Consider the following 71,085-nt stretch of genomic DNA (forward strand, 5'->3'; position numbering starts at 1 on the left):
CACTGTATCTTGCCAAAGATTGGTCACACAGGTCAGTGATACACAGGGCAGTAGAAGCCTGGCTCCTGAGCTCATGCTCATGTCACTGCAGCATGGCATTCTGGATGAATGCCTTGCATCACTAACATTAGTTTTTTCTTCCAGTCCATGCTGGCAAGCCATTCCACAACGTATTTATCATTCAGCCAAATGCCCTCTGCTTAAATATTAAAGATAACTGAAATGGAGAGAAGGAAAAAAAAAAAGAAATAAAGCAATAATGACCTCCCCTCCCAACATTTTACACAGCAACAATCTTGGCTGTATAAGCTACTGCTGTGCATTTGCAGAGAGCTGCAAATGCTATGTATGAGCACATTTTCACATTTTACATAAAAATAAAACTAGAGGTGGGAGGAAAATCTAAGCACAACTGTATAACTAATGCTTCCTTTAAAGTGCCAACTGAGATACATCTTTAACACTGGATCTGAGCCTTTGGAGGCCTAAAATGTTGCTGCTATGGTTTCCACTAAGTCTGTTCCAGATTTAACAGCTGAAATGTTTCTTGGTACTCTGCTCCCATTAGGTATTAAGTTTCTAATCCAGAGTTGGTCATTCCAACTTTACAGGATTGGGTTTACAGGGAGAAGTGACGCAGGAGCTAAAAGCAGCAAAAAGGCATCAGGTTCACATTCTTCAGCATGATAATAGTAGTTATCGTAATAATGCAATATTTTACCAGGTGCTGAAATTCAAAATTATCTTAGAATCCGACACAACACTGTACTTAGTGGCCATTATTGGCTTACCTGCTATAAAAGTTGAAGGAAACATTGTCTACTTAGTTGCACGTCGTATCAGTGCTGAGCCTGCAAGTCATAGCCTGGTGCAGTGCAGAGGTATGTGAGCTTGCTAGGCATTAATGGACATAAATGCAAGCAAAGGCAATGCTTCAACAAAAGGAGCGTCAAATATTTTTCCCTACTGAGCTGTCCTGTGCCATGCCTTCCATGTGTCCCCTTTCTATCAACTGAACAGGACAATATGGGTAAGAAGGGAGCCCATGCGCCCCTAAGGAGGCACAGCTAATGAGGCTTATCTAGCTGAATTTGCTCTCTACTGAGACAATTATACCTGTCACAAAATAGAAAGTGACACTGATCATGCAATATTTTTTGTATTACTAGATGAATTGTTTTGCTTGTGGTTCTTAGCTTTCAGGACATGCTCTGTGCAGGACCAAATCCTGGAAGCATACAGAAGGTCAATGACAACAATAAAGAGAAATACAGGTAGAACACAGCATGACAGACATTTAAAAGGGACTGTATCAAGCTACTCAGAAACGCAGAACACTTGGCTACACTAATTCAGTTACTTACAACTACAAAAAGCTTCATAAAGAAAGATGTAGTCACTTGACCTGTTTCAGTAATATGACACAGACTTCTACTCTATTTTTTCAAAGAAGATGAAAATTATAAACCCTAAATAAATAATAATAGCATTTTCACGGTCACAAAATAAAGAGATTGTCAAACATTATTCTCCAAAGTTCAGGAACACTTTCACGTTTATATTAACATATGCACACATATATAATCCTTCACAGAGAAAATATCATAAAGGATAAATACTAAATAAATCAAAATACAAACATCAATACCTATACTTATTTGACAGGTAATGGTGGTTCGAGCTGGCACTTTAGCAGCAAATGCACTTCCTTTTGATGGCTGAGCAACAGAACAAACTAATGTTTCATAAACGATGTTTCCTGTAATTACTTGTGACAGTTTTAGGCCGCTTTTCAAATTGCCCTTACCCAAATTTCTAACAACGCACTTTGAGGTCACAGTGAACTTTTTGGCTTACAGCACGGGTGTAAGGTTTTTCAGAGCTAAATTTCACTACGCTACGCAAAGCTAGTGACGACAATCTGCACGGACATGACGGTGAAGTCCGTCTTCGTGGAGAATATTCTCGAGACTTCATTATGAGCCGGGAAAGCAACTACAAAGTTCACGCCGACACGGATCCAGACGCCCCAGACAGATTCGTGTTTCACGTCTCACCGAGTTGCCACACCGCTTTCAAGACGACATTAGGACCTCCAGGACATCGGCCCCGCCCGGCCGTTAACGGTCGCTCAGGTGCCAGGGGCGGCGGAGCGGGGACGCTGACGCGCAAGTCCGCCGGCGCGCGCGCACGCTCTCAGCGCCGGGCACGCGCCGGGCAGCCCCACGCGCCGCCGCCGCCCCGCCCCCAGCGCCAGACCTTAGCGCGCACGCGCCATACCGCCTCGGCCCTCCCACTTCTCCCCAGGGCAGGGGCTCAACCGAACCCAGGGCTCCTTCCCCGCCCGGCTCGGCCAATCGCCAGGCCCGCTGCTGCCTTCCCCGCCCGCCACGCATTCTTACGTGGCGACGTCAGCGGCTTGGCTCCTGGAGACTTTTGACTGGCCGCCAGGCTCTTCCTACCCCGCAGCTGATTGGCCGCGGCGCTGGGGCGCATGCGCGGAGGCCAGGCACGGCGCCTCAGAAGCGGGTAGCTCCGCCCCTTTCGCCTCAACCAAACGCGGCGCCCCCCTCCGCCCCCGCCCGTCCCTCCCTTTCGGGCCGTGTCAAGCGGCGGCCACCAACGTGGAGGGCGGAAGCGGCCTCGCTGCGGGCGTCGCGTCGGGGCGGGCGCGCGCGGGCCTGCCGAGCCGCAGCCGTTAAGCGGCGCCGCTCGCGATCCGCGGCCAGGGCCGGCGGGAGCCGGGAGGCAGCGCCGCCGGCGCCATCGCCGGGGCTCACCTGTTGGCCGCCGCCCGCCGCCCCTTCGTCGCTGCGTGCCGCGCCGCGCCCGGCCGCTGCCGCCGCCATGGCTGAGACCGAGGAGAGGAGCCTCGACGACTTCTTCGCCAAGCGGGACAAGAAGAAGCGGAAGGAGAAGAGCAGCCGGGGAGCCGCCGCCTCCAGCGCCGCCGCGGCCGCCGCCGCCTCCAGCGCCGCCGCCGCCTCCAGCGCGGCCGCCGCCGCCGGAGGGCCCCGCCCGGCCGACGGCAGCGGCTCCGGCGCCGCCTCCTCCACCGGCGGCTCCGCCAAGACCAAGGTGCGGCGGGGAGAGGGCGCGGGCCGGGCCGGGCCGGGGTGGGGGAAGGGTCGCCGCTCCCTCCGCCCTCCCGGTGGCTTCCTGCCGGCAGGGGGCGCCGCCGGCCTGGCCCGGCCCGGCTCGGCCTGGCCCGGCCCGGGGCCGCCGCGCCGCGCGGGTGTCTCCCCGCCGCTCCTGGCGGCCCGCAGCCCGCGCTGGTTTGCGGTGCCGGCGCCAGGTGCCAGCCCCGAGCCGCCCGGCCCTGTGACGGCGGGGCCTTAGCGATAAAAACCCCTCTGGATCCGCAGACGAAGGGTGCCCAGCCTCTTCTTCTTTTCGTTTTTTTTTCCTCCCTTCCTCCCCCTGCCAAGAAGGGTTTTACTGCCAGTAGTTTTTTTGTGCCGTGTCACAGCGAAACGGTTAGACTGCAAGGGAAGCTTCAGAGCTGGTAGCTCAGCTGATGCCTGACAATTGGCCGTAGCGTGTATTTCAGAACGAGTTTTGAGAAATACTGTTATGTTTGCTAACATCGTTTGACTCGGGGAGCTTGATACCTACAGTAGCTTTCTAAAGCGATCAAAGTCGGTAATAAAATTTCAGTGACTTTTTTTCTCATTTTCTTATAAAATAATATCTCGTTTTACTGAAACTTGTACAAAAGTTAGAAATAAAGATCATAAACATGGAGGGTATTTTGGTTTGGAAAATATAGTGTTGCCTTAGAGGAGATGGTGCAAGACATTAAAAACATTTTAGAGCTGTAGAGTTCCATTCTTTGCAAAAGACTTAGTCTTCAGCAACCAGATCGATACCATGCACTTTCCACTTACATGGTTACTCTAAAGCAGATCATAGTAAAAGTTCTCTTGCTTGAAGCTGGTAACGTAGGATGCGTAGGATAATGTTGTCCTAGGACAGTTTTCTTAAAAGAAGTTGTTTCCCCATCTGTTGAGCAGGAAGGAGATCATACCATTAGCAGGCCTTAGGGTCCTCATGTTCCAAGTAGGAGAACTGCACTTTGTGTAAAGTGTAGGAAATATGTAGACTATTAATTGGGTTGTGTGTATCTTAAAGCTGGGCCTAGAAGCATAAGAGGACTAATCTGTTCTGGCCCATTTTTGGCCTACTTTAATAACCCTTGGATCTACTGCTGATTAAGCAGTAGGACAAAACTGGCTCCAGTTGGGTGGGTCCCTCTTTCCCCAAACATTTTATCAAACTCAGTTTTAAGACTTGCAGGAACACTCTCCAAAGACTAGTTTTCTACTGGTTTTGTACACTGAGTTTGCTGTATTTGTGAAACTAACTTTTTTTATTAGAACATGTCTTTCATAAAATCACTATTTAAAAACATAAGGCTATAAATATTGTGAACTTGAAAAAGTCAAATGTAAAAATATTAATCTTTGTCATAAATCCACTGCAAGCTGCTCTTATATATTGGAATATTCCTTACTGTTTGGCTCATAGGAAGTAGGTGACTGAGAAAGTAAAGCTAAAGCTTCTGTGTGCATCCAAGCTGTCATAAACATTCACTGTCAGTGAGACCTTATTTCCTTACTCTTGACTGCATGATCCTGTTCTCTACTCTCTGATTTCTCTCAACTTTTCTCTGGCGTATTCCTGAGTTCATTTGTTTTTCTTTCACTTGAGTGATTTTTTTTCTTTTTTTCCTGAGGCATTTTTTAGCTGTTCAGAGGGTTAAAATTAGCTCACAAGTACATTGTATATGGAATACAGTAAGTTAAGGGAGGGATAAGCTTGTCCCTGTTGGCAATAGTGCACAAAAACCAATTTGCTTTTGAACTGCGGCTTTTCTCTTTGTATTTATTACCTTTGCTATGTCCTCCATTGTGCTTTTGGTGTAAAGATGGGAACAAGTTATAATACATTTTTTTTTTCTTTTCTTACAGGAAGAGGATGATTGGAAAGAGTTTGAGCAGAAGGAGGAAATTGATTATAGTGGTCTTAGAGTTCAGTCCATGCAAATAAGGTACTATTTTTGTTTGTTTTACTTCCCAGAATAACAGTCATTAATTCTAAAAGTAGTTTCTTTCTTGGAGATCTACCTCCATGGTGTCCAACTAAATAGAAGTTTGTATGTTTCTGCCAATATAGAACTGTTTGCTGCAAGGTAACTGAAGTTTGACAGTTGTCTGCAGATGTTCTTATTTCCCAAATCTCTCATGTTGGTATTTTTGCTCACTTGTGTGCTCTTGTGCTCACACACATGCATTTTGTGTGTGTGTGTGTTTGTGCATGTGTGTATTTTGGGGGGAGAGCAGAGGGGCATTTACCACTCTTTTACAAATGCTTCACACTTCTGATCATAAAGATAGGAAATTGGAAATTTGCCTATGAGAAAAGTGCAGGGTGGTAATGCCTTCCAAATCACTGGATTGCTTTAAGGAGACGTGATTCAATCTACTCAGCATCTCAGTTGGGGGAGTAAGTGCCTGAATAGTTGCATTTTTATTTCAGGAGTGTGAAAGTATAGTTGGTAAAACTAGTGTCCTTTGACAAGAACCCTTAGGACTGCATTTATGAGTTTTTTCCAGAGTAGCGTAACAGTTAGAAAGACATGCCTGCCTCAGGAAATCTCTTTGCTGAAAATAGCTGGACACTGAGAGCACAAAGGGGAGGGGGGGAAGATTATATGTTTTCTCTGTTCTTGTTGTTTTGTAGACATCTGCTTATGATTGTACTTTAAAATAGGGTAACGATGTGTTTGTGCCCCTAATCCAGCTTCATATGATTGTTTTTACACTATCAAAGGCTGTTGTTACCGAAGGCCATTTAGTTTTCAGAAATGACAGGGAGTTTTTTGATAAGACTGTTCCAATTATTACTTTTCCAAAAAGCTTACCATTCTTGATTAGTAGGATTTGGTGTTGTATGATCTTCTGTATTCAGACATGCTGCTGCTCTTCTGATGAATGTTTTGAGTTTTTTAACTAGACTGTCCTGTACATCCTGATCCTCTGTGTATATCCTAGTATACCACATAGCTTTCTAGGTTAGCTGTCACTGGCTAATTATTTTTGAGTGTGTGACTATTAGGGGTGAAGGAAAAGCTTTGATGACTCCTAAGCAAAAGCTTGACAGTATCTTCTATTTAGACTATTTTATCTTTAAAAAGTGTATGATACTTTTCTCTCTAATCTTGGATGACTGTTCAAAAAATAAATGAATAAATCTCAGTAGGTCATATTTGCATATTGGTAAAAGTTTTTTCAGGTAGCAGTGGAAACAAGGAAAAGGGACTTAGAATATGCTTTCTGTTGCTACTTTTTTTACAATTTCTTCCTCTTGACTGCTGCAAATTGTGCAAGAAGAAAGCGTAGTCCTTTACTGCTTTCTCTGCTTATCTTATCTTAGCACACTTTCATAATATGTGATTGTGCTAGTAAAAAAACTAATTGTGCTACTAAAAAACTTCTAAGTTCAAAATAATAATTTACTTGGCTGCTTAGTATAATTTGAACTTGACCTTTTTTTTCCCCTCATTTTTCATTTTATTCACTGAATTATGTAGCACTGTGACAAAATTGTTTTGAGGGAAGTGGTAGTATGGTGATTACAGGAATAAGATAGTCTGATTAAATCTAACATTTTCTGTGCAGTAGCTATGAAGTCTCTTCTTGGTGACTGTGTAATCTCTGGCAAGTTTTTGACCTCTGTTTGTAAAGTGTTGCTTACCATTTCTCTTTCATAGTGAAAAAGAAGATGATGAAAGTGAAAAAAGAGAAGAACCAGGTGACAACTGGGAGGAAGCTGGAGGTGGTGTGGACAAATCATCTGGTCCTTGGAACAAGTCAGCTCCTGCACCAGCACCTGTTGTTGAAACAATTGGTAAATTTAAATTGGGAGGGGTTTCTTTAGTCAGAAGATTTGTATCTGGTTGAATTTCAGTTATTCGGAGGCAACTATCCTGTCCTGACACCTCATGAGATACAATGGCTTGCTTTACATACTTAGAAGCAAATAAGAAATTCTTCTTTTGAAGGGATCTGAGGAACTGAATTGATAGTGCTGTCAGATGAGCATACATGAGGGGTTTGGGAGATTTTTTTTTAGCCTTCAAAAGTAGAAAAAATAATCCCTTCTTTGAATGAGATCCGTATACTTTGCTATCTGCAAAGAATCTGTTGAAATGTTTCTGTTGTTACAAAAACTGCTTTGACAGTAAGCTGGAGTTCAGTCACTGTCTGATGTCTAATATGGTGTTTGCTAAGCAGGATTCAATAATTGGTACTTTTTTTTTTCTCTTTTCAAGTCGATTGTGGGTTACAGGAAATATGGTATTGCAAAAAGAGGCTTTTCTTAACAGGGACAGAGCTTCAGGTTTGGTTAAATACGATTCCATAATATTAGTGGAGATAAACTATTTAGGTAGCAATGGTCTGAGTTCAGACAACTTCCTTCTGTTGAGCAGTTCATTGAAAAGTGGGCTACTGTGTTTTCTGTCTCTTGTTTTTACAAATGAACTCCTCATGCAAAGTTAATAAGTACATTATTTTTTCATTAATCAGTGTTACTTCATTGTAGATTATTGCGTTAAGTATGAACTACTTGAGTATTCTCTTCTACATCTGTGGAGGTGCTGGAAATGAGATTTGACAAATACAAAATTACATGTTAGAACTTCAGATTTGAAGGCAAGCTATTAATAAATTGCAAACAAGATGTAGGAAGTTTTGTTCAGTGGTTCTAATGCTCTGAATTACGTGAGGCACTACAATCAAGCCACACTTTAATTTGACTAATAAGCAGGTTTTAAATTATATGACACCTGACTTCTGGACTTGTTTAATATGTTTGCCTCCAGAGCATTAGAAGGTGCAAAAACATACTAGTCCTAATATTTTTATCTTTTTCTTGATCTGTGCCTTTTGGGGGATGAATGCAAACTTAGTTACTTGTCTAAAATTCATTCTTATAAACAGTTACGGAAGCCCCAGAACCAGTGCAAACCGGTGGTGTATACAGGCCGCCTGGTGCCAGAGAGGGCAGGCCACGGAGAGCACAGCAAGGACCACCAGAAATCTATAGTGATACGCAGTTTCCATCACTGCAATCCACTGCCAAGCTTGTAGACAGTAGAAAGTAAGTACATTTCATTAATCCCCTAACAGACATTTTAACTGTGTTTTCTGAGTTCTTGTTTTATAGAGATTAAGCCAGTAGCTTTCTCCATAGGAAAGGAATAGCTGAGAGAAATTGTTCTCTATCTGGCAAAGAGATGGGAGAGGTCTTAACTGTGTTTTCCAACTCTGGAGGGCTTGAAAGCAGTTTTGTGGGAAATAACCCAGTGAGATAGCCAGACAAGAGTGACAGTTATGTTATCCATCTAATTGACTTACTGAAGGATTTTTCCTGATCTGGAGTGTTTCTGCTCTTGATAAAGTGCTGAGACACCAGCTGTGGTGAGTCTCTGTGCTGTTTACCCATCAGTAGAAATGAACAGAATATTTGAGTATGCTGCCTTCTCATTAGAAATGTGAAGGTGGCTTAAGTGGAAGAATGTGAAGTTCAAAAACTTGCTATTTGAGCCCTGGGTTGGAAAGATGAGTCCTCCAATTTTACTGAAACCTGTTGTATTTTGTTGTGTTCAAGACTTTAATCTCTCACTGCCTGAGAGTCTTGATTTTTTTTTCCCCATGGTCTCATTCCCTGCAGAAGGGATAGCTAGGCTAATACCTAAATCACTTGTCTTTTTTGATTTCTCAGTGTGTTATTGACTGACACAGCCTAGCAGAAGCTTTGGATTTTTTCTTTCTATTGCTGGTATAGTTCTGTCTCTCTGGTAAATGAGACATGCTGTCATTGATCCTTTAGGGCTTGAATGATGTATATTGGGCTAGGATGAAAATCTCTGAATGCTATTCTGACATAGCACATTATGTGTGGTACACTCAGTTACATATATTCTTCTGATTACTGGTCAGCATTCTACAAAGTGAATAGACTTTTCTAACACCTATTTTGAGAATGTTAATATTGAAATTTAGAATATAATCTGAATTGTACAGGAAGATGAGCTTGATTGTGGCGAATGGTTTTTACAAGATTTGCTTGGGAATATTTGGCTGTCCTGTAAAAACTCTAGACCTTCATGTTCTGTGTTTGTAGTAAAAATGTTTTTGTTGGGATGGGGTGGAAATCTATTAGAAATTCACAAGTCACAAGCTAGTGATAAGATATTTACTGATTACATTTATTTTCCCTTAGGGATAAAGAAATGGAGAAGAGCTTTGAAGTAGTAAAACACAAAACTAGAGGTAGGGATGAGGTCTCAAAAAACCAGGCACTTAAACTTCAGCTAGACAACCAGTATGCTGTGCTTGGGGATCAGTAGAGCTGCATACACATTACAATTAAGGAATGCTTTTTTGGTAACACTTCTGCTAAGGTAACTAAACTACAGCTAACGGCTATGATGAACATGCCACCTTATTTCTGCTGGATCTACTGCAGCAAGTGCAGACTGCTTTGAAGTAAGTGATTGGTTCTCCTGCACTCTGAAGCATAATATGTTACAACTTCTCCATTGGATATGGGGCAAATTAATGTAAATGATTGAACAAGAGTCATCAGTGTTCTTTAATTGCTCAAAGATACCTACAGCCAGTGGTCATTTCAAAATCTTTTTATGTTCAGATACTGAGCCTTCGTAAAGGTTGACTACCTCAGACTTGCTGCACTCATTGTGGACACCATGTGGATCACAACTTCTGGAAGAGAAGGTTACAGCTGTTTTAGTGGCCATCTGAAACTTGAAACCAGCTCTACTGGATTCCTGTCAGAAATCCTGCAGAAGTCAGCCATTTGGTTCCAATTTGTTATAGCAAAGATTTAAGTGACCTTAATGAGAGGAAACCTATTCTATTCCCATTCTGAGGAATCCTGTTATGTGTAGCCATAGCCTACTAGAGACTTCTGGAGCATACCTTACCACTCATACTATCCAAGCATAACACAGAGCTGTAGTTTGTTTACCTTTTTAGATAGCTGTACTGAGGTAACTGCAAAACTAATTAAAGCTCATTCAGAATCAGATTTGAGGAATGATGAGTTTGAATGGTCTGTTTGAATTAGCCATTTTCACCGTTGTATGTTTAAACATTTTTCTCTTTCCCCACAAAAATGCTTTCCTTGTTCCTGGTATCAAATTGCAGCATATTTAAATAACAATGTGAGATGTTACAGTGAAATAAGGTTCTTTTTTTTTCTTTTTTTTTCTTTTTTTTTTGTCCTGAGGTTGATCCTTCTTACCCTAAAGCACTAAGATATATAGAGCTTTGATTTGACACAGATATGCAGACTCCGACTATACTGTTCAGAGCTTACCTTTTTTAAAATGCAAGATACATGGCAGTAGCAATACTAGATAAAACTTACCTGTTAAAAATACATATTTGTTTAAAGGACAGTGGTTACTTTACGACCAAAATGACTTTGTATACAGAAGGATAACTAAAGCTTGGTAAGCCTTATTTGTTTGGCTACTTCTGTGAAGCATGCAGGCCGAGGCAGAAATCCTCTAAAACTCCTAAATGGTGGGTTTTTTTGGGTTTTTTTGGTTTTTTTCAAAGTCAGGAATATTAGTAATAATGAAAGGCGGTGACTTTTTTAAGTTCTTCTCATCTCTGACTTAATTTAGTGGAAGTAGGCAAAATGGCACTTACATACTAAGAGTATAGGATGTTGCCCATAGCTTTGATTTGGTGAACAAAATCTGACAAGTACCGAAAGTGTCCTGCTGTAACTATTTTTCTCTTCTCTCAACTCCTACACCAGAAGCAAAATGAAGTGGCATGCTCCAGTGCTGAGGTTTCTCAGAATAGATGCCAAAAAAGAGAGCTGAGATCTATAAGAGTTGCAAGAAAAACAAGGGAACAAAACAAAACTTGCTTACTTGTGTGGGAGTACTGTGTATCTGTAGAAGATGAGGATAGTGCGGGAATTACATACTTGGGTTCCTGGTGACTAACTGCTGACTTGCTTTAAATACACTTCTTTGAGGGCAATGGAATTTTGTTGACCTCAGTGGGCCTGGGGTTTCACCTGGTTCTTTGTGCACAGACTAAAATTGGCCTTGCCCTTGCAGAATTAACTGTCTTTAAAACTTCTGCTAGAAGCTGCTATTAAATAGAGGGCTCAAGAGACTATTCTTAAAGTCGGAGACTTCTTTTGAAAACAAAATCCCACTGAAAGACTGATACCAATAGTGTTGGACTCTGAGCCATGTATCTTCCTTGAAAACACATTGTTGCCAGCAAAACTGTTGGTTTGTCAGTAAAGACTTCTGTGGAATTCATGGTAAATGGACACGTCACTCGGTGATGTAGTAGAAATGTGAAATCTTAAAACACTTTTTGTGACATTTAAAGAGATTGAGATTGTCAATGCACACGAATCAAGTTTTTATCTACTGTATGAAGGGTAGATGAGACTGTCCATTGTACCTTCTTTATTTGAGTTTTTGGGCATGACTTCTGGCAGTTCAAGAAAACCCTGTAAACAGTTGCAAATCAAATAAAATGGAAATATACATGGATCCTGGAGTCTAATGAATCTTTACCTTTAGTTCTAGTTTATGACCGTGCAACAGCTGAGCAAATGCAGACTATTTGGATTTCTTAGGGGAAGATTGTGGAGTGGGTAGTCAGCCTTATGGTCAGGTGAGCTATGTTTAACAGCTTATGGCAGTGCATATTAATGATACTTTTATACAAAGACACGTAGTTTATTACTTGTCAGCATGTTTTCTTACCACTGCAACTGTATAAGACTGTTCTGAGTCTGACTGTTTTGAATATGAATGAAGTCTTGATTTGCTTTTCACTTAAGGTAGCTCTGCTGAATTACAGGATGAAAAACTGGAAGGTTGCTGCTGTTCATTAGCTTTACAAGAGTCTGTCTGCTACTGATAACTAGAGGCTGTGGGACACTTTGCTTACATGTATCATTCCAGTTCCTTTTTGGAAGCATAAAGGGGGGGGGGGGGGAGGAAACCCTGAAGTGCAGTAGCTTTACATAGTACAGAATGTTTTCACAGGGAAGTTAGACACTCTTTTAGAGTGTTTTTGAATTAAATACTGGTGCCAGCAACTATCAAAATACCAGTTATCAGTATCTTCCTTGTGGCAATTGAATGTTCTACACGCCTGATATTTTGAAAATAAATAGTTTTTGGAAGCTCAGTATACTTTTGAAACTCTCAAGTCCAACTTTATCTGGGTAGTTGTTACATTCATTTGAGGCATGCTAAGAATGCCCATTCCATTCCTCTTAAAATGCTCATTGAAGCCTCATTCTATAAATGAAAGATTGGCAACTGTAGAGGTGAGATTCTTGATCCCAGTCAATAAAACATAATTCTGTGCCATGTCAGGTAAATTCCTATCCTGTAACATACTTTTATGGTGACTTAGTTATTAATTTTTGGTTTAAAGGTTCAGTATTATTTTCTTTGGCCTCAGATGCAAGTATAAAATTATGAAGCTGTAGTAGAGCAGCTAAGTGCCCAGAGCTTACTGGAAAGGAACAATTTGAATGTGTTCTTGATTGTATAGTCTGTATTTAAGGAATGTTAAAATGCCAAAAATGAGGCAATTGTTACAAAATTGGACTCTCAGAATGCTGACTGTAGGCATCTGGGAGCTATGATGACTAGAGTTCATGATAAATCCAGGAGAGCCTTAAGGTCCTTTTATTATTATTGCTTCAGTTTTATCATGTTTAATCTCATCTGCCAGTGAAGAGGAATTGACAACTAAGTGACCCTCTCATGCTGCTTCAGTTTTTCTAACTTTATTTTTTCTTTGTAGCTGGCTTTACCAATAGTGTCAACCGTTCAAGGTAACTGTCTTCATAAAACTTAAGAATAAATTGAATTTGTTTTAGACTTCTGTCATCATAGGACTTTTTTTTTTTGGGGGGGGGGGTGTTGGACTGCATCTGTTTGTTTCTGGAAGTTCTTTCACCACAGCATAGCTGAGACTTCTTTGACATTTACATTACAGAAACACAGTATAAAATTAATAGGACTACACATCCTGGAATTTGCTTATCTGAGCGTTTGCGTTTTTTTTTTTTTTTTTTTTTTTTTTTTTTTTTTTTTTTTTTTTTTTTTTTTCCCTATCCTGGCTGAGTAATTTTAAACTTTCTAGTGGCTTTCTTTCAAATGCCACAGTATGGTTTCATGTGATATGAAGTTGTTTGTTTATATTCTGTAGGTAGTTACATTACTCTTTCTAATACTGAGTTAGAGAAATTAGTACCTCATTTTTCACATAATTACTTTGCTTAGAGGCCCAAGAAACTCAACTTTAACTGAAAAATCCTTACTACTAAACAAATCCTTACCAATAGCCCTGATCCAGGTTTTGCTGTCTGACAGGGGTTTCTAAACTGCCCCTTCCTGTTCTTCAGCTTTCTAATTTCACAGAACAGTTTTAATTGTAAATACATGCTTTGTTCAGGAGGTTAAGAAATGTTCTTACTTAAACTTCAGATATCTAAATTAGGTGCATACAAGGAAGAGGCCTTAACACATTTGGTGATCAGTCCTTCAGGAAAAGTTTAAAAATCAGCTTGCCTGGATGAAAGTGTGATGTGAGAACTTATAAGGTCTAGGAGACGGAAAAAGAAACGACAGCAGGGAAGAACACAGAGGAAGTTAATCCTGGTTTGGAGAAGCAGTAATGATTGTGTGTTGTATTAAAAAAAAAGAGAGAGAGAGAGAGAAAAGAGAAATAGTGGAAAATATGCAGGTAAAACACTGGGAAGATAAGAGGGAGGGAGCAGCAAGGCCTTTTGCCAAATAATAGTGTTGAATGTACAATTTGAGGTAGGGAGGGGAGTGGAAGTTTGAAGGGGGGAAAAGTACTACAGAGAAGTACTGTACCCAGAAGTGACAGGTCCATCTGAATTTAACCAGCAAAAATATTTGAAGTTCACTAGCTGGGGAAAGCATCTTACTGGGTTTTTCCTTCCTTTTTTAAGGGGGGGGAGGAATGTGTCCAGAGAGAGGGTAGAATGTCTTATTGGTACACAGCTGTCTAACCAATTCCCCAAAGAGAGAACCAAGAAAGGACGAATGATAAAAACAGACAATCTCATTATGAAGTAATTTTTTTTTTTTTTTTTTTAAGAGCTCTTTTTACTTCTATATGACAAAAACAGAGACACTGATTTAAATTGCTTTGGGTAAGTTTCCTTTTTTGTGAAGTATCTACTGATGGTACATACATCTTGATTTTATGTTCAGTTGCTTAGAATATGTTATATAACAAAATTACTGAAGTTCAATGGGCTGCTTAGAATATAAATGTACCACAGTATTAACAAATCATGAGGAAAAAGCAGTGTAGTGGAAACTGTTACGAAAAGTATCGTCTAAAATGATGTGCAGTGAAAAGAAGGATGTATGCTCTGTAGCAAGAGCATAGGACCAAGAGAGTGGGATTTTGCCTTGCTTTTTCCACTGAACTTCTATGTTAACTTCAAGTAACTCAGTTTCACTTTGCCTCAGTTTCTCCAGCTGTTAAAAAAAATACAGTTAAAAACAAAACAAAACAAACAAAAAAACCACACCCTACCTCACAGGGTTGTTGTGAGGTTAAAGCTGTTCTTTGCCAAGTGCTGGGGCTGGGGCTGTAGAAGGACAAACTGTAAACATTTATAAAAAGGTTTTGATATTTTAATATTACTTTGGGGAAAGCTTATTTCTGCAGAATGTAATATGCGTTCTGTTTAAGTACCACATAATTAAACTGTATGGGCAAGGGCAAAATTCAGGCCGAGAATTTCATCTGGCGTTTCCTCTTTTTGTGATCAACTGTGCAGCCGGAATGGTATATTAATATGAGGTTTTTTGTTTTTATGTGGAATACATTAAGATCAATATTGCTCTATTTTGTAAACTCTGTGACTGAAATAAAATTCTGCTCACAGTTAGTAGCCATCTCTTTCAATGTGGCTGTCTTAAAGTTTGTTCAGGTTCTGTGGACTAGTGAAGTTCACTCGTGAATAACAATCATGATTTCATCTACTTAATGTCAGGAGACCAAGTGGTCGCTTGTAGGAGGAATGTAGGTTTCTTCCCCTCTCCACGTGTAAATATGCACTCGTTTTACTGTTTATCCTCATTTAAGTTGAAGTAGCATCCAGGTACAGTGGAAGTATTGGGGTCAGTTTCAAGCCTGAACTTGAAAATTTTCTAAATCTGTTTTTTAAGACAAGCTGTGGAGGAAGAAGATGAAGAAAACGAGACAAAGGGAAATAGTTGTATTTGGAGAGGTTTCTGTGGAACATTAGGATAACGAAGGGGAATGCTCAGAAGATAAAGCTGAGGGCAATAAGCAGAGGGATGGGTAGGAAGGAATAATAATGCAGAGAGCTGGTTACACTATTTACTAGTATCTGCTGCTCTTTACGTTAACTGCAGCTGGAGGAACACAAACGATTTTTATGAATATGCCGTTGTTTGTTATTGCTCTTAATTTCAAGGTTCATCCCTCAGATTTTGTAGCAGGCCTCTAAATAGAGGTAGAGAACGTGAGGGCTTGCTGGAGACAAACTGGAGCCGTGGTGGATACTGGACGGGGAGAGTGATGAGGCCTGGCAGCTATTTTCTCTTACAGATACTTCATCATTGCAGCACCTCTGAGGTGGTGGTGAAGATGTATCAATCGCGACAATTCTCTGTCAGAATTAATTACTGTTCAACAAACTATTGCAGTTGCTTTATAGGAAATATTTAATTAGCCGAATGGCAAGCATTAAAGAATAATATAGAGGACATTTAACCTATGTATGGTGATGAGTGGTATTTTTCATGCAGCAATGATGTCAGCAGATCAGCAGTTGGCTTAAAATGACCTTGAGGAATGTCCTGTTCTTGGTTGGATGAAGAAAGGGTCATAAAGTACTTTTAAGATATGTAGCATCTATTCTTTTTTTTTTTTCTGCCTTCAGAAATAAATTGCCTTGTTCTTACTATCTTTCTAGCTATGCAGAGCTGCTTCTGCCAGTTTCTCAGCACTTTTCTCGTATTTTTCTGATATGTCTCTTCTTAAGCTGATGATGAAACAGCAAATACTCATTAAGGACCTAAGAGAAATACATGCTGTAATATTTTCCCATATTGTTCTGTCTTTAATACAGCCTAACATCTTATTCGCTTTCTTGACTGAAACTACACATTGAACAGATGTCTTCATCAAGCTGTCCATGGTGATGCCTAGATCGTCCCCTTGAAAGATCACAACTAATTCAGAATCCACCAGAGCATGTATGAGTGGTTTAAAGCCTTTCCAGTATTCATTGCCTTGTGTTTTCTTTCCTGTTGACATTCATTTGCCATTGATTTGCCAAGTTTACACAATTAGTTAGCTTACCCTGGCAATCGCCATCTTCCCTAGTGCTGACACACCTAATAATTTTCTATGGGCATTAGCTTTTGCCATCCTATATACTCAAATCTTCATTTCTTGTATATAATTCACTATCCTTATCAGTGATTAGCATGGCATGCTACTATTAACTTTGATTTGAGCTTTTCTATTCTATTTCTTGTCTCTTTTGTTATGTATTGAATTTTATTTCTAGCTCAGTTGTGGTAGCATTAAAGTCACTAAGTTATAACCTGCTTTATTTGAAATAATTTGCCTACAGAAACCTGTTAGTTAAAATGCTGTCATAAGTTTTCTCTTAATAAACAAACCACTTATTTTGTATCTCTTTCAGAGTATGTACAACTGTAACAAAATGATTCAAACCATAAAAACAAGCTGATACAAGAGAACAAATGCATTGAGAAACAGGTAAAAGGTGCATGAATCTGATCTCCTACAGCCTAACTTCATTGGTTTCAGTGGAGTTACTCTTTATTTCTATCACTTGAGATCAGTTTCATTAAAACTTAATCTGAGATCATCTTGTTGGAAGATGAGCTGTAACAATCATCAAAGTCAAGCACAAAAAAAAGTCCCATAGCAAACTTGCTTTAAATTTCTGGGTTATTTTTCTCTTTGAATCTGGCAGAGATGAAGCAGATGCATTATGCTGTCTCAAAAAAGCAAACAGGCTCAGGCACACTTAATCTAGCATAGCTGTAGTAATACTAGACGTTAAAATTATAATATTTGGGATGAAGGTAGGTGCAGCAACACTGGGGCCAAGCTTAGTCTTTTTTGTGGTTTGTTTCATCTCTTTATATTCTCATCTTATACTTTAGAGATGTTACATCTGTGAATAAGATTAAGCCTTTAAGTGTTGATTGCATTTATGAATAATGCTGTGTTTATAGATGCAAAGGTGTCATAAATAGTAGGCTGTACATCCTAAAAGACTTGAGCCCTCCTTTAAGAGCTGCATTGTCTCAATATTGGACTATCACATCATGCAGACTAGCTGGATTTGGTACTAACAAGGGTATGTGGTTGAGAGGGTGTTATACCTTGGATTTTGCACTCAAATTTTATCTGTTAGCTGTTCCATCTATAGCACTTAATTGTTTTCAAATTGTTTTCAACAGAATCCTAATGTGGCTGCCAGGGATTTTTAAAGTTTGCAAATATGAACAGAGTTTTTTTTTTCTCTTTTTCTTTTTTTTTTCCCCTTTCAAAATTCAATAATTTCGGAAGTGGGGGTAGAAGGGATACAATGAGAAGCTTTACCATTTATTTGTCTGAATGCAGGACTTACTTTCTACCCTTTCCCGTTTGTCTTAAAAGATGCTCACTGATGCCAAGTTTTGCTCCTGTCCAAATCCTTGTCCCACTATATATTTACTAACCACTCAATACTTCACAGACTATTTCTTTCTGACCGAGCACTGTGTCTCTGATCTGGGAATTAGGTAAAAGGCGCTTCAAGCCACTCTGACAGTGTTTCCTAGATAATTGGCTCCGCTTATATTTTCTGCAGCTCAAAGTACAGCAAAAATCTAGTCACTAACTCGAGCTGTGCAGTTGAAGTATTTGACTTTTCTTCACTCTCTAGTATTGCTTTGTTCTTTTGTTCAGCTGCATTATTACCATGCCAAGGATCTCCAGTCAGGTACCTGGACCTGATCCTGCCAAGCTCAGCATCCCATCCTTCCCCAGCAGGGCACAGTTCTCTGAGCAAGAACAGGCCACTGCTGTGTTTCTTCAGTCAGGGATTTAGCTTCACACACATGGCCTCATTTCTGTTCCAAAATGCCTGGCAAATAAATATGATTGATAACCCTTTATTTCTGAAGTACGGCAGTTTACTGTATTTAAACCTAGATCCTCAAAAGCTGCTTGAGTGTCTGATTCCAACTGGCTTTGAGCACCTTGGGCTTAATACAGCAAAATGGAAGGAGTGGCAGTGGTCACAGTACATGACAGTTCAGTAGTAGAACTCTTCATAGTAACCTGTTAGCTCAAACACAAAAGCTTATGATTTAGACAGCAGCATTGGCCTGACGTATAAGAAATTGTTTTAATATGAGATGACTGAGGGAAGAGCAATAAGCAGCCAGATGGGTAGAGCTGGAGGAGATAATGCTCTTTACTCTCTACTTTATAAATGGAATTTGCTTTCAGTGATCTATACTGGAATGCCTCACTCTGAAAGTTAACGGAGGAAGTGATGACAAAGCCACTGGAATGCTTACAGCAGTAGGAGAGAGAGCGCAATGCTCTCTGTGTGGGAAAATGCATGGCCAGGAGCCCATTCAGCACAGCAGAAACTGTTTCAGTGAAGCGGAACATATAGTATGATCTATTTCTGAGAATCCCGGTGTGGTCCCCACAGTTTACACAGGAACCTAATGGTACCTGTATATTTATATAATTATATATGTTTATAGTCATAATTTAAGTTCAAAACATGAATATATATATTTTGTCAGTGCTTTTTTTTTTTTTTTTTTTACCCTGGTTTACCTATCATAGCTTCTGCGTATGACAACTTCTAAATGTGCAGTTGTTGTCCTTTCTCTCCCTGTTAGAGTAACTGTGTGAAACACTGTAAAGCACTTTTGTGATGTTTCCTGTGAAGAAAGGTGAAGAAAATAAATTTATCTTACAGCAGCAAATGAATTTATACCTCCACATTTGTCTCGCTTGGTGTGTTCACTAATCTGCGATGCTGAGCAACTACAATAGTTACTGTGCCTGGCTGCAGCATGTTGGCTGTAAGCATGTTGTTCTAAGAACAGTGTGAAACATGATGTGTGTTGGCTCTGGCCTTGTGCTCTACATCTCTGGTGGTAACAGCTGCTTTCCTCCTCCTCTGCTGCCCCACTGGAGCACTCTCTCAAAGGCCTTTTTCCCTTCCCTGTATCTGCCTACTGCTGGCCTTGCCCTGTGTTACAGCCTCGGTTCTGTCCTCGTTGATGCCCACCTCACCTGTTACAGGGCAGGAGGCAGTGCTCACAGTGGGTGGTTTGAGGCCACAGCTGTGCAGCATTAGCTGGTGCAGAACAGCTAATGGGTTGCACCTTCACTAGCGGTTCCACTTCTCGCCTGTCATACAGATTCACAACAGCTGCAGGAACTGCACATCTCAGACCCATCTCTGTCCCTAAAGCTTAGCTAAACAGTCCCAGCCTAGTCAGGGGGTTCTCATCTGTAAAACGACAAAGGCAGCACTACCCTTCTGCTGCTGACAAAGGTCACACAGACACTTGTACCTGCTAAGCCACAGAGAAAATGTAACTGCAAAGTAGCATTTTACAGATAGAATAGGAAATTAATTTGTATTTCAATGGCACTTCAAAAGGTGATTTAAGGCATTAGCAACACGATTGTTTTTTGCTATGTTAGAAATGTTAAAAATGTAGCGTCTGACACCCTCTAATACCAACAAGTATCACACTTCTTTTAAGATCAAGCAAACCAAAGCAAGGGTAGGACTCTGTAAGCTTTGTAATTCAGCAATGACGATCTTGTCACTAACCAAGCCTCACTGCTCTAGGAGGACCACAGGTTTCTGCAGCAATGTTTCTGAAGGAGAACCAAGCTCCCTACAGTCATTGCCCTCTCTCTATCCTTCTTGACAGTTCCTTCAAGGTCATCTGCTTGTCAGTGCCACTGTAACCCTAGACACGAAACAGCCACAGGATTAAGGGAGGAAGCAGAAGCACAAGTACTGTCCTGTACATAAGGCAAGCTGCATTCTTAGTTTTTCTCATCTGAAAACACCCACATGCCTCAGGCTCCTTGCCCCTTTCCCCCCACCTCCCATAGCAAAGGGATAGCTCTTCCCCACTTAGATCAAGATATGAGCACAAGGTGCTCCAGGTCTCACTAGGGCTTGGACACTTGCAGCTTTTCCTTTTTTATCCCCACCATGTTAGTGTTGCAAAGGTTTTCTAAAATACAGATTATTCAAGCAGCTAGAAAAAAGTAAAAGATGCCCTCTCACCCCTAAACAGACAACCTCAAAACAATCAATTTTCAAGCAATCAATTTTCAAGCATTTTTAGTTCTTACAGGTTTAAGTTAAACAGACTTGAACTGTTACATACAGGCCCTCAGACAGTTCCACTTGCCCCATGCCACTTGAGTCTTTTTTCCTGTTCAAACAGGCTGCAGCCATTACACTTGCTTAAATACAGGCTGTTAGAAAAGACAGTGCTTCTGATTTAACAGGCACACAGATATGCACTTCTATGCAGAATAGCACAGTAAACTGACATACAGTAACTTCCCAATAAACAGAGACCCACATACTACAGTTACTATAGATTAATTTGTACTGTGCTAATCTGGCCAACTTTCAGTTGTTGGAGATTAACATCTCTGTTGTGCCTCTGGTTTTTGTTGCAGACTCAATCAAAGAGGAAGTTTGGTCGGACATATTTCACTTCTGAAGTTGTCTCCTCTTTACAAAATAGAGTTAGCATTCATAAAGGCAGAGCCTCAAACAGAGGGTTTTATAGAAATAATTTATTACAGTCACTATGTACACCTATTATTTGTACCAAAATTTATAAGCCCGTTACTGTTTGTCTTTCTCCCTGTTTCCCAGAATTAAATACCAAAAGATTTACGTCTGTTATTCTGCGGCAAATGCAACACGAACATACATTCTCTGCAACACACAGCTGGAAGACGGGTTAAACATCTCACATACCTTAACTATTATTATAGGATGGTGTCCCTAAACAAGTCAGCAACGTGACAGTAATCGTAACATTTATGGAGACATTGAGTCTTACTCATTATGTTTTTTTTTGATGAGTACTTTCCAAGTTTTTAGAAACTACCAATAACCAAAGCAATTTTTCTTATTATTATTATGGGAAACTTATTGTAAACTCAAGACAAATTAAAAGTGAAACTCAGAGCTTTTAATTTTTGTAGTGAGAATGAAAAAATATAAATATGAATTAAAAAAATGTACTAATTAAGAATAGAGAATGTTCTCAGTGTATTCTGGATCGTTTGACTCTGCTCATTTCTCCCATTGCTTTTCTTTTCTGGGATAATCCAGTTGCAAGTTCTTTGTTATTCTGAAGGTAGGACTCAGCTTCTGGCAAGCAGTAAGACTCCATTGGAGGAGGTGGCTCCTTCAACAGGAAAAAAGAAAAAAAAAAGAAAAAAAAAAGTCAAATCTTTGTTTAGTTCAAGGAGATGCTCATAAGAAGAAAGGACAGTTTCAGTTCTTTTCTTAGATGGAAAGTAAGAAAATGGCACATTCCATGACAACAGCTTGAATACACTTTACAAGCTCTCTACCCTGCAACCAATCCCATTCCCAATGCTGGAAACAAGGCTGTCAGCTTACAGCAATGAGCATTTGAAACCAAGGAGCAAAATGCCCAGGAGAGGCCTTTGTGGCCATAATTACTGGCAAGACACTACCACAACTGCAGTGGTTGTTTTCAAAGGCCTCTAATAGCCTGGGTCGTTGCAAGTGATAGGCACGATGACCTGTCTCCTGTCTGCTGGAGGTGCAGAGAACAGCCTGAGCATGCACACCTGGATGAGGTAGTCCGCGATATACTCTGGTTTCAAGCAGTTCACTCCTTGGGCTGCTGCCTCTGCTACGTTAACCCTGGTGTCATCTGGTTTCAGTTTACTGAAGTCAGCAAAAAGATGAGTAGCTTCTTTAAAGAGAGACACAGAATGACCAGAAAACACCTGCAGATTAAAACATGACAGACAAAAATGAATTTATTTTTGTGTTTCTTCCTCAGGGAAGAGAAATGCATTTCATGGCCTAGAAAGTCACTCATCAAATTAACTAGCAAACCAATAGGAAATAAAAATTTGCCCTGAGTTCTCTACTATCGTGTAGATTTCAAAAAGGGTGATCCTCTTCATCGGAGCAGGGCCCAGACGTTCTATCCTGAAATCTCTCCACCACTACTGACTTCTCTGACTATGCGCAAAATGAAGACATAGCTTTTTTTTATTCCCACCCACCGACCATGTTCTCAGCTATTCTGTGTAAGCAAGTAAGACCTTTAGCATAGACAATGCTCAGCGCACAATTTAGAGATGGTACCAGTATCTACAAAAACAATGTAAAATGTCATATTATTCCCCCCCCCTCAAAAAAACTACATACTTTTGCTCCTCCTGACTGAAGAAGGCGCCTGAATCCGGCTTCCTTGGTTTGATCAACATTCAGGATCACTTTCCAGCCACTGAAGGCCCCCTAGATAGAAGATTCAATTTAGCCAAAAGGATGTTGGTACTATAAAAGGTGTATCTATAATCTGCCCCTCCCAGTAATTATAAAAGGCAGACAACATGCAGAACATACAACTGCTGGGCCACCACCATACAGTCAGGCAGCTTGTCACCAAACCAATGCTTCTGCATAGCAAGATGGACAAACCAATCCATTAAAAAACGCTTGGCCATAAGGCTTTCTAGTATAACAGACACTTACTTACCGATACAAATCTCTGAGAAAAACAGCTACTTGAAAACAACTTTTTTTAAAAGCTCTCTGCACTGTTACTCTACTCAGTTACAGTAACAGCACTGCAACAGCAATACAGCACCTAGGGCCAGCTTGTTGCCTCATACAAGAGCTTATTGCTGTTTCCAAGTAGGCAAGGGGTACAAAGGATTTGATTTACAAGCATTCATTTAAAAAACATTATTGTAAAATACCTGCAAATCAAGTCTGATGTGATGGACACACTGGCAGTGTTTCTACTTTCTATTGAATACACGACATCTATTGCAACGTCTGGTTTGACAGAGGAGTCAAAAAGGACTTGGGAGCCCAAGTCCCACTTTCAAAAACCCCACTGAAAGACTATGGAGCTTGCACTTTAAAAATCACACACGGCCAATCCTGACCAGCTGAGCTGTTTAAAGCACACTAGTGTACTCACTGCTAGAGCTACACGAATGCTCTCCTGAGTGCTGTACTGTCACAGCACTGAATTTGGAACTGCTGCTGCCAGTACCAGTTGCGGTCCCCCCAACAAACCAAGTTTGGGAATCAGAGCTCTGAAGCATAAAAACTATACACTTAAAGACTGGAGGACATTTACATACACTAAGCCATGTTCTAGTTTTGCAACCATGAATAGTGGTTCAGGAGGAGATTAAGACTTTTATTACTAATATACCAGTGCTAAAACCTTTTAAAGTGACATTATTGAACTAGAACATACCCAGCTAAGCCACTTTGTTCTTAAGAAAGGGCAGATCAACTTTCCCTGACAGTTAAGTTTCTAGATTTGTTGGTGACAATCCCCATACTGCCCACCCACACCATACCATTTACATTACATGAGTGTCTAAATACCTCAACAACACCAGTTTCTTGCCTTCCTTTATGAATTTTTTTCCTCCACCTCATGGCTGCAAGCGCTAGTTTCCTCTGGTTTACATTGATTCCAGACAAAACATCAAGTATGGAATTACTTCCCCACTCATAATCTTCTTCCTAGAGCAATCATAAGCTTGAATTACAAAGGAACCCTGCCAAATTCACCAGCAGAAAATTAAAACACAGAACAAACCTCAGCTCATTCTAGCTTTGTATATTGATTCTACCTGGCTAAAGCAGCTCTAATTAAAATTAGAGGTATGGCTCTTAACTGAACATATGCATCTCTTCCATGAATACATAAACTCTGGCTTTCCCTTCTCCTAGTTTTAAATCAGTTCGTTTCCTGTGATACCAATCACATGGTGCACAAACTAAATTCCTCTTGCAGTTACCTATAATAAAATTCAACAGCAGTGCAAAACAACTCACTACTTTGAACACCATCTCATCTACATCTCTGCAATTTCTTCCAAAACAATGAAAATTGTTTTCACATATAAAGATATGAACCAGCCTATTAGCATTATTTTGAAGTTAGTTTTGAAAGAACTGCCAGACTCTGAAGGACTGTGAAACAGCTCTTCAGTGAGCTAAGGGACTGGAACATATAAGGTTCAAAATGTTTATGTATGTGGTTATACAGTTGTATCATTTAAAATGAGTATGTACATTAACTGAGAAGATCAATATTTAGTTCCTGCTGTAAAAAATTCACTTAACTTCAGCTGACACCAGTGAGAACTTACCAAAGGGGCTAAGGTTTAATTTTCGGAAGAAACTACTACACACAGATACTTCACTTTTCCTACACAAGAAGTTTGCTCAAGGATTGGTTTTCAAAGATAAGTTGGCCAAAAAATTTCCTCAAACTTTGGCTCCTCTGAAAATCCCAAGGCCAGGCACCTCAAACTGCTAAGCACTTTTGAGAAGTCATTCCTTTCCTAACAGTACAAAAATTTAAAAATAATAGTAATAAAAAAGGTTGAACATATTGTTCAATAATAAGGTCACATGCCTGAACAAAGCAGCCAGCTCCTCTACATGCCTCCAGGTAGGAACGATGAAGCACCCACTTCCCAGCTGCCATTGAGGCCAAGAATTTTTCATTTCGTAGAGGGTGTCCCACAACAATGTGTGTGCAACTTGGATCAAAGCATTGTTTCTCAAGCACTATGCCACCTTGGAACAGAAGAATGAATTTGATTCAAATTAAGGGTCAGGCAGTATCACAGAAAGAATTCCTCAAAGCGAGAATTATTTGAATTTAGACAGAAATACACTGAAGTCAAATTTACATAGAAAATATTCTCATTGAGGTGACACGGGCAGAAGCTGGCAAGGAAGGAGGGGCAGTCAGGAAAGAGTGGCTCTGTTAGAAAGAAGGGCCACTGTAACACAAGCAGGAAGAGATGCCAGAGCACAGTAGTTCTTAAGGGTTCTTAGTAGATCTCCAACAGTAAAGAATGAGGCTGCTGTGGAGATAACTAAAAGAAAATGCCAGAAGACAAAACCTTTGTTGTTTTACAGCAAAGCTGATAACTCACATCATAATAATAATAATATATTCAAAGAATAGCTCACAGGCACAGAAAGCCATAAATTTGAGACCTCAAATCTGGCAAGTCATTAACAGAAGCCCTTTCTTTTCCTAAGAGCCACAGCTGACCAGCTTACAGACCCATACTATTCTGTGCATTTCACAAATATCTGGTACCTAATTCTTCAATCAGATGGCAGTAATCAAATCGTTCTTGAGGATTAAGTGAAGACAGCTGAAATTTACGCTGCTTTTCTGGTTCTTCATCAGCCTTCTCATCTTCTACAACAGTCTGCAAATACAATAACGTATTTTGAAAATATAACAGAAAGATTAATTTGATGGCTGACTATTTCTCTGCCAAACATTCTGTGCTACCTTTTTAAAAGTTTTCTTTTAGCTAGGAAAAAGCAGAAGCAAACCTGTCAATCACTTGACAAAGGCTTGGATCTTATCAAATCAACATTAGGCTCCTACTTAACATTCTCTTGGTTCCCCCTTTCCTCAGAGCACAACTGAACCAATCTGTTCTAAAAACTAATCCTTCATTCGTATGCACTGAATGTCTAGTTAAACATGTGAAAAAAATAATCATCCATCTATCACACTGCCCTACTCATTCAGTCTTCCTGTAACTTTGGGAGCCTTTTACACATTTCCACCACAATAGATGCTTATGTATAAGCACGATACTTTATGCCTCCGAAGACATATAGCTGCTGAAAGTTTGAGCATTAACTGATACATGGTGAGCAAAAGACCAAAAGCTCAATTTCCTAGCTCCTTCCTAGTTCACTGTAAGATGGCATAATTTTAAACTAGGCTTTTGGCAGAAAGAAATTCAGTTTGTACTTGAGCACAAATTCCAAAAACTTCGGAGGAAACCAGGACCTAATCCTTTTTCCAATCGTCATAGAACGGTTGAAGGAGTTCCAGGTAGTACAGAGAGTTACTCTTCACTCCACAGCATACCTTAGCATCCTAACAGAAACTATTTTTGTCCAAAATATTTTTGGACAAAAAACATAACGAAGTTTCAGTCTCAGAAACATCATCTGTTCAAAATCTTGGGCGGGGAAGGTGTTAGAAACAGAATCGAACAGAAGCAATCCACTTAAGTATTTTAAATGAATACATTCACTTATTATACATTACTTTCCGGTTCAAAACTTTTTAAAGAATAGCTACACCTCTCAGAAAACACATGATCACAAACATTTCTGTATGTGACGCACCTTTTCTTTGGGTTGTGGTGCCACAGGAGGATTAGCCAGTGGGAAAGCAATGCTTGGGGCCTGCGGAGTGGGAATCAAGTTATCTTCTTTAATGGGTATTTCAGGATCTCTACATACAGGATTCTTTGGACCTTCAATCAAATCTCCATCCCCAGCCTCAGGAATGTCTGTGAACAATTAAGTATTGCTGCATGACTTGTCTTTGGCTGAATATAGTTATAGATAAAGCTGAAAAAGGTAGCTATCCCAAATGGACAAAAACCAACTGCTGCTACAACATCCACATTTACATTTCAACAACACTGTCTTTCTTCAAGGTGCACTTCTTTATTACTACAAAGCAGCAACTGAAATATTGCAGTCTCACGCTTCTGCATGTCTTGTCTTGGGAAGAAGAAAAACCTCAAATGGCCTAATTTCTTAGGCTAAACTGCCCTGATTCAGATAAACCAAAAATCAATACACTTAGCTGGTCTTCCCCAATCTTCTCTACAACAAGGTCAGTTTTCAGGAAGACTGTTGTTGCAAGCAGAAACTCTATAAGGAGGAGAGGCCAAAGGATTCCACTATGTCTCAGCAGGCAGAAGTAGGAACAAAGCAAAACTAGATGCAAATAATATAAGCAAGTATGCTGCTCCCTTAGCCCTGGCTACAGAATAAAGATTCCAAGAAGAACAAGGAAGACAAATACAGGATCTTGACTGAATCCTGACTTAAATGTGCTCATCAGCAACAAGTGTTCTGGAGACTCATGGGTATCTTCTTTCTGTATCCACAGTTCTTACCTATGATTATTTCTACCATAGTTAAAAAGATTCTGGTACTGGTATCCCTATTTGAATTCCACTATACCAATCTGAATTGTTATCTGCAACCCAGCTGGGGTTCCAAATACAAGTTTGAAAAATATTTCCTAAAGTTGATGCAGGCTATTTTTAGACAAGCACTGTCTAAGTATCTGACCACAAGTGGCAACCAAATATGAAAGCTCCTCCTAAAGAAACAGCAACGTACAATGGCGCTCAAAAAGATGCAAAGTTATATTTTTATCATTCAAGAAATGCCGACAATGCTACTTTTTTAAAGTAGAATTCCGATCCATTATAAATGCTAATATATTTTAAAAGCCCCAAAGATCAGACTGATGTTGTAGGAAAGAACAAGTCTATTGTATTTCTGATTTCACCTATGCCAGCGATTTCTGCATCAGCTAAGGATCCTTTGAAGGCAGACTCATCCATGTTCTTACTGACATTACTTTGAACTTGCTCAGTGTACTGGGAAGGACTATTAGGCCACTGAAAGTTGCTGACAAGCCTTGCTCTCTCCTCCCTTGCAGTAGGATCATCCCAGATGATCTGCTCACTCTGTGATGGCTCTGTGTTTAGATCTGTAAGTGCTTGCCGGGACTGCCTGTGGAACAAAAAGAACATATGCCTTAAATTCTCCTTTACTGTACAGAAGATTGTTATACTTGAAGGCAGTGTAAATAAATGCAAATCAGCACCTTAGAGCTTCCAAGATCCTACTGCGGCCATTTCGCACAGATCGCGTGCCATCGGGGGTGGTTGGAGAACCATCAAAACTGTTCCTTGAGAGGGATCCTCTTTGTCCTTGTGGTTTCACTATTGATGTGGCAGACATGATCTCCTGCAGCTGCCTTTGGAAATTCTCTCTCATTTCTAGGGTTTGGGTTAACACTGCAAGAGAAGAGACAAAGCCCACAAAATCAAGACACCTTAAGGAGAAAACAAAAGTCTAGAAAATCTGTGCATGTCCCAAGTCGCCCATTCCTGAACACAAGCAAGAATTCCAGTTGGATCACTTTCAAATTTGCTTGGGTACAGCTAGATCTGGCTTAGAATCACAACTCTCCTATAACACATTTATTTACATAACACAGTTAACTCACACTCTAAAATGTTGTTATTGTGATGTTAAAGATGAATTTCAGTGTTTTAAAAACAAAGAAATAGCAACTAAGAAATTTGCAACAGATGATCACCATCTTATGGGCTGTCAGATTCTTTAAAATAGAGAGCAAAACCTTTTTCCCACTTCTAGCACCAATAAAGCCTAGCAAGTTCTATTTAACTAGCATATAACTATAATAACTAAACATCCAGATCTTAGCATACAGAGTAGCACCTGAAACTAGAAGGCTTATATAGTTTGACATTCCACAACTACTTTGAAAATAAAAAATGATTTATATTTACCTCCTTTGGTTTCATTTGCTACAATTTGTTCTTTTCCTGTAGGGACTGTTTCCTTTATTTGGTCAGAAGTTACATCATCTTCAGCATCATTTTCATCCCCTGGAATAATCTACAAATAATTAAAACAAATAAAATTCTCAAACTAATGCCAGAAGTTGTGGGTTTTACCTTGTTCAATACTTGTGCAAATTCCAAAGATTAATAAGGTTGCTCTAGAATAATCTAATCTGTCTTTTATCACAAGGACAGTAAGGCAGTGAACAGCATTAGTGACAACATCTATTCTGCAGTCTAAGTATCTGCTAAAAGACAGTTCACGCCTTGGATCTCTTGTTCATCTACAAGAGAAGGCAAAGCCTGGACTACATCTTTGCAAATCTGGAAAGCTGTTCGAAGCTCAGAAGGCCTGGTTTCCCTCTTTCCTCCTAGAAGGGGAATATTACAAATGCAGAAAAATTACAGGTGTATCTGTGATAGCTCCTGTTAATTACCAGCTAAATCTGATTCACAACATCACGGAAGAGGCACTAACATTATCTATTATTATGTTAATGTAACAAATGAGTGAACTAAATTCCAATCACTTCACAGAACACTATATAACACTATACCTCATTTTCCTCAGCTGGTTTTCCAGTTGATGGAAGTATACTAGAGGAGGAGAACCTGGCATCATGCACTGCACTGATGTCCAGGCTCATTTTGGGATTGTAAGTGTGAGGAAAGAGAGCTTCGGGAAGCCATTTATACTCCTGGGCACTCTGTAACAACATCAGTTAACAAAGATGAGAATATGGGTGAAAAGAAATTCCACTTCTGAACATGGGAAAAGTGTAATAAGGATATCACTGCAAGAAATACTTTACACAAGATAAAAATACAGCCTGCATTCTGAGAAACAGGTAGCCAAATGCTAAATGGAAGAGAATATTTTTTGTTCACAAAGGAAGTCTAAATGTTCACATTTGCCAATGGGACAATAATTCGCCAAGCTACTGTTCAGAGAAAGATCAATCAAAACCTACTGAATTAGTAGCAGGGATTTTTCCTCCTTTTTGTTAATTTTTAGCTCCAGTCTTTAATGAGGTCAATCAGTGAAAATTGATTGCTCAATTTAAAAACTCAAAGCTGGAGGCAAAACATCAATTTCTCTATGCATTTGGTAAAAACTCAAACTGCCATATAACTGGTTTTGTTTCCATTTCCATTCAAAAGGAAAGAGCAACTAAGTAACATTTTTCAGGAGGAAACTTCCACTCCATACCTCTAAAAGCCAGTATTCTGAAACAATGTGTACACCCCTTTCTTTAACAGATCTGTACTCCTTGTTGTTGTCATTTGGACCTCCCTTGTATATGAAGTGCGTTACTGTTTCATCAAAGCACCATCTAGTGGGGGGAAGAAAGAGGGAAATAAAATCAGGTACAACTTGAAGATATCACTTCCTACCAAAAACTGTAAGAAATCCCTCACAGAAATCGTTCTATCCCTTATTCATGTTAAAATTTTGTTTTGCCTACTCTATTATAGCTAAATAAAGGATTAATCTGTTTTTTTTCTTAATCCAGAAAGACTGCAATGTGTTTCAGGACAGAAAAATTTTAAGATTTTTTGAACGTATTTCTGAAGTAAAGCATTCCTGAATCTTTATTTATTTAAGTAAATGGAGTTCCAAATCAGCTTTAACAAGAAGTTGTGAGACCTAAAACAAGAACACTTTTTCTTTTATTGACATATTGAGCTGCAACTGGAATACCAATCCTTAAAGCTTTAAACAAGTAAAATGCAGCCTTCTAATACTTAAACTGATAAAGAAATGTATTTGTTACATAAAGGAATAGCTTTAATATTTCTAGGCTGTACCATATGTAAGGGCAACATCCTCATCCATGATAACACTTATCATGGAATCAGCGACAGACTATTTAAAATGATTCAGTGGCAGCAGAATTCTGTCTTCAGTCAAAGATTAGTTAGTAGTTTCTCTTACTGAGAACCTGCGGTTTTTTTTTGGGGGGGGGGGGGATCAAATCAAACCAAGATTTTTTATTTATTTATTTTTTTTTTTTTTTGCTTAGGAAAGATTGTCATGCTTACAACTTGAAAATAATTAGTTTTGAGCAAGAGGTACACCAAACAATAAAAAATATTTTTAAAAGGAAAGACAAAAAAGGAGATAGAAGTAAATTCTAATCTACTTCAAAGTCAAAGCAGTTTCATAGCTTTTCTTCTTTTTTGAATATTTTTCTGCAATTATGGAAAACTTCAGGACAAAGACTTTCTAAGACAGCTTATCGGGAATACAGAGACAGGAAAAAAGGTCTTATTTTGCATTAGAAACAGACTGCCTTACTTTGCAATGGAAGCTGATTAACACGGTGAAACTTAATCTTTAACTACAGTAAAAGGTCAGATAGATAAGGATATTAGAACGCCAAGACTCAGATTTATTAGAAGTCACATCAGTACAGAAGTTCAGAAGCTGTTTACATTAGTTGATACCTGTAGTCTGCCCCAAGAGAAGCTGCTACTGCATTCAGTTCACTTTGCTTCTTACTAAGTTTTTTACTAACACATATAACAACACCAGCCAAAGGCTTAGAATCTTCTTGTTCAAGCTGCAGAGAGAAATAGGGAAGAGTCATGTTTGGAAGACTTTTATACCAATAATTTTATATAACAACAAAACTATGATAAACAAGTTTCCTTATTTTTGCTACTGCAGTCTCCCTGGTCAAGAGAACGCTGTTATTATTCTATGCAGCAGGAATCAAAAGACAAGAGAGTCATCTTAGCTAGTCTCCCCAGAACACATTCCACTCTTTCCTAAGATGACTGAGTACTTCCTGAACACTGAAATATGACTGATCAAGTCTGCACTGGGGTGAAAAGGATGAGAATAAGGAGCTACAAAACAAGAAGTGACAACCTTCCCTTGCTGAATGCTAATTGCTTTCTTATTCCTTGTTTATAGATTACAATGTACTAACACGGCAGTACCTAATTGTTCCTGTTTCTTTTGCTTCTTTTTTCTGGTTTCTCTCATTGAGATATGTAAGGCATTCATAGAAAAAAGTAAGCAGATGAGGACTGAAGGGACAAGACAACTATTAGAAAGATGAACACCTTTATAATGGGGTATGCAACTGATCGTATCTTGTGCCTGCTAGCAAACAGAAGAACAGCGCCTTAGAGAGGACAGGAAAAGATGAAAGATGCATCAAAAATGTACTCTAAATTTTAGTCCAAGAATAAACATTTAGCCCTATTCATCTCCCATCCTGATACTAAAAAAAAAAAAAACTATATAGATATATATTTATATATCACAATGCCTAGCAACTGCTTAATGTTCAGGATAGTAGAACAAATAATAGAATAAGCTTTTAAAATTCTTCCTTGTCTTCCAGGAGGAAAGCTTTCTAGCTTATCTTTCTTTCATTGCCACTGAAGAACACGCAATCATATGGATTTCTGTCCAAACACACCACAAAGCAATATGAAGATTATCGTGATTCGCAAATTCCATTATAACTTATAATCACAAAATTACAGCATTTTCTCAATGAAGCCAAAAACTCCAGAAACAAAACTTCCTACCACTTCTGGTTCCGCAGCCTTCAACTGAGGACTGGTAGTAAGAGCTACTGTATGTCGCGTGCTGTTTGCCAGTGCCAATTTCAAGTTTCTGCCAATGACTTCAGAGAGGGGTGTACTCAACTTCCTGGATTTTTGACAGAGACTGCCTGGAGTTTCCAAAGCCGCCAGAGCATCCTACCAAGAAACAAGCAACCAACCGACTTGCACAAATGCATTACAACATTCTCACTCAAGAGCAAGTTTTACATCTATAGTCCATGGTAGGATTTCATGCTTATAAATAACTGTGTACTTCAGTAGCAGTCAGCAAGTGCAACTGGAACCCCATTGCATAAATACAGACTGTAAGATCTAGACTGTCTTGCACTGAATAAGCAAAACAGGAAAAAGATGGAAGATTACCACTATCTCTTCATCAGGTGAACAGAGAATACAAATGAGATACAGTAAACTACCTTCAGCTGAAAAGCCAGGAGGCAAACCCAAAAATTCCTAGACCCACACCAGCACTTTTATTTTTTAATACCTCCCTCCAGAGAAGTTACATATGAACATGTAATTGTATCTGCACCTTCAAAATGCTGAGAGCTTTCTATTACCCTTTTTTTAAATCAGAAATTTTGGTCTAAAACATCTTGGTTTGAAAATTACCTACAAGCAGAAAAATGACAGATTTCCAAAGAGAGAGATCCATTTTTGTGAAGCAGAATTAACAACTCTTAGGTTTTCAGGCTTTGTAACACATGTTCTGTCTTGCTGAGGAAAAAACCTCCTTGTAGGAATTCAGTACTTTCTCCTTTCAGTTAAGGCCTCAGAATTGAGAAACAAACTGAAGACCTCCCATGCATATCTAAGTCATTCAACAGCAGATACTCCAGCATAGATATTTCTAGTGTAAGGGATTTCTTTTTTTTTTTTTTTTTTTTTTTGTTTGCTGTTGTTTTAAGGATAATAGTTTCTGAAGCCCATGAAACGCTAGAAAAACTTTAAAAAAAAACACCACACAACCTGTGGTTTGCAGGTTGTGTGGTGTTTCACCACACAACTGCACCAATTTGCTATCCATCTTTAAGATAAAATGGATTTTTTCCACCTTCTCACTACACCTTTGGGTTTGTAAGTATGAAACTGAGAACATCCACAATTCTCTCAGTCACTGACCAATACAGTGAATGAAGTCTAATAATAATCATTTGCAAAAGAAGAATAAGGGAATGTCTAGAGAGAAAAATAAGTCTTGTAATAGCTATAAAACCATAATTTTAAAATACACTATGAAAGTAGCAGCTCATCACAAAACAAGTATTTGTTCTCTAATATCTGGAGTAATTATAACCTTCTAGTTGCATTTCTCAAACTTTAGATGTAGAGAGATAAATTGTGTTACATGTGAGGTATAGAACACATGAACTATGTTGCAATAGGCACAGAAAAATAATATTATAGCATCCACTAGTCAATAAATTTAGTCCACATGTCATTAACTGAAAGGAATGTATAAATACTTTTCCCTCTCTTTATTCAAAAAAAGAAAAGCTATATGTTAAACTGCATAAAAAGGCTAAGCATGGGTTTCTGTGCCGTTTTAAGCTTACGTACATCTTTAACCCTACTGGCGCTACTAATTTAAAAAACTGCAAAGAAGTTCACCTTTACGTCAAAAGAAGGCTTGAATAACTTGTCTTTGGAAAGAAATTTCGATGGTGTATCAAGGTGTAGAGATGGTTCTTTCTGTGGCAGCATCCCTTCTGCAGAAGGGGTTGTCTTCTTCCCAACATGATGGGAGATTACAGTTTGGAAAGCTTTGCTCTGGAATCTGTTGATATCAAGAGGGGTCACAGCTGGCTTTTTTCCAGCTTCAAGGAGACAGACAGGTTGTTCTGGAGAATCAAGAGCTGTAACAGTTGCTGGCGTCTTGCTAGGTTGAGCAACAAAGCTCTCCTTACCTTTAAGGGGAACAAAGAAAATATAAACAAGCAATCTAATCGTGGCACAGATCTTGTATGTATTTTTATTACGAAGGACAATTTCACTCACTCACTCACCTGATATTTTTTCAAAAAAAGAAAAAAAAAATAAACAAAAGAAAAACACAATCAAAACCCCACACTCCTAATAAATGCTCTAAAATGAAGATAGACTTATATTTCAATAACTCCTACTCCCTGGTTCTTTACTTTTCATGCAATACAGTTTTCCTTTATATTCATGATGATTCCAAACTACATCCCCTCAGGCCACCAAATACAGTTCCAACTCTGGATCAATAGGACCAGATTTAACCATGAATCAGCTCTTAAAGCTTATGCACTGCAAAAACTAATAAACATAACTCATCTTTATGGCTCATTCAAAAAAATAAGTTAAAATTATTTTACATTTTACTGCTCAATCATTTTTCCCCTCACTATTTTTCCTGGAAAGGCAGTATATAGGTGAGACATGCTAATGTCTATGTAAATTTTTGTTCTCTGGACTTAAGAATCCATGTAATTAATTCACAATATATTGGTAAAACTAATCTGTTAACATTCAATATTCATCAATAAGGCCTCTTCTTAACACGAACACAAAGTTGTCAAATGAAAGGTGTGAAATAACTGGCAAGGGGCTGAAGCCTAAGATGATGAAGCAGGCATGAATGACAGAATGGAGGTGCATCATGATATTGCAGATGAATGAATATGAAGTTCTAAACTGGATCTATCATCAATTTCCACACAATCTACAAAGTAGCATACGGGTCAAGGAAATAGTCGACAATTAAGCTCAGTGACTCAGCTGATAACCACAAGTCTCTGCTGGCTCCAAGAGACTTTAAGCAAATATGTATTATCATTTCTCTAATCACAGCTTAGCTCAAGGAGAAGAAAAAAAGAAAAGGAAAAATCTCCAAAACTTAAAAAACCATTTTTTAGTTTTAATATTTTGAAGATTTTAGGGATCAAAAATTACATTGCACTAACTTTCTTGAACAGATTAACAGCACAATTATATACATGATAATTCTTCCTAACTTGCTAATAACCAACCTTCAGCATCTGTGTTTTCAACTAAAAACTTGCTTTCATCTGCCCTCTTTCCTGTCCTTGCAGACTGCAAAAGCCAAGCCACAGTGACTGCGGGCAAATTCCACTTCTTTGCAGCTTCATATTTGGAACCATCTGGCTCTTTCACCACTAGATGGGTACTGGCAAACATTCCTTTTTTTGCATTCGCTCTTCGCACAAAGAATTCCTGTACTCTAAAAATTAGATCAATAAAATGTTCACTTAGTCATAAACAAGATTAACCTAAGGGAAATTTGTAACACTATAAAATACATTCAAGTAATGGAAAGAGAATCAATAGAATTATCTAAGGCTATACCACTTAGTATTTCAAAACCTAACCCAACCAAAAAACCCAACCCCCAAAAACTCAAACATTCCCTCCCCTCCTCAAAAAATAAAAGCAACAAAAAATCCTGTTAAACAGGATTCTGCTTCAAGCAATACTGAAAACATATCACTTCTCATAGTCCCAATGTTCCCACATAGGTTCAGTGTATGAATTAGAAATGGGAATAACATTCTTCTACAGGAATGATGGGACAGGTTAAATTCCATTTTTGAGCCAATAAGCATCATTTCCAAATGAACAATAGTTTACTTCATATTAATTACAATTTTCTCCCATCATGAGGGAGCCAGCTAATCCTCCAGATGATAGCAGGTCTGGATACACTGGCAACTGAATGCACTGGCAAAAGTTTAGTTCAAACAGACTACAAATCAAATCAAATGACACTCTGTGACTAAGTTGCACAGTTTTTCCATTCCAGGATTAGGTCTGGATTAAGTCTCAAAGATCCTGCCGAACTGGGAGCAAATAACTCACCACCACAGCCTCTAAGAAATGGTGTACTGTTACTCTTTATGAGGCTGGACTGGATGTTACTGAACTAGAGGAACAATGAATGGAATTCCTAGACCACTCCATTTAGTCTCTTCCTATTTCAAGCAGCAGTATTACTCAACATCCCTTTCACAAATATATCATCTCAAACTATCTGGGCTTCCTAACCAAATTACATATAGCTTTAGGAGAAGACATCACAAAAATAACCTTAATTCCTTAATCAACAGGTTAGCTCCATTTCTGCGTCAAAAGCAACTCGAGACATATGGTCCTTGTCCAGACAGCTTAAACTCTATCTGATTGCCTGCAATTATTTCACAGAGCGCGCTGCATGGCAAGTCAGGTCTGATAACTACAGTGCAGCAAAAAGTTGCTGAAAGTCAGCCATCAGGAAATACAAGACTTGGGGGATTTGAGTAGAAATTAAGCTATGTGAATAGAAAACATAAGCTTCTCTAAAGGAGAGGGAAATAAAGAACCATACAATAATCTCTCATTGCTTCACCACTAGGTTTTGTGAGTAAATAGAATCCAAAAGAGCTTTAACTAAATTTTGCCAGTTCTGTAAAAGAAGAAATAAAACGAATAAAAGATTTAATCATAGCAGCTATCTGAGAACAAGAACAAACAGGGATAGGAGACATACCTTGCTCCTAGCAATCCTGCCAAATAAACCAGGGAGTCTCTCTCTGCACCAATGAACTGGCTAAAAGAAAGAACACAATCTTCCAGAGGAGTGACTCCTTCCATTACTGGGACTGGTGTGAACAGTGGACTGGACTGGGGATCTAAAAGGAGCTGCTGTTCCACACACGTTATCTTAAAGATGATGAAATAAATAAAAATGAAAGTAAAGCCAAATAACAATAAAACCAGCAATATTTTAGCAACCGCATCCTAGCATTTATGGACTTAAATCCTGCTTCTACCATTAAACTTGAGATAAATTATTTCACATACAATCAGACAAGGTCTTTTCTAGATCATTTTGAGGCTTGATGTACTAAAGCACTATTCACACTTTCCAGTTACTACTCTTATGACTCTGGAGGCTCTCTTGAAGTATCTGAGGGTATGCATAATTTTGTTCAGCCAGTTTTCTAGTACTGAAAAACAGTAAGTCACTGAACAGTTTTCAGTCTATACAGCATGCATCCTCTGGCTAAATATACTTAATTTTTTTTTTAGTTAAGTCAAGAAAGCAAGTCAGAAAAGCTGACTTGCTTTTCTGCCACAAGACAAAAATCTGTGGAAACCATGAAGCACGAATAAGTAAGCACAAAGATATCAAACAAAATCATTAGTCAGTTGTTCTATCAACAGCTCATTATTTAGAGAAAATGCTGCCAGAGCCTCACAGGAGAAGTCTTTATGTCATCAGAGTTGTATTTAACAAGCCTGCACAAAACAGATGAATCCAACGAACGCCATCTTAAAGAAGCAGAGGCATTAAAGCACCCATTCATTTAGTACATTTCAGATGAAACCAGGCTTAATCTCACAATATCTCATTTACATATAAATCGTGAGTAACTCTTCAGTCTGACAAGACATATTTCTAATACAGATATCTGTTTACTTGCTGAACTGAAGGCTTAACTCCCTTACCAGCCATGTATTAGTAACAACATCTCCCACAGTTGGCTTCACAGTGCACCCCAACAAAGGTACCACAGCATAGTCCGCAATGGTTCTGCTTTGTGGCGGCACAATTTTCCCAGCATTCTCCTTTATAAGATCTGCAATGCAGGACTCATCTTCTTCACCAAAACCCAAAAGAAGAAATCTCTTTCTGACAAATAAGTGTCCTTCAACCACTGCAGAAGCCTCTCCCAAGGAACCATTACACACAGAAGATTGATTCTCTTCTTCAACAGTCAAGTGAGTAATATCACTGAAGTTAGCAGATACTGGCTTTTCAGCTTCAACTGAAATAAAAAATAGTAATAGTTGCTTGACAAAAATGGCAGACAACTCAATATAGTTTCACAGAGAAGTAACAGAATTCTAGCATTCTGTTGTTTTCAACGAGGCTTTAGTTAAAACCTGTTCTACATAGGCATCTTCAAATTTGGTTTCTAAAACACAATACAGAAACTAACCCATTAAATGCAGCTAGCTTTAAGAAGTAATCACTGCAAAACTCAAATTACAACTGCTATACAAATAAATTCTGAGCAGTTAAATATTATATGGCATGCTTAGCCTAGAACCTACCTACTGTAGAATCGTTATTTACATATTGAGAGAGGAAGTCATCTTCATCAGCTTTCTGGTATTTTATAATGTTCACGGCTTCTTTCTTCAAGAGACCATTATTTTTAGGAAGAATTGACTTCACTCCAGGTTGCTCCAAAATTGGATTTTCTATCAGCTGGTAGTTTATAGGAATATATTGCTCCACTGGAAGTAGAAGGCCTTTGCTGAATGAGTCCAGCAACCATTTTGCTGTCACTACATGAGGCCTACAAAATGAAGCGTTATACAAGTGAGTAACAGCAGGCTTCAAAGCTGTGTTTCTTCTTCCCCACTCTGCAAGCTACTAGTAGGTTTACGCATCTGAAGATTGCGACTCCAATACTAAGCAAGCCTTGTGCATGCTACAGAACTGAAGATTTCTTAATTACTTCAGTCTGAGAACACAGAATTTGCTACAACATAATTTGTACCTGCTATTGCTGGGTCACCAAATCCTTCCTCCACAATACATTAAACACCACCAGAGACAAAAGGAATTAACATATAAGATGATGATTCACGGCTACCAAAAAACTATGGTACTCCATGTGAGAATGAATACATGAGGATGTTCTTGTGAATGCAAATTTAGCAGTCTTGTCATTTAAGTCAAGAACCGTTTAAGATTTTCAAAACAATGTATGTTATCTTGTTTATGGGGTGTAGGGAAGAAAAATAATGCAGACATGGCCCTGGAGCAATACAATTATCAGAACCTGTGAGTTGTCTTGTCCAAGAAGTGTTTCAGCTCATTATTATGTTCCCCTAAAATGACATGGGTGACATCTTCATTAAGTTGATTAAATCGAACACCACCACCACAGTTGATAAGCCTCCTCATCTTATCTAACTTCCTGCCACCAAAGCCACACAGACAGATCTACAAAGAGAAACAAGGCAACAAAGAAATGCTTTTAACTTTTTTTTTTTTTTTTTTTTTTTTTTTTAAGTAGGATACTTTGGTATAATTTATTATGCCTGCTGCTGAACACATCCACAAAAGTGATGTAGCTTCTGAGATACAGCGAAAAAAGTAATTGTTCCAAATCTAAATGCTTATCTTTGCATATTAATAAAGCTTGGATATCTACCAACCCCCAGCAAAAGGATATGCATGGAAGTTGTATGACACGACAAAAATTAAACCATTCTTGAATGTTCCCACTATAGTATCACTATAGATTTAAAATACAGAGACATATTTGTATACATATATATACAGATATATTTATATATCTCAAGCTACAGCACATGACTTGAAACAAACCATACATTTACTACTGTTAAAGGAAACAACATAATTTATTCTAGCAGCAACTGCCAGTGCCTCAAAGTTCCTTCCATAGGGTAAGACTGAACATTTCAAAGTGTACTTTGTTAAACATACTCGACACCCATCTAGTAAATCTTCAGGGGCTTGAAAAGAACTTATATCCAAGCTTCCCAGCTCATCAGGAGAAGGATCCAGTCTGCTGCTCATAGCAGAACTACATGCAGTTTCATTAACACCACTCAAATTGATATTGGAAATGTGGCTGACGTCCGAAAGAGTATGATCTTTAAATAAAATTAAAATAAAAGAGATGCATTAGTTTTTGCTTGTCTCTCACCACCAAACAAAATACAAACTGTCACAAAGGATTTTGTCATGCCAGAAGGAAAGGCAAAAGCTGAAAAACAAAATATTAGGTAAGTATACCCTTGGTTAAACCAAGGATTTTATTTACACATAAATTCAGTATGGTTTTATTATTAGTAACCATGCTTACACAATTTCCATTTATTCCCAAATGGATATCATCTATGAGATAACAGTCACTGAGACGGGCCAATTTCAAAAGCTTTTATTCCTCTTACTGAATTTTGTGTCCACATATTATCAGAAACGTTCACCTCATATGAATAGAGTGGAACCTCTAGTAAGAGGTTCTACTCAACTTGCAGTTTATGGATTTAAGAGAGTTTTATTTAGTTTCTGTAGTATCTGGCTTGAATTCCTAGTGTTCTATTGGGAGCGCTAACACAGCACTGCCATGTTGGCTACTTCCTGAAGGAGCAGTCAACAACACGTGTTTGTAAAGACATACGTTTTAAAGCTGTCTGTGTCTTTCATGCTACTGTGTTTGTTTAGAAAATGATTCTGAATTTTCCAGGTATTTGTAGCATGCAATAAATAAAAACAAATAAATAAAAATCAGCATCAAACTTTCCCTTTGAGGCAGCAATAAGATTTCATTTAATAAAACAAGCCACTTGATTTAAATTGCAAAAGTATGAACAGTCCTACTTTTTAGGACTTACTAGTTACAGCTACCCACCACTGATTCCTAAATAAGGAACATTCCTAATTCAAGTGGACCTTAAGAAGTTATTCACATTCTTAAGTCTTTTTATGTTGGAAGATTCAACATGCATAAAATTCAAGCCTAAGAAGAATAAGAAGCCAGGGTGTCAAAATATCAGCACTGCAAAAGCAGGCAGCACCCCACAAATTTAAAATAATTCTTCCTTTTTTCCACAAAAGCTTCCCATTTTTCATCTATTTCAAAAGGTCTTACTTACTATCAGGCTTGCTGGCATGACCTGTAGGTGTTGACGTACTGGGCGTACTACTTTGTTTTGATCTGGCCTCTATTTTATATATCGTCTCATCCTGACAGAAGCCTTTCTCAATACTGTCAGAAAACCACTGCACAGACACACAATGCACATTCCATTTTTTGGCGCATTCGTATTTCTGACCTTTCAAATGTAGACAACAAGAAAAACCGCAAGTTATTAGAAAGTGAATGTTTCAAACTGATCACTGAAAGATTGATAAACATTTTAAAAACTAAAAATTCAAATGGAAACTGATTTTGGAGATGGCAATTACTACATTAAGTTTCAAATCTAGTTCCAAGTGGCAGTTCATTCGGCATTCATAAAATTATGAGTGCAAGTTGTATAATCTTGTATTTATTTGATTAACTGTTGGGTGTTATTTGTAGATTTTTATTACATCTGCCAAAAAATCTACCTACACTAATTTGTCTCAAAAGCAGACAGTTATTTACTGCCAGCAAAGGCAAACCAATGGCTACATACAGAACTAAACATTCAAAGATACTGCATTCAACTATTCATTGCCTACTTTTACTCTTTAAAAAAGCATTATCCTACTGATCTATAGTTTCCATTTGAAAGGCAAAAAAGAAGCTGACAGAAGAAACTGCAAGAAGTGCATTTTACTTGTTCTCTGTATTTGACTAGCAATAACAGCAATAGCACCACTTCTCATTTACAGAGGATGCTATAAACTGTTTCAATAACATATTTATGTTTCACTTCAGTATAAAAGGTTGTAAAACTGCTGTGCATAGTCTACAGTCTTACGGTTCTAAAGTTGTTTTTATTTTGCTTGTGTACATACAATACTCTCCTTTATTCAGCTGAGAAAAGAAAAAACTAACACTAGTTTGCTCATGGGTACAGTATCATTGGACAGCAAAGCACGAAGAAAAAAAAAAAAAAAAACCCAAGGTACAATTTTTGCAGCCCTTTAACCAAGACCATCTTTCCACGAACAAGATCACTAAGGGTATCTCATCTTGCCATACACTTAAGATTAAACCCACCTAACAAAGTTTCACTAATGCAGCTATATCAAACAAATAAATCAAAAAGGGCAGACTGCATCAGCATATTTTAACATGCAGAAACCAAATACAACTGTCCTGTCCCAAAGTTTTCATTTTGCTAGGCTATGAAACACAGATATTTCATGCTGTTCTTATCATTATGATATCCAAATACCCAAAAGATCCTTCAACTGAAGTGCCTCACATTTTTTGATGCATCAGAAGGTTCTATAAACAAATTATGTCAAGTCCTTCTACCGTAAAAAACTGTGCGACTACATCACAGTCAAGTAGGCTTTAAAAAAAGCTTTAAAACCAGAGCAGGGAAAAAAAAAGAGCACTGTATATTACCCCATAGGGAAATGGAGGGAAATTGGTGAGGAAAAAAATAATTTCCCCTTTTTCTTGAAAAAAAAAACTACAACCCTTTATCCTTTCCAAGCAGGAAGGGAAGGAAAGGAGATTTCATTTCATTTACTGAAATGAAAGCTGAAAAGGTTCAAATTATAAGTAAGTTTAAAACCATAAGTTTACAACCCTGTTTTAAATCGGCATACAAATTAAATCCTACCCTGCTCTCCCCAAAACAGTTTTTCTTTATTCTGTCACCTCTCTAGGCTTTTCCCTTTTTCTTCCCTTTAATATCATCTGGGTCTCTGGGTTTTTCTTCCTGTTTTGTGCTTCTTTCAAAGACCTTTAGAGCACAGTAAATATTATGTGCTACTCTTCCCACTGACAGTATTTCCCTAAAACAGAAGCAGCAAAAGCAGCACTGAAACAGACATAGAGAAGTTCAAATCCTTGCATCTAGGCATAATTATACTACTTCAACTCAAGAAAGGAAAATAATATTTATTCTCTAAGTTCTACCTTTTGGCTCTTGAACTATGAGGTGAGTACATTCATTCATCTTGAGTTGCCCTGTATATTGTCCACCATGTTCAGTAGTGAGGCGCTGGACTTCTTTCCTGTCTGAACTACTTAAGCCAGTTACACAAATTGTACAGCCAAGGAACACAGGACAGGTGTAGTCTTCCAAGTTAATATCAGTATATCTAATTATGCTAAAGGAGAAAAAGAGTGGAAAAGAGAAATAAGTATGTTTTTCTTCAAAATAAGATCACCTGGGAAAAAAGTCCATATCTCCATAAGAAGTAGCAGCCCACAATACAAAACAAGTGTTTTTGTTGTTGGTTTTTTTTGTTTTTGTTTTTTACCTTTGTTGAGACTTATCCCACAACGTCTTAATCCAAGAAGGCAGCAAAATAGGTTTTTTCAGAGAAGCAGCTACTAAGTATTTTTTACTACCAACTTCTCCAGCTATAAGGTGAGTTACTGACACGTTGAGGTCTCTGTACACACGTCCACCCATCATCTGTACATATTCATGAACTTCTTCCTGAGTGAGTAAAGAAATTATAGAAAATCTTCAGGCAAAAAGCAGTCTATATGATATGCAGGTTCACCTTATAAACAAACAAAACCCCATCAATTTCAATTCTCTATGGTTTCTCCTAAGAATCTGTTTGGATATCTAAAAATCAGTATGTACAGAAGTCATTATCAGATATTAACTCAATTTTATTTTTGATAAGCTGAATGTAAAAGGTTTGCCCGTAATAAAGATGCTACAATCGTATTATATCAGTGAAAATTTACTGATGGTTGACATTTTAGCTAGTATAAATTAGAAAGTAATATTGGAATAAATAAAAAGGAAAGTTTTACAATAAAAGATTTAAATTAAGCTACTTAAGATAAACCACAGCTGACTAAATATTAATTCTTCACTGTGTAGTTTGAGTAACCAAAAACAGACAAACTTTGCCTGTAGCATGAAAACTAGACAAACTAGCCAGCTAAGTGATCTACCTAAAGATGAAACTAGCTAATAAAATCCTTAAAACATACAAATAATCCTACAGTAGTGAGACTGCTCTTACAATCATATATGCATGTTTACATAACATAAATATACATACACACCACAAACGTATACACACTATATAGACACATTTATAGTAAGACTATATAAAAAATTACAGTCTACAAAGCCTATATATAAATTATATAGGTAGATATATAGGTAGACCTATTTAGTAAGACCAGTGGCTTAACAATAAGCCATCTGAAGGAAATGTCACAGAAAAATCAGCTGAACAACAATTGTGGACCATTACCCTAATATCTTTTTCAAGGCTGGTACAGGATATTGTTACATCGGCCATGGTCATATTATACACAGGATATTCAGCTCTTGGGACACATCGCTGGGATTGCATACAATACAGGACTACCTGCGGTCCAACAATTCTACAACCAAGCTGAAATAAAATAATAGAAAAAACAAAGATTAGCAGAAAGATGCACCAGTGTAAACAAAGCTTTCCTTGTCCCATAATACTGGAGAAAGGCAGGATCATTGTCTGCCCACCTTTAGCAGCTCCAGATAGCCGAAGAGTTTTTTTCACTTTCTGCTGCAGATTCTCAGTATAACACTCCTATGCCTTCCAGCCTCAATTAAGGCAGCAGATGCTACAGCTAACATGACACGGAATTCCAGCAAGCCTAGTTTTGTCTGCTGGCATTATTTCTTGGAGGTCAAACAAAATTATGTCACTAGAGGAGCAAAAAAAAATGTGAGAGCCATCTCACTGACCACAGCAGAATCAGAACTGATCACTGCATTTATTTCTCATTTGTTTCATGATGATTTTTACATTTTGCCAATCCTGCTCTTCCCTAAATATACAACGCATTGGAATTTTAAAGATTTTATTATGAACACTGCATACTAGTATATTCTGCGCATGAGAGAAAACAAGCAGAGTATAATTACGGACATGAGCATTCCTACAAAAACAGAATATAGTCTAAAGTAAATTGATGAGTAACATACCTTTTTGAGATGATTGAAAACAAGACCTCTAAAAGGATCACAAATGTAAAGGGATCTATCATTTTCTTTTATACCGAGTGCTGCTTCTTCTTCGAGGATCTGAAGATGTTCTTCTGATTCAAATTCTTTTATAGACTGCAAGAAAACAGTGCACACAGTTACATTTACTTAATTCACAAATCACAAACAGTCAATCCTGTGGAAACTACAAAAGCACACCTACTTGAAACAGCTTATACCAGAAACAGCTTACAACAAGACTATGATAGAAGAGTGTATTGGCAGCACAGAAGGCTAAAGATATTTCATGTTTTTTTCTTCTAGCTCTGCACAATATTCAGAATTTTATGTTCATTATACAAACCTCCAAGACCTGATACCGCCCGGCAGTGCCTTTAGCTCCCACTAACTTCCAAGGGGAAAAAAAAATCAACACTGTCCTTACTAAATCATCAGTAGTCTGGATGAGTGACCATCATCTGGACCTGCCAAGCTACATGTTATCTCACTAAATATTAATAGATTTTCAGAAGAGACTAAAGTTGTTTATTCACTCCTCCCCCCCAACTTACTCCCTCCTCCCCCCAAACAGAAAACCTCCCATCGTACTATTTGCTATACTGGACAGTTGCTCTTTGTAGAGCTGACCTCCAAATTTTAGGCTCTTCAGCACCTTTAGCAAGAAATTAGGCCCAGAGAGTCACATTACAAGTAATAAATAAGAGAAAAAAGAACTGTTTCTTGTTCTAGAAATAATCATGCAAAAGAAACTTTAATAATAGCACTGAGCATCTCTATTACTGAAATGTGTTATTTACATATGCATACAAACACACTACATCTAGAGTCAACCACAGAAAGCATTTATATAGAAAATAAAATTCAGCAACTTGAGAAAGGTCATCAAACCCACCTACCTCAAGAGCTTTAAAAAAATACTCCGAGCTTCCAGAAGACTTTACAAACTTCACAAAAAATGGCTCCTTACTACCTTTCATCCTTTAACTGAAAAGCAAAACCACACACGTTTCATGACTCTGCCACTTTGCCCCCGAGGGACGCAGGCGCACGGCCCTTCTGCAGGGGCTGCGCCGACCGCCCCGGCCCTGCCCCACACCGGGGCCCTGTCGCACACCGGGGCCCCCGGACCTGCCCCACAGCGCGGCCCTGCCCCACACTGCCCAGCCTCGGCGGCAGCGGCACCAACCTCCGCAGGGAGGGGCCACCCGCCGGCGCGGCCCGGGGCAGGGAGACGCCAGGCAGCCCCTTCCTCACGGAGCTCTCCCCCGCCTCACGCAGGGCGCCGGGTGCTCGGCGCTGCACCGCCCGTCTGGGGACGCGGCGGCAGCCCCTCGCCCACCCCGGGCCGCCTCCGCCCCTGGCGGGAAGCGCCGAGCTCCGCACCGCGCAGGCGCAACACAGCGCTGAGCCGGCGCCGGGCCGGAGTGGGGACGAGCAAGGCGCACGCGCGGCCGGAGGGGGCGGGGCCGGCTCCGCGGCGTCACGCGCCCGCGCGTGCGCTCCTGCAGGGCCGGCCGTTGGTGGCGTTGCGGCGCGGCTGGTGCGCGCGCGCGCGCGCGCGCGCGCGGGCTTTGTCTTCGTGCCGCCGTTCGCGCCGCCCGAGGGCGCGCGGCGGCGTGTGGTGAATAACGGTCGGGCGCCCCCTGCCTCGCGCGCCGCGCCGTGCTGCGCCTCCGCCTTCCGCGGAGCCTCCGCGGAAGATCGGCGCCCTACTGGTGGGAAGGGTTGAAGTGCTCCCCAGCTCTCGCTGCCTGGCCGGTGTGGGCTGTCGCAGTGCTTGTCTCTGCTGTGCCTCAGCCTGGTTATTTACCCCTGCTGTCTCCGCAGCGAGCGCTTTTCACTGCAGTCCCCTATGTGTTAATGGCCCTAGTGTGACAGTGGTGGGCCAGTGTCCAGCTGAGGACAGCAGAGTGCCCAGGCAGGTGTCAGTAGGGCATAGCTGGAGAAGATCCCTTCCCTTGGGCCTGGGAACAGTTACTGCTGTAAGAGGTAGTAGCAGAGGCTCCTTCCTCAAGTCGTAGTGTCCCTTATACCTGGCATCTCCTCCCTGGAAGAGGTAAGACCATCAAAGGTGTTCACTCTGAAAAGGTTTTAGGGTATTGGTGCTGCCACCTTGTCCTTTGGGGAGTATGTCACCTGCTAGGGGCTAGGAAGGATTGAAAGTGTGTTCATCCCAATCCCATCTAAGTCTCAATCCTGCAATCCTGCTTGTACTTCCAGAGGAAATAGCGTAGAGAATGTGTTCATTCTTGTGACTTCCAAGCCATGCATAAGAAAATGAAGTGCACTCCTGAAGTAGAGGATAGCATAAGCTTATGGAAAACTTGTCCATACTCACTTCTCCCATATCATTCTGTCGCAGCTACCTGAATCACCAAAAGCTGATAATGTGCACTTCTCCAGCCGATCTTTATTTGTAGTTGCTTTGAGTGTTATCTAAGGCTTGCTGCTATGTGCCTAATATTCATGCTACTTGTAGTGGAGGAAGATCCTCTTCAATAGAAGATCCTCTTGGAAAGAAAAACATTTTGGGAGAGGAGTAACACCAAAACCACTGATAAAGAGCCTTTAAGTGGCAGCATGAAAACCTTACAGTGTGGCCACATGATGGCATCATCATCTTAAAAACTGAAGGGACTCTTGAGTTACTGTGCACAAGTTTACTGTAATTGTTAGAGGTTATCTCTTCAGTGATTAGGGATAGATACTAAACATCTTTAAAACTATTTGGTATGCTTATTTATTTTAAAACCCCTAGTGCTCATCTTCTTGGTGTCAGTGACTTACAGGTCAAACCTCTTTCATGTGTAAAAGTAAACAAATGTATCAACCAAAATGGGATCTTTAACAGACTACTCATGACAAACAGTAAAGCACAATGAACATGTCTTGATAGTCGTGTTTTATTTGATGATGCTGGTTCTTCGTCCAGTTGTTAAACCTTCATTGCTCTTTCCACATTATAACAACCTGTTACAAAGAGGAATTTCTTCTTTCCTTTTTCATTGTGCTGGGCTATCAAAAAGAAAAGAGTAAAGAGGGGAGAAGAAAAGATCAAGAAATACAACATACAAAAGTCAGCCAACTTTAAAAGATTGCATAGTACAAAATATTATTGCAGTCTGTTGGCAGAGTCCTTAATTAAATGCCCCAGCAGTGCTACCAAGCACATATTTGCTATATCTGCTTGAGCATGGTTTGCTGTTTACTAAAATAGCAGAAATCTGGCTTGTTCTCAATTGCTGAAGCCTGGTCACTTCTCAGTGAAGTGAAGTAATAGACCCTCTTGAGAGTTTCTCATCCATTATTGATCCACTGGGCCACAAAACTCTGAAAGTTCCAGCTCTGCCTCTTGGAAGTTGCTTGTCACTTGGAAAGATTCATGCTGTAGAAGATAATATTGCAAAGGATCAGGGCTCTTTTTTGATACGTCTCTCAAGAAAGCATGCCCATCTGTTCTTCTGTGTTATATTGTGCTTTTCTTCTGCACGAATGGTCAAGATATGTGCTCTGCACGGCACTAAGACCTTCTAGAGAAAATAATTTCTTAAGGCAGTGTGTCTTAGGGTCCAAATGAATGTTCTTCTCAAGAACAGAATAAATCACAAGAAGATTTTCGTAAATATAGTCTAGAAGAAGAAAAAAGGGGGACAGCTTGACAAGAAGTTACTGCATACAGCTTTCTGTCTTTAAAAAATAAATGCATGTTTAGCATTTTATGCTGCAATTACCTGATTTCCACTTACAGTAATATAGTTATCTGTTTTAAAAGCATGTACAAAGTCCAGAAGGTGACTGATGCAACAGTGCTTTAAAAAAGAATATGCATCTTGAACCATTGTGAATTAGAAGACATAGTATATTTTTCTTATAATTTCCATGTGGGATGTAGTCAAAAAGCAGTGCTTAATATGGCAGAAGAGAATAAGTTGAAACAAGTGGTCTGATGAGCAAAGATTTCTCTGTTTCACTTCCCATTTTCACGAGTACTTAGAAATGTAAGATTTCTTTGGCTGTTTATAACATTTGCTTATTTGGAAGTATTCTTTAAAAGGATATATAGAGAAAATGGGAAACAGAAATAACCCTATTGGATAAGAACAGCAATCAGAACATTCTGTTTTATATTTCTGTTTTCAGAGTTGGCCAAAACAAAGTGTCTCAGGGGAAATGTAAGAAACATTAGAAAGGACAACTTGGCATCGGTCAAGTAATAGTATAAATAAGGTATGATCTTAAGCACATGAGTTATCCCCATTTTTCATATTTTCTGTATGTTCAAATGCTCTGCAGGATCTGAGCTTTAGCAGAAGCCCAGTCATATTTGGCCATCAATCTTCCTAATTATGGAAGCTTTTAATAACTGTAGAACTACCAAATTGCAGGAAAGTGGTAGTATCATTTTTGGTAGCCTCCAAATGATACCTCCTTGTAAAACCAGAGTTATGCTCTATGCCCCTTGACTTTGTGGATCAGTGAATTCTTTCACTTATTCCTGTGTATTAATAACTTAAAAATTTATGGCATATGATTATTTCTATAAACATTTGTTTAGGAAATGGGGTCAGAGGAATTGGGGTCAGTCCTCTAATGCTGTTGTGTTTTTGCAGCCACTACCACTGCATTAGTTTCATATTTAAAGTTTTTCCCTGTAACTACGTAGGTTAGAAAAATGGCAAACAAAATCACTGCACGGTAAAAAACAAAACCCTGTTGACTTACAGTACACATTTGAGCTAACCTTGTTAAAGCTCCTGTGTTATTAAACTGTTTAAATATTATTATTATACTGTTTAAATATTGCAAACACATTAATTTGCTGATCAGTGTTAGTCAATTGTATGTTTGATTAGCTTTTCAATATGCGTAGCATATAAACAGCAAATTGCTTGAAAGAAAACTTTCTGAAATATCCATCTCTTGAGTAACTTAGGTATTGAAATCAAATAGTTAAGACTAATATGAAAAAGGCCAAAATGTCGGTACTCAACAGCTGTACACAAAGAAAAAATACCTTGAAATATTACTCTTTTAAATGTATGCAATTTTTCCTAATCCCTTCTAAAGATTCTATATCACAGACCTTGGTAATTTAGCATTATCTGCACAGGTACACAATAGGCTAGTAATGGGTGAGACTGACATGGAGTTTAAATGTGTGAGATATCTTGTGTAAGGTATAGTGAAGAGATGTTTCCAAATAACTGGTATCGATTTCTAACTTCCTAATAATTCACTTCAAAAATTCTATTTGTGAGCCTGCTAGCTTGGTGTACAGAGAAAGCCTCCAGTCCTTGGGAGTTTTAGGCCCTTCAGTACAAAAATATGCTTTCACATTCACAAAAGAGAATGCTGCTTTTACTGCAGAATCCTACATTTGCATATCCAGCCAGTTAATTTGACATATCCTTTTCATTTATGTACAAATGCCCATATGAACGAGCAAATACAAGGTTTGGTAGACGTGTGCCATGTTTTTCTGTGGCTGTCTTAGAGACAATATCTAGAGAACAGATTCCCAGGCTTTCTTCACAGAATTAATTTCAAAAAAGTTAATCCCACTTTTTTTACTAGACACAGTTTACAATGCAGCAGAAACTTCTTGCTCTCCAGTGGACTGTGTGTAGGTGGAGCTAGCCCGTTCAGCTGTGTCAACATAGAAAACTGGGCAATATTTAGAGAAGTGGGATGCGATGTGCTTTCGGAAAAAGCAGTGAAGATACTTCCTAAACTTTTCTCCAGCAAAGGCATAGATCACAGGGTTGATACAGCAGTGGATCATTGAGATTGTTTCTGTCACTTGGATTGCTTTCTCCAGTTGACCACTAATTTCGCAAGTACTGAGGGATAATGATACTTGAAAATCACGCAAGAGAATACAGATGTTGTATGGTGCCCAGAATAAAAAGTAGACAAGCATGATGATAAAAATAAGCCTGACTGCTTTATGTTTCTTCTCATTCCTACATTGCAGTAATGTTTTTATAATTTGTGTGTAGCTGCAGATCATAATGAGCATGGGAACAATAAGTCCCAGGATGTTCATCTTTAAAGTCAGGAACTGCTTCCATGCATTTCTCTGTTCTGTTGGATAATGAGGGCTGCATGTATAACGTGAATTTTCCTTTTGACTTTTGTGAAATATTACTCCTGGAACAGAGGCAAAAAGAGCAACAGCCCAAGTGACAGTGCTGGTGAGGATGCCATAGGTAACTGTCCTGGCTTTTAAAGCAAAAACTGCATGCACTATGGCCAGATACCTGTCTATGGTCAACAGGATTATGAAAAAGATCCCACTGTAGAAGCCAAGGAGGTAGACACCTGAGAGAATTCTGCAGAGTGCGTCTCCAAAAATCCACTCCTGGGCAGCATAGTAAGCCCAAAAAGGGAGGGAAAATATAAACAGCAAATCAGAAATTGCCAAATTGAGCAGGTAGATGTCGGTCATGCTCTTCAGTCGCTTGTATTTTACCAGGATAAGGACAACGAGCATGTTGCCCAGGAGGCCAAATATCACCACCAAAGAGTAAAGCGGTGGCAGAAATTTTGCTGCAAAGTACCTTCCCTCAATTTTTATGCATGCTGTTGCACCTTCGTAATCAAATTCTGTTGTCAGTGGCAAGTTGTCTAAGTCAGCGGTGTAGTTTTCCACCATGTGTTCATCTAGAAAGGAAGAAAAGGATGTTTAATGGCAGGACACTCCATAGGCTTGCGTGAGAGGGAATGAAACCCCTTGCTGCCCTCATCTAGATTACCTGTGGCTCTTGAGCATGTAAACCTTGCTGATGCAAAGAAAATAAACTTGCAGAGCACAAACCTTCCCCCTCCCCTTCCCCTGCCCCAATCTCTATAGCTATGAAGTCAAGTTGCTGCATGTTGGAAGTGTGCTATATACCATTTTCCACGTGTAGTTGTGTGGTCTGTTTTTCCTCCTCAGGAGAGCATGTCGAGCTTAGGAGCCAGCTGGAAGCAGAGGGATGATGAATTTAACCGCAGCAGTGGTTAGTTTGGGGGCGTTGTGCTCAGCCGTGGCTTTCAGAAAGGCCAGAGAGAGGCAGGAAGGGGAGGGCACGGCAGCTGGCATGCAGCACGTGGCTGTGCTTGTCCTCAGCAGCCCGGCCGCATTCAAATCGTACAGCCCACGCTGCAGCTCTCATCTGAGGAAGAGCAGGCACTGGCAAAGGCACTTTGGCAGGGGTAAAACCTAGCTGACTGCTGGCTCATTCACGCCTTACTGAGGGCCTTAATGTCAGTGGGAATGAGGTTGCAGGTAGTGTAGAAATGATCTTGCTGTGGCGCCAAGCGTACTCACCCAATGAATCTGCCATCCTGGCTGTTGCAGAGCAGGCAAGTCGGCAGTGTTGATCTGGGATAAAAGGGCAAATGTTGTGTTCTTTACACAATTCAGGTCAAGTGTGGACCATGAAATGTGCTGCTCTTAGGTATCTGTGGAATGAAAGCAGGTCACAGTCATGTCCTCTGGGTAGGACACTGGACATGTTGTTCAGCTGATGTCCTGCATGGAAATTCGTAAGTGAAAGAACAGATAGGCAAACAACTTCTAAAATGGCATTAAAGATTTCTATTTCTGTCAGCGTGGCCTATAAATCTTTTGCCAAATAAATGAAAAAGAGGTAGTACATTTTTAGCACAGCTAGTATTTTATTTGAGTGTACTGTTCAGGGTTTTACTAGAAAATACTCTTTTATCAGATGATTTGTACAATTCTGATTTTTTTTTTCTTTCAAAAGGCATGGAGTTTTTTTGGCTGACATCAAATGTGACATCTTTTTGACAATTGGAACCTTTCCTGCTATGTAAGCATAAGCCATTCAAATGCTAGTGCCCCTGTCTTAGTTTGTGTCAAGATGGATAACATGGTAAAACCTAAGCCTGAGATCCTGGAGAAGGGACAGGCTCTTGGTAGGTCTGTGTCCTCTTGCTTATGACCTTAAAAATGAGTCACTCCTGACCTGCCAGCTCCTATGGAGTTTCTCATGCAGTGCAGTGCAGGTAGGAAGCTGCACAGAAGGCAAGAAGCTTTATTAAAACAAAATCTGCACTTTGTAAACACAAAAGAGATACTATTATTGCAAACCTTTCCTCCGCCGCTTCCCTATTTTCTTGCAGGGTCTTACTGTTAACTCTGAGTTCCCAATATCTCAAGAATGAGAACTTTCATGTTCTAGTATAGCTTTGCCATATTAAAGAAATTTTCTTCTGGAGATCAGAGAGTAGGGGAAAATTGGCGAGTTGTAACAGTTCCAGTCTCAGCTATGTCTGGATACAATTTCTTGGGGAAAATATGGATACAATTTCTTGGGGAAAGTAGAAGTGCAGTCAGACTCCTCAGAGAGAGCTGGCTTTCAGGAAACTCTGACCACCTCTGTGAAACTGTTTCCATAGCTGCACTAACTACATAGTCATTGCAATACTGAGATCATGGTTTGATTAGTAAAGGAAGTGGCTGTGGCTCAGGTGTACTGACAGAAAATAAGCTGATTTTAAAATATCAAAAGGGGTTATACTTTTTCAATACTCTTAGCAATTCTTTTAGGAAAAAAAGTACCTTGGTAAAAGAAACATTGGTCCAAAACATTAACTTGTTCATTTCACAAACGTATCAAGATTTGGGCATTGCAAGAATATTTAAAGTTCCCGTCAGCTAGATCTAGATTGCATGCTCTGACATTACCTGGTGTTGGTAACTGCCTAGAGCTAAGTATCCCTATTTATGATGTATTAGCCAGCTACACTGTACACTAAGATTGCAAGATGAAGGACGGACTGCAGTTCCAGTGTGTCCTGGGATCGTGGTCAGTTTCCTTCCTCGGCTGGCTGTTGGTTGGGGACAGCATCAGTGGTTGCTGAAAACCAAGAGATGGACCTACTTGGCAGAAGCAAGTGCCTTAAAACAAGTGTACCTGCCAAGATTGAAGGGTTTGAAACCATAGCTCAGAAGACCAGTTGTAGCCACAAAGCAGGCAGGAGGCCATCAATTGCATCAGTGGGCAGGTAGCACATCCTGCACCCTACAGTGATTATGAAGGGTGTTGCCCATCTTGATAACTCTGTGTCTGGATCCTTTTGTGTCTGCATGATGCTGTAAACATGGTTATGAAAAAAAGCCTGGGTCATAAATCCAGAGTGATTTATGACACTGTGCTTCTCCTCAGCACAGTGGAGCTGTGCTGAGGGTTTCATGGGTAAGCAATTGTTTAATAAGATACATGCAAATGTTATTGCAGAATGCTACCTTGATATTATTGTGACAGTTCTTTCACGACAGCCCTTTGTTCCTGCTAACTGTTGTCTCAGTGCTTTCCCTCTTCCCTTTCCTTTCCTCTGCCTTCTTGCAATAACTCCCAGATCTTTCCTGCGCCTTATCTTCTTACTTTCAACGCCTTTTGCATGCTTAAAATGTCTCAGCTCTGAGTGGTTCCTCTCATTAACTGAGCCTCATTCCTCTACCTTAGTCTTTGCTTAAGAAGCCACTGCCTGCAAAAGTACTTATTACCCAGAGTTGTGTATAGTATCCAGCATATGGTGATAATGGAAGCTCTACAGATACTAATTTATGAAACATATAAGGAATAGTTAAGTGCTTATGTGCTTTATCCTATAATCTCACTGTTTTAGGAAACAGTTTTGGTCACTGGATTAATAGACCTAGAGTTGTATTGTTAATTAGATCCCTGGCTGGGCTTATGTTTCCTGATCATTAGGAGAAGACCAAAGATAATCCTGAAAGATCTTTGCAGGAAGAATATTTTAAAAAGAGGTATATATTGTTCTGAGTACAGCTTAGATATATTCAATTGTTCTAGAAATCTGCAATCTCCTATACTAATTTTGTTACTCTGGTTGAAACTAGCAGTCATTCAGTTTTCAAGTCAAAAAGCTCTCCATAGGCAAGTTCAGCAAACTCAAATGTCACTGTTTCATGCTGAGTTTCAGATCAAAACTCTCTATTTTCAAAAGGACAAAGATTTTATTTAAGTGTGTGTCAGTCACAGTGCTGTAAAATAGTAACAATTAAAAATCTGTAGCAAGCAGAGGTGAAATGCTCTGTTATATAGCATGAGAAAGAGTGTTTAAATTACATCAGATTTTCTGTAGTCATCCTGCAGGAGGAGTATGTACTCTTCACTCAAATAAACTGCTTTGTCTTTGCAGTAACAAATTTAAAATACAAATTTCCATCATAATATATCATCTTCAGAGAAAAGGATGGATATAATCTGTTTATCAAAGAGATATATTATTCTATTACATTCTTACGCAGCTCACCCTCTATAGATTTGTTTCTCTGCCCAAATCTTCCAGTGGTTTTGTCCTTTGTAAGTAGTTCATTCCACTTAACATACACTATACTTTTCTCTAGGATACTTTTTCAAGATGAGTGCATTGGCAGAATTCCACAGGTATTTTTCACATCTGGCATTAGACTACGTTAACAACTACTAAATCCACAGGGAAAAAAAAAAAAAAAACGCAAAGATGACTTACCATGTATCTTACGGTACAAGTGATGTCTTAGATTATCACATCAAGAGTAATGCTAAATCAATTTGTCACTCACTAGAAGAAGCTCAAGAATACCTCTTCCTGCCTGAAGAAGGATGTACCAGTCTGCAAACTTTCAACAAGCAAATCTGCTTTTATTTAAAAAAAAAATCAAGGAGCAGTTCTCTTTTTCTATAAATAGGTCATCAGATGTTACTTTACTAACAATGTGAGATGTGCAAAGAGATGTTGAAATATTTGGAGGATCCTCTTAGTAGCTGAACTCAAGGTTTCACAATCGACAGCTGTAGTTATAGAAAAAGGGTTTTATGTTGTTTTTTCTTTTTCTTTTAACAAACCTCCTTAAGACAAAAACAATTTATGTGAGGTTCATCCGTTTACATGTGTCAATCATTGTATTTCTTCTACGCTATTTATCCTTTAATAGAAAGTAGAAAAATTAGCTGACGGTTTTATTCATTTATTAGAGAGAGTTATCTGCACTTTGGATTTGCTATGTTGACTGTGTTGCAGTCCTTGAATCTTTGGAGATTTAGTTGATTCTCTCAGTCTCAAACCTGGTCTTTTCGACTATTTTGCATAATCCCTTTCGTGAGACTGCAACTTAGTCTATATAGTGAGTCTGACTTCTTTTAAAACAACACTGTTGCTTATTTGTTGAAATTAAGCTTCAGAAAAGCCTAAGAGAATCTGATTTCTGATCAGCTTATTTGCTATGGCTGACTCCTGTGACTTTTAGAGAGAATTAAACTAAAGCTGCACCATAAGCATCTTTTTAGGTCTTTCTTAGACATTAAAGAAACCACATAGAATGTAGGAAGGGGGCAGAGAAAGAAAGCAAGTGAGAGGCAGTGCCTTGCCAGAAACATGAGAACTTCTGAGGGGTAAACACTGAATATGATGCCTGATAAAGTGCAGTTCCTGCTTGGCACTGGTACATCTATAGTATCTTGCTTTGGAGGGCTCTTCTGCCTAGTAAAGGCCCTGAAGGAATGTCTTTCCTGCACACAGGCATCTACTTTCACGAAAGTTCAATAACCTTTGTGTCTTTAAATGATTTTAAAAAGCTAATATGCCAATGGGCATGTCTTGCTTTGAATGCTGCCATTCATAAATGGAATTCAGGGGAATCACAGCTTCTGAATTACACCTCAGATCTGGAGGGAGAAAAGGAGAGAGGGAAATGAAAATGTTTAATCTGTCTCCCTTGTTGATTCTTGTTTGCCTGAAGGACTAACCAAGGTCTTTATTCTCCAGGATAAATAGATTTCTTCTTTTCTTGATCAGCTGTTCTAATGAGCTCTTTAAGGGCTGGAGTCTCAGCATCAAAATGAATGGCTTCTATGATATACTCGAATGGTATATTCACCCTGCCTTTGTTGATGAACTATGCTGGGCTCCCTATACAGTCAGTGGAAACAACTGCTTCTAAAAATGATTCCAGTGTACCTAAATCAAGATCCTAATTGTTGTCTAACTTGACTGACTTGAATCATACCTGAAGATGCCTATATCTCTCCACTGGTGAAAAAGTAGTGTGGAAGATGAAAGAAAAAATGTTATTTTCCTCACTGAGATACAGGAACTTTCAAGACTGGGCTAGATTTTCAGGCTCTAGTCCATAATCCTATCTCTGGTAGTGGTGGGAAGTAGGTACAGGAAATGCTGCCTGAGTCAGCTGAAAAATATATTGACTATATACAGAATTTCTTCCTAAACCTCAGTCACTGCAGGTAGGTTCATGTTTCCCTCCTTGAATTTATATCCATTCCAAACATTTGTTTCTCAGTTTCTGATTTTACTTCTTTAACATAGCACTAATGGAACACAGAAAAATACACATCAATATTTGTGTAATAACCACATGGGGGCATATTGTACGTGTCACAGTATCATGTCAATTATCCAGCTCAGTGTGGATCTCAGACTGAAACTTTTTTTAACACAGCTCTGTTGCTGTGAAAGTGCTGTGAAAGTGTGTGAGCCAATAGCCATCTATATAGTGTGGGAGTGCATGGTTACATGAGACTGTAGCAGGGCTTTACAGCCACAGCATCAGCTGACATGGCGGCACACACCACACTGACCAGACACCACTGGGCTAAAGCTTCCTTAGTCCTCTCCAAGTATATCTGTGACTGCATAGCTACTGCAGTCCATCATTTGAGGTGATGAACATGGTGTGGCAGGAGTCCTGGACAAAACATGAAGAGACAGACCATAACCTGGAAGGAGAGAGATTCCTCTGCTGGGGCTGCCTTAGACCAGAGGACATTTGTTTCCATTTCGAAAAAACACAAGAAAGGATATAATTTTTTAGGCAAGTTACAGATGATGGCAGGTGAACTCAGCCACTTTTTATGTTCTTAGCTGAAAATAAAAAAATGTACATAATTTAGTTGGGCTTTCTGTTCTGTGCTGGTCCACCTACAATTCCTCTCCTGGAGGTAGGAGAGCAGGAGCAGCTTTGCCCCACAAAATCCTGTGAGCTGTTGCCCGGGAATTTGGGACAGGACAGTTCTAGGAACAATTGTAGTAGGCAGCGTCAAGCTACTAGAAGACTTTGCTGGGAGGAAGAGACAGATTCTTTCACCATTTTGCCTCTCCAAATTGTTTTCTTTTAGTCTGTTTATCTCTCTTGAATGTTGTCTGGGCCCCATCTCTCTCCACAGTTCCTTGTTTCTCTTCTCCAGGAGACCCTTTCAGCTTATTCTTAAATTTTTGTTCAAGTTCCTCTTTATATGGTGGCTGAACAATGCACATGAACAAGATCTTCCATATTCCTGAAATACAGTAAGGTAGAGACTAACAGGATGTATGTACATCTATATTTTTTGCACGCTGATGCACGTAAAAGTGGAGCTGGAACTTACTTGCCTTCAGTGGGGTGAACCATGAGAAGTAATTTACAAACGGGCAAGGCAGGGATTCTTTGTTGAGGCTTGTATTATCTAGTTTTGAACTGGAGCTCTGCAAAGCAGTTGAAGTGGAGTTGAGTGTGGAGATTAACAGGAGATGGAGGTAAGGAAGAGAAGTAAATGGGATGACAAGTTGTCCACAACATTTCTCTGTCGTCCTCAGTTTGTATCAAGGACACTTAGTCATCGCTGCTCCGAAGCCAGCTAGGCCAGTGTTAACTGCAGCTGTAAAGATTCTGCACTGTGTCCTTCAGATGTGTTATTCAAATACTGTTTTTTTTAAGTGAAGCTATATTTATATGGCTATAAATATTAGAATATAGCATGCATTCACATAACAAGTAAGGTAGGGAAACAGCAAGATTATGAGGCTATCTGGATGTGGCTGGATTTATTTACTTAGGTGAGGTATGAAGCTGATTTCGCGTAGCAACTTTTATCTTCTTATGAGTTGTCTCTCATTATATAAACAAACTTGCTTGCCTTGTGACATTAAAACATGGAGCATCACTTTCTGCAAGCACTTACTATGTTAAATTAGTGGTTATATTTGTATTACAAGAGATTAGCACCAGCCCACACTTTGCTTCTAACATAATCTTGCCTAAAATTTCACAAAACTCTGCTCTCTTCTAGTGAATTCTTATCATTCTCAAATGAAATACTATATCAAATTAATGTTTTCAATATGTGATTCCTAGACAGTCTACATATTGAAATAACATTTTGATGATTTCTTTTTGAAGTGTGTCTCAGTTCTCCCTGCTTAGTTCTCCCCACACACTGTTGTCTATTACATGTTACTTAACCTACTTGAGACTTTAAAACCTTTCATGAGCTGACTTTATACAAAGAAGGGAAACAAACTCAAATCTATTATTGAACTTGCCTGTTTTTTGTCAGACTTTTCTGTCTGAAATATATTATCATAAAGATTGTTTCAAACATTTTAACTGAAACCAACAAGTTAAAGGTAAAATCTGTGGTAAGCTACTCTTCAAATATAGTCCATTGTCCCACAGAGTCATTGACGTTACTAATCTGCTCGGTTTCATTACAACTTTTCATTCTCATACGTCAGTGTTATTGGCATTTGTAACTGAATATTTCATTTACTGATTACCACTGTAAGATTGAAGGGAGTGTTGCATACTGGTGGAAGGTTACTGCTGTTCACAAGCTGTGACAGTTGTCTAAGGAGAATAGTTTTGGTCTGCTCGCCAGATGGATCTTTAAGGAGGTGGACAGGAGACTCCCCACAGGTAAATAGCTGTAGTCCTTGAGAGCACAAATGAGGGACATGCCAGATACCTGGGCTGTGACTTTATTGTCAACACCTACAGGATATGTTAACTCTGCATCTGCTACAGATAAGCCGAGCTGTAGTGAAATCAGATTTGATCAGATCTTGCAGGTTGCTGCAGGCGAGTCAGGGCCCCTTGCGGTGTTGGTTCCCAGCTGCTGGGGCCATATCGTGGTGGTGTGCTGTTGCCTGGTGCTGGTGGCTCATGATTTTCTTTTCTTCCCTTCTCAGCTCCCCTGCTCCCCTTTGCTGCTCCTGAAACAGTCTAGCAACCCCGCAGAACTTGTTCTCCCACCCAGCCAGGGGCTTTCTCACATCTGTGGTGGACAGCCACCCTCCTGCTGCGTCATCTGCTTCCTGCTGCCTTCAAACTGCCTCCATTTGGTGTGTATCAGCGCTGAGGTAAGGTCAATGCAAGTAACACAGTCTTTGTTACAAGGTCAGTTTTGCTCAACCCCGTGACTACTTGACCACTTGAAAAAGTGTGCTGCAGCCATGTACACTGTCAAGTCAAACTATATTTGTCAGTCTTATTCTATCCAGTGACTCATTTTATGGTTCGTCTTCATAGTCATCAGGCCATCACAGTGGGGTATCCAGTTGCTTTATAGCTCAGTGGTATGGCACTCCTGCAAGGAGCTACCACCATTTGTATGAAGCCTACACCAGTATTGAAGTATCTGCTGGAATGCATGTGTACCACTGTGATATATAAATGTCATCAAGCAAATTATGGGTACAGAAATTGGAAAATGCAACTAACGAGTTCTGTTCTATTTGATACAAAAATATGCAATCCAAAGGAAAAATAAAAGTTGTAGTAGAGATTAGCAGGTACCTTTCCTAGAGATACACAATATGATAATGCATAACATTGTTATCGAGGGCTATAGCTACAGCAAAACTGATCATCCTCCCCATCTGCAGAAAGAGTTTGATGAAAACATGTAAACATGGACCTGACTTGGTTCTTTTTGCATAGATACCCCCAATTGCATCCCATTTTCTTTCTTATTTATTGACAAAATCGACTCCGAAGTTAGAGATATTCTTTATCTCATTAGTTATATTTAAGTATCTTTGTTTTGAAGAAGCTGAATTTAAAGACATCAAGCTGAAACTGCTTGCTTATTGGCAATGAGATCAGGGCACAGGCATTCCCTGTTATTATTCTTTTTCTATTTGTGCCTCTCCTGTAAATGTTGCATGTATATATTTGTCCATTGCAGCACATATTAACTCCATTGCCATTGTATCATTTTTATTTGGGCTTTCCCCAAGCCTCTCTTACTCAACTAGCAGTGCTCTCTGATGCAGTGAAGAGGAAGAGAGCTTTGCTCCTTTTGCTGCTTTTATCCAGGCTTCTGATGTATGCTGCCCTAATATATTTTATATATGTATAAATATATAATATATAAGGGGTTGCCATACTGTAATAGATTTTACCATGGACATGGGATTCACAAGTTTTCAGCTCTCTGAGAGCTCCATTTTTACATAGGCCTTCAAATCTCACTCTTTGCAGTTTTCAGTTGCATTTTATTACAACTTCTAGGTTGATATATTTGTTATTTGTAGCTGTCTAGACAGTGAGTCAGGAGTAGTTCTCAGTGTGTTTTAAAGCCCTGGTCCCCTGATCAGCCAGGCTGGGAAAATTACATGCCAAATTTCTTTCTGGTAAAAACTATGTCACAGAAAGGATGGAGAGAGTCTGCACAATGACAAGGTACATGCCAGGACCCAGAAACCAGAAAGCACTCCTAGATACTAAAGATCAGATGTAGTATGTAATTGCTCATACCTCAAGACAGCTTCCCTTTAAGTGATGTCCAACTAGCTCGTTCTTTTCCATCCACTTGGTTTCCATTATCTTCAGAAAATGTGGTATCAGGACAGATTATATTGTAACATCCCACCGGCACAGCTTCACAGACAGTTCTGCGAAGCTGATTCTCAGTTGAAGGTTTGTGCAGTTTTACATGTTGACCTGTTTATCCAAAAATGTTACCCTTCTCCAGTTCAATGGTGTGGCCCCACCTTCCTGAAATCAGTCATTTCAGACTTCAGACAATCAAACCAAGACTGCCCTCACTGTCATAGGAACTACAACCCTGCTTGGCAGTTTTGTAACAAACTTTACAACTTTTTTTCATCATTCCATTTTCTGAAGGAAACGTAGTTCCTACTAGGCAAGTGTCACTAGACCATAGATACAAACCAATGCCTTCACCCCTTGAACAAGCGTCCTTCTTTGTTTTGGCCTAACTGATTGCTATGGATATTCTGAATGTGCCAGAGTTTACTGGTTTAGTTCCAGTTTTAATGTTATCTTTTTTCTCTTTGCAATAGTAAGACCTAATGCTTCCCAGGCCACTGTAACCACAATAGCCACTAGGAGAAAGTCAGTAGACATTGGTGATGGAAAGCAGTGATAAACTTCAAAAAGCAGTAAGTGCCTTTTCTGCTGTTTAATTTGGTCAGCTTTGTATTATTCACATGGCACTTCATCTTGTTATGTTTTGTTAATTGCAGTAAGATACTACGTAACAATATCCGTATGTTCTTTGTGTTCAGCACTGTTCTAATTTTCACCGGAAGGAGTGATATTTATTTTGGAGCTACTTAACTCAAATAATCTCTGCTACTTGCCTAAATCTTTTAAGGTTAGAATTAAAGTACCTGTATGTTTGCACTCTGATCTCTCCATTAGTCTGTCTATTACTTTATTAGCCTCTTCTAAGGCTAATAAAATAATTCGCACAATTTTGTCCACTATTTTTCCATATTCGTCTGTTTTTATCTGCTCCCCTTCCTACTTATGCCAGCTACCATTATCTTATTTAAAGTATCGTCACATAAGGTCACAGTTGGATTAACAAACAAGAATGTGTTATGACAGGAACATCCCCATGCACTGGTTACCAGAAGTTTCACTATTTCTGTTTTGTCCGTTATATACATACCAGAAACAAACCAATGGCAATGATTATAAATCTGGTGGTTCTTTGTGGGTACTGCTCAGCACTCACTAATACCATATATGTACTTTTGTTATATTTCCTTGTCCCTGTAGGAAATATCTGCTAGTGACAATCTTCACAGTTATCTTTTTCTGTGTGGGGCATTACTCCCCAAATGCTTCTAAATACATGGTAGTAGCATTTCCTAACATGAAGGTCTTACTCCATCCTGTCTTGTGCATAAACTCATCTATTTGACTGGTTTCTGACCTATACACAGATATTTATCGATGGCACATGAACGTTCTTTTCCTAAGCATGCTCTGTGGGATATAAAACCCTGTCAATTCACTATCCCTTCAGAAGTTCAGTGTTGTAAATCAGCAATTTACTTGCAGCATTCACAGAGGTCTTGTCTTGAATCTTGTTGGTTTTCTGATGCTGCTTGCACACTCTTTCTAATGCATGCTTTCATTTCCTCAGTGTCTTGGCAGAGAGGCTCAGATGCCTCCGAAGCATCACAGTGGTTCTTTCTTCTGTTCAGTTTGCTGTAATTACAATCCTGGTGTGCCCTGCCATTTCTTTAACTTATCTTCTGTTTCATCATACAGTTTCTGTAGCTCTACTTGCTTCTTTAGCCCTTATGTACACACTTTATCTTCATCTCAATACTTTTCCTTGCAAAACTTGAGTTGTGTAATATTTGCCTCCCATACCTAGACAATTCCTCCATCTTTCTGGAGAGGTGATTTGTGTTGTCTTTCCCAAGTCTTGGGGATCTTGTTAAACCTTCCCAATGAATTAACATCATCTCACTTTGGCCAGACTGCTACAAGTCCTGCTAGCTTAATTTAGGGCTACCTGACTTGTATCTGCACCAGATCAGCCACATCTGCAGCCATATCTGACTGACCAAGACTCAGAATCAGCCACAAAGTTGTGTAGAGCCTGCTAACACTTTCCTGGTCTCGGTGCAGTAACTATAACAAAGACCGAGCCTGATTGACTGAGAACTGTCCTGGCTGGGCACATAACATAACAATAAGCTAGTGCTTTTAGGTTATGTGGTTTTGTTTTTCCTGTCAGCACAAAACACACAATGAAAATTGGAAGACGAAGCAGTGCGTATATAATCTAGCTCATTCAATGATAGAGAGATAAGAAAACAGTGTGCAGGGAAGAGAAGGAGGCCTGGATGGTAGGCTGGGAAAAAGAAGTTGGAATACTGGAACAGGGAGAATGACACATGAAAACAGAAGCGTATTTCTGTATTGAACTTTAAATGCTTAAAATTGCCTACACATAAAACGTGAGAGAAAAGGCACACCACTTGGTTGTGGTCACTCTGTGATACAGATGCAGTAAAAGAAGATCTGAAATCAGATGCAGAAACTCAACACAGAATGCTGTCTTTATCCCAATGTCAATGAAATGCCATCTTTTATTGCCCTTCCTATTCTCCAGTTTCTCCTATTTATAACATACATAGCCCCCTTTTTTCTGCTTGCCAAATTTCACCCATCTTAAAATTTGTGCATCCAGACTTTTTCCAAAGTCTATTATAAGGCACTCTTCTTAAGCTTCTTGGTGGATAAAAGTCATGCCAGCTACATAGCTTCTGGAGTGGACAGAGAGTTCTCTACTTGGTAGTTTTGATTTGCCTCTGAGTGTAGCATAGTTTTAGGTCCGTGGCTGCATCTTTTTGCCACTTCCACTCTGGGATCAGAGCAGATGCCCTCTTACTCACAAGGAGAACATAGACTATAGGTATACATTGCATTTCAAACACTGATTTTATTAATATCATTGCATTAACATGAAAGGGCAAAGAAACATAATTCTTACAAGTCAAAAGTTCAAAATAAAATACAGCAATAGAAGTAATCACAGTTACAGCAATATCTGTGTATCACACTGAATTAATTTATCTTTAATATTAAAAAAGTGCTTTCCCTTTAGTGCAATAAAAAGTTGCAAAAGAAAGTAAAGGGTCATTTTCAAGCAAGAAAGTTTACTGTGAGGGTACCATCTTTCCATTGGTATTTCTTCAGCTGTTAACCTCATAGAAGAGTTGCCATAATGTCATATCTGACAGGGTAATAGCTAACAGGAACAGTGCCATGAAGTTGCAGGGCCAAAGGGATAATAGTGTTCATGCTACCCAAACTGAGGCATCTGATGCCTAAATTAAGAGGCTGACATTCCTACATTTCTTCTATGGTCAGAGCGGTAATCCTGCCAAGAGTCTACTTAAATTGGGTTTCTGCTTCTGACACAGACATCTCTTTATCTTAACTGACTACTGAAGGACACTGAAGAGATTTGCTGCTAATTTAAGCATGTAAGCTGCATGCCTAATGCGAGGGGGTGTGGAATCCCCTCTTCCATCCTTATGTTGCATGCAGGTTAGTTGCCCTGCCCCTGCAGATTTCTCCAAGAGCAAGGCCTTACATATCTGAGTGGTGCCCTTTGAAGGTAACTAGAAGAAAGCAGAGGGACAGTGCACTTGTATAAGGAGCACTTGCCTGCACTTCCTTATAGTTTAAAGCAAGAACTTCTTCCCCCTGCACCTCTCTCTTTACTAACACCATGTCCCCATAATACCACTTTCTTTTACAGGGAAATTCCTAATAAAGGCATAAATTTATGACGATAGGACATTTGCAGAGCGGAGAGGAGACAGTTCTGAATGTTGAGATTCTAGTTGAAACAATTCAAACCACATGAACCTTAACAATCTTTCCTAAGGGACACTGTTGTCCTGGACTCTGTTTTCCTCATTGCATACTCATTCCTTTAGCTGTCTGGTAAGCAAGTGTGAGGCTCCGGAGCATTTTTTCAACAGCCACCTCCAGGGGCCTCTTTAGTGCAGAACATTCCAGCTCATGTTGCTACTAATGGCCCTAAGTCTTCCATAAGGTTTGATTTTTGGTTGTGGCACCAGTGGGTAATGGAAGCTCTTCTCCTGGGAAGGTGAAAGACAATATATCTACTCTACAGAAAGTTGCCTTTCCATGTTCTAGGCTACTCTCTGCCCAGAAGTGAACCCCAAACCTCAGAGCATGTTCAAATCATGCAGGAGCCTAGCCTCATACAGCTATTGCATCTGCCATGCTCTTTGCACATGCAGTTTATCTATCCAGGACTAGAAAGGCCTCCAGGCAATACTGCGCTCATGATCTCCGAAATTCTTCAGAGGGTCCTGATGTTATTTTCATTTTTATACAAAATCATGCATGGCAAATACCAAGGCAATTTTTCTCTTTGTTGCTGAGCTTTGCTGATGTTCTTTCCTTCTATTGGCTATGTACTGTTTTGCGTCGAGGGATATGTTTTGCCAGAGAAAAACTTGTAGGTTTTTGAGGTGCAACTTTGTCTTGTTGTGCAGTCAGTAGCCGTGGTGTGTGCAGTTACTTGTAATATTACACCCACAGAAATCATGGTGTTGCCCTTTAAAAGCCCACTTTGGAAGATGATAGCAACTGAACATTGATATGGCAGGTATGAAATTAAAGAACTAAATCAAAATACTGTAATTTAGCTTATAGTCAAAAGAAAAGAATAAAAAATAGCTACACTGTTACATAGTAGATAAATCCATGTCTATAATGGCCCAAGATGAAGGTCAGTCATCTCTGCCAACGGAAGAGAGATATTCATATATCTCATATTCATTCTTAATCTTGTTTTAAACATCTTTTATTCATGCAGGGAAAATAAGGGGGAGAGAGGCAAAATGAGGATACTTAAATGCTTCCAAATAACTAACTGTGTTACAGAAAGAACACTGTCACTTCCAAAAGCCATCAGGATTTTAGTTTTGTCATTAATGCTGAAAACTGAACAGGTGCATCCATCCTCAAAACTTTCTCCAGTGTTTGTCTTACATTGCTGCATAACAGTAAATGGCTCTTGGGACAGGATACATCAGCCCTTAGACTCTTCAATATTATATTCCCACTAGGTAAATCTCGCTAGTATTTATTCATTGGATAAAATTTGGGTCAAACACCAGAATCATACTATTCTGGTCCCCATTCAAATTTTGAAGTGATCCAACTGTGATATTTACCTTTCCTGGAGAACTCATCAATTCTCTTAGTTTAAAAATGTAAAATGCTGTAATCCCAGGAAATAATTAAAAACAGTAATAGGGTGTCATCCAGTTTTTAGTAGTGATTGCCATACAGATCTTAAACAATAATGTCATGCAGTCCTTAAGACAAAGAGGGTGTTGCAAAGTTTACTACTTAACCTTTCAATGCAGTTTTTACAGTCCTGTTGAGATGTCATGCTCTGCAGTAGACGGTGTGAATGTGGAACTAACTCTTTCTAATTTTTCATGATAAAGAACTGGACATTTTTTGCAGAGGTGAGCTGCAACATGCTTTCGGAAAAAGGTATAAAGATATTTCCTAAATTTTTCTCCAACAAATGCATAGATCACAGGGTTGATACAGCAGTGGATCATTGAAATGGTTTCTGTCACTTGGATTGCTTTCCCCAGTTGACCACTAATTTCACAAGTACTGAGAGATAATGAAGTTTGAAAGGTGTACAAAAAAGAAGCAATATTAAATGGTGTCCAGAAGATGAAGTAAAAAATCATGATCACAAAAATAAGTCTGACTGCCTTCTGTTTTTTCTCATTCCTACATCTCATTAATGTTTTTAGAATTTGGGAGTAACTGAAAATCATAATGATCATTGGAAAAATAAGTCCCAGGATGTTCATCTTTAAAATACAAAAGTACTTCCAATTCATTGAGTCACCTATTGGATAATGAGGGCTGCATGTATAACGTGAATTTTCCTTTTGACTTTTGTGAAAAAAGATTCCTGGGAGAGAGAATAAAAGAGCAACAGCCCAAGTGACAGTGCTGGTGAGGATGCCGTAGGCAACTGTCCTGGCTTTTAAAGCAAACACTGCATGCACTATGGCCAGATACCTGTCTATGGTCAACAGGATTATGAAAAAGATCCCACTGTAGAAGCCAAGGAGGTAGACACCTGAGAGAATTCTGCAGAGTGCGTCTCCAAAAATCCACTCCTGGGCAGCATAGTAAGCCCAAAAAGGGAGGGAAAATATAAACAGCAAATCAGAAATTGCCAAATTGAGCAGGTAGATGTCGGTCATGCTCTTCAGTCGCTTGTATTTTACCAGGATAAGGACAACGAGCATGTTGCCCAGGAGGCCAAATATCACCACCAAAGAGTAAAGCGGTGGCAGAAATTTTGCTGCAAAATTCTTTTCTTCAGAATTCACGCATGCTATTGCATCGTCGTAATCAAATTCTGTTGTCAGTGGCAAGTTGTCTAAGTCAGCGGTGTAGTTTTCCACCATGTGTTCATCTAGAAAAGAAGAAAAGGATGTTTAATGGCAGGACACTCCATAGGCTTGTGTGAGAGGGAATGAAACCCCTTGCTGCCCTCATCTAGATTACCTGTGGCTCTTGAGCATGTAAACCTTGCTGATGCAAAGAAAATAAACTTGCAGAGCACAAACCTTCCCCCTCCCCTTCCCCTGCCCCAATCTCTATAGCTATGAAGTCAAGTTGCTGCATGTTGGAAGTGTGCTATATACCATTTTCCACGTGTAGTTGTGTGGTCTGTTTTTCCTCCTCAGGAGAGCATGTCGAGCTTAGGAGCCAGCTGGAAGCAGAGGGATGATGAATTTAACCGCAGCAGTGGTTAGTTTGGGGGCGTTGTGCTCAGCCGTGGCTTTCAGAAAGGCCAGAGAGAGGCAGGAAGGGGAGGGCACGGCAGCTGGCATGCAGCACGTGGCTGTGCTTGTCCTCAGCAGCCCGGCCGCATTCAAATCGTACAGCCCACGCTGCAGCTCTCATCTGAGGAAGAGCAGGCACTGGCAAAGGCACTTTGGCAGGGGTAAAACCTAGCTGACTGCTGGCTCATTCACGCCTTACTGAGGGCCTTAATGTCAGTGGGAATGAGGTTGCAGGTAGTGTAGAAATGATCTTGCTGTGGCGCCAAGCGTACTCACCCAATGAATCTGCCATCCTGGCTGTTGCAGAGCAAGCAAGTCGGCAGTGTTGATCTGGGATAAAAGGGCAAATGTTGTGTTGCTCTGGAATAAAAACAGGCTGTAGTTCTGTCCCCTTGAGAAAATACTGGACACGTTCCACTTGTAACCTGCATGGAAATTCGTAAGTGAAAGAACAGATAGGCAAACAGCTTCTAAAATGGCATTAAAGATTTCAGTTTCTATCAGCGTGGCCGATAAATCTTTTGCCAAATAAATGGAAAAGAGGTAGTGCATTTTTAGCACAGCTAGCATTTTATTTGAGTGTACTGTTCTGGATTTTAATAGAAACTATTCTTGAGTCATATTATTTGCTTATTTCCTAATTTTATATTATCTGAAAATGCAGGCTTTTTTGGCAGATAACCTCTGTGGCATCCTTCTGCCAATTGATACACCTCCTCAGTGTTGGTTAAATTAATTGGACTGGTTGATCTTTAACAGCCCTGATTCAGTAGCTCCAAAGTTTACTTTCGCTCATTGACTTGGAGGGAGAGCAAAGGTAAAAGCGGGGTTTGGCCATCACTATGAGGAATATGCACTAACATATCCCCATGTGTGTCCACTGTGATGATGATGCAGTCCTTCATCATTTGTTAGTTACCCCTTCCTACAAGAAGACACTGTAAATGGGGATGTACAACAGTAACCCACAATCTCTGTGTCTCCAGTTTTTGTTTGTGGACTGTAGAAAGAAATGAGTTTTCCTGGCATGAAAGAGTCACAGCATGGAATGTAAGTAGCAGGGTTAAGCTGTGAACACCCTTGGGCAACTTCTGTTATGGTGTGAGCAGGTAAAGGCTTGAGAGTTCAGTGTAAACTTACATCTCACCCCACCCCAAGCCCCCGGTAAGAGTGTCAGCCAGATGCAGAAGCATAACTTTGTGTAAATTGGTCTCCAAAAAGTAAGAAGAAATTTCTTACTGACCCCTGGAAAAATGAGAGAACTTCTCTAGGTTCCGTGGGAGGCAAGGAACAGAATTTTGTGAACATGGATGTAAGAGGGGACAAACATGCTTGTCACTTAGTGGAAAAGTGAAATTGATGCATTTGGTGGCCATTCAAATAGAGCAATTTGCTAATATCTCTATTTCTGTCTGGGAGAAATCTAGTTCTTTTTCCTTCCTCAAAATGACTGCTTTTATCAGGCATTGTATTTTCATGGCAGATTGGTGGCAGTTCTCTTGACAAAGGCAGCATATTGCTTTCAGCTCGGGAGACTTCAGTTCTCTAAGACTAAACATAGCTGAAGAAACTAAGTTAGTAATTGAGGTGACATACAGACATGCCCCCTATGTTTTGGTTCCTGTGTTTTGGTAGAGGCCACATTTAGTAAACACAATGGTCTGGTCTGATCTACGGCATGCAAAATTTCTGGAGCGTCTCAGTTTATGTCTAGCTACTCAGCTGTTTGAGGAAAGGACTACTTCCTAATATGTAATTATAGACCACTCATGACATGAAAGACCTAGCTTTAACTTAATCTTTTATATGTATATATATACATACATATATAGATATCATATAAATAATCTTAACAAATTTTACTGATTGTACAATGTTATATATAGTTTTCTTTGACCTTGTGTGTACATACATATATATACAAATATACACAATACATATTTATACATATATATGTGTGTGTGTATATATATGTGTGTGTATATATATATACACACACATACTCATGTATATATATAAATATCAAGATAACAAAAATCTTTATTACCTAGTTTGGAACTGAGTTTGAGATTTACAAACAACAACAAAAATGTAGGAGTAGCAGAACTGATAGCTAGTTTCCTATTGATTTTGATCCTTTGCTGCCCGGCCTTTCACCTTCCCACTACCAAAATTCAGTTCCTGTACAAGTTACATTCATGTGGTCCAGAAACATGGCATGTGCTGTGGTTGTTTTGTTTACTGCCTGTGACCTCTGAGCATTTGGTTAGGGTAGAAGTCAGATCTGCACCTGTGCAGCAAGCACGAAATAGGAAAATATTTTCTAAAATTCATTCCAAAAACTTCCTTATCTTATGCACATAAACATAGTTAATCACAAAGAACTCCACAAAACTATTCTTGCTAACAAATTCCGTAGGAAACCACTGATTGCATTTGATTTTTTTAATTTATCTTTAACCATTTTTCCAACTTTCATTTTCATGCAGAGAGGAGTGTTTTCTGCTGAAGCTGAAGACCTTGACAAGAAATCTGGTTTGCC

At 39.4% G+C, this 71,085-nt stretch overlaps 4 protein-coding genes across 12 annotated transcripts in view; 1 reads left to right on the plus strand and 3 right to left on the minus strand.

Annotated features, from left to right (window-relative positions):
• Positions 1 to 2,588: 2,588 nt before the first annotated feature.
• On the plus strand, positions 2,589 to 21,351 carry CDV3 (CDV3 homolog). 6 transcript variants are annotated; one of them, XR_009957607.1, is made up of 7 exons: positions 2,589 to 3,078; positions 4,971 to 5,050; positions 6,773 to 6,909; positions 8,004 to 8,163; positions 16,231 to 16,357; positions 16,813 to 16,889; positions 20,099 to 21,351. XR_009957607.1 is itself a non-coding variant. In XM_062569432.1 (5 exons), exons 1-5 carry the CDS (start codon positions 2,848 to 2,850, stop codon positions 16,253 to 16,255), a joined length of 633 nt encoding a protein of 210 aa, XP_062425416.1. In that variant the 5' UTR covers positions 2,589 to 2,847; the 3' UTR covers positions 16,256 to 16,784. The 6 variants fall into 6 exon arrangements, 3 of the variants coding, with proteins under 3 accessions (XP_062425416.1, XP_062425415.1, XP_062425418.1); XR_009957608.1 differs by lacking the exon at positions 20,099 to 21,351 and adding an exon at positions 18,639 to 19,170; XR_009957606.1 differs by lacking the exon at positions 20,099 to 21,351 and having other exon boundaries at positions 16,813 to 19,176.
• Positions 20,973 to 46,485, minus strand: TOPBP1 (DNA topoisomerase II binding protein 1). 3 transcript variants are annotated; one of them, XM_062569428.1, is made up of 28 exons: positions 46,297 to 46,485; positions 46,007 to 46,094; positions 45,090 to 45,224; positions 44,371 to 44,514; positions 43,408 to 43,589; positions 43,061 to 43,254; positions 41,133 to 41,312; positions 39,958 to 40,127; positions 39,287 to 39,450; positions 38,550 to 38,797; positions 37,941 to 38,260; positions 36,979 to 37,151; positions 35,465 to 35,676; positions 34,083 to 34,378; positions 32,433 to 32,606; positions 31,335 to 31,450; positions 30,097 to 30,220; positions 29,444 to 29,593; positions 28,833 to 28,941; positions 28,121 to 28,313; positions 27,800 to 28,026; positions 26,614 to 26,780; positions 25,556 to 25,670; positions 24,857 to 25,020; positions 23,815 to 23,955; positions 22,615 to 22,704; positions 22,023 to 22,184; positions 20,973 to 21,610 (listed from the first exon to the last, which is right to left on the minus strand). In XM_062569428.1, exons 2-28 carry the CDS (start codon positions 46,085 to 46,087, stop codon positions 21,467 to 21,469), a joined length of 4,575 nt encoding a protein of 1,524 aa, XP_062425412.1. In that variant the 5' UTR covers positions 46,088 to 46,094; positions 46,297 to 46,485; the 3' UTR covers positions 20,973 to 21,466. The 3 variants fall into 3 exon arrangements, with proteins under 3 accessions (XP_062425412.1, XP_062425413.1, XP_062425414.1); XM_062569429.1 differs by lacking the exons at positions 45,090 to 45,224; positions 46,007 to 46,094; positions 46,297 to 46,485 and adding an exon at positions 44,625 to 44,709; XM_062569430.1 differs by lacking the exons at positions 45,090 to 45,224; positions 46,007 to 46,094; positions 46,297 to 46,485 and having other exon boundaries at positions 43,408 to 43,585; positions 44,371 to 44,399.
• Positions 46,486 to 50,691: 4,206 nt separating this feature from the next.
• Positions 50,692 to 52,438, minus strand: LOC134136564 (C-C chemokine receptor type 5-like). Its single transcript, XM_062568480.1, has 2 exons — positions 52,423 to 52,438; positions 50,692 to 51,773 (listed from the first exon to the last, which is right to left on the minus strand). The coding sequence occupies exons 1-2, from the start codon at positions 52,436 to 52,438 to the stop codon at positions 50,692 to 50,694; spliced, it is 1,098 nt and encodes a 365-aa protein (XP_062424464.1).
• A 14,570-nt stretch (positions 52,439 to 67,008) lies between these two features.
• LOC134136135 (C-C chemokine receptor type 2-like) overlaps positions 67,009 to 71,085 on the minus strand; it is a 7,669-nt gene continuing 3,592 nt past the window's right edge. Inside the window, exons 2-3 of one of the 2 annotated variants that reach the window (XM_062567867.1) lie at positions 68,820 to 68,968; positions 67,009 to 68,170 (exon numbers count right to left, since the gene is read on the minus strand). In XM_062567867.1, the coding sequence (XP_062423851.1) occupies positions 67,089 to 68,170; positions 68,820 to 68,835 (1,098 nt within the window). In that variant the 5' untranslated portion in view covers positions 68,836 to 68,968 and the 3' untranslated portion in view covers positions 67,009 to 67,088. Of the gene's footprint in view, positions 68,171 to 68,402; positions 68,445 to 68,819; positions 68,969 to 71,085 lie in introns of those variants that run through there. The other variant, XM_062567866.1, reaches the window with a different exon arrangement.

This window comes from Rhea pennata, chromosome 2, assembly GCF_028389875.1.
Source record: "Rhea pennata isolate bPtePen1 chromosome 2, bPtePen1.pri, whole genome shotgun sequence".
In the NCBI taxonomy this organism is placed as follows: domain Eukaryota; kingdom Metazoa; phylum Chordata; class Aves; order Rheiformes; family Rheidae; genus Rhea; species Rhea pennata.

Bases quoted from the DNA above. Each gene is read 5' to 3' on its own strand.
- CDV3 (XM_062569431.1), top strand. From the start codon at position 2,848: ATGGCTGAGACCGAGGAGAGGAGCCTCGACGACTTCTTCGCCAAGCGG. The intron at 6,910-8,003 runs GTAAATTTAAAT...TCTTATAAACAG, and splicing joins ACCTGTTGTTGAAACAATTG to TTACGGAAGCCCCAGAACCA. The intron at 8,164-9,288 runs GTAAGTACATTT...ATTTTCCCTTAG, and splicing joins AAGCTTGTAGACAGTAGAAA to GGATAAAGAAATGGAGAAGA.
- TOPBP1 (XM_062569428.1), bottom strand. From the start codon at position 46,087: ATGAAAGGTAGTAAGGAGCCATTTTTTGTGAAGTTTGTAAAGTCTTCT. The intron at 32,607-34,082 runs GTGAACTTCTTT...GTTTCTTGGTAG, and splicing joins AGCCTTCTTTTGACGTAAAG to GATGCTCTGGCGGCTTTGGA. The intron at 29,594-30,096 runs GTATGGAGTGGA...ATGTTGTTACAG, and splicing joins CAGAATACTGGCTTTTAGAG to AGTGCCCAGGAGTATAAATG.